The following is a 59,759-nucleotide window of genomic DNA, read 5'->3' on the forward strand; positions in this document are numbered from 1 at the left end:
CAGGTAAAGAGCTTGCCTCTAAGTCCTGATGCTTGATCCCTAAAACCAGCATGGTCCACATGCTGGGACCCACAAGGCTCCTACAAGTTGTCCTTTTACTTCCACACGTGCCTCATAGCATATGCATGCGCACGCCTAATACATAAATGTAATAAAAGCTTTATAAAAAAATCACTCATTTTATATTCTAGTCTTCAAAGTAGTGAGAGACTGAGGATTGTTCTAAGTTGCTGTCATGTAAATTGTCACAAGGCACTACTTGTTGTCCGACAATCCCAATTATAATTACTATGTTGTTAAATAAAAGACAAGCACACTTATTTTCATAATTTTTAGTTTAATTTCTAATGTTGTTGATCAAGCCTCTTATTTACTATGAAATTCTGATTATCATTTAAAATGCAGTTAGTTATGATGGGCATTTCCTGCTACTGTCTTTTCTTGGAGTGCTGGAGTCATGGCATGTGGTACCCCCAATATTTAAAGATCTGTTTAAAGTGTAGAAGTAGCAAGGAGGAGGAAAAGTAAGCAAGGAAGGCTCCCTGGAGGAGACCATGACATAGTGCTATGTGGGGCTTCAGTGACAGGTAAGCTGAGATGGCTGGAGGCAAAGGCATTGCCTCTCAAGGAAGCCAGTGAGATAGCCTGGACTTTAGGGATTCAGATCTCTGGGTTCACTCCTATTTTCTGTGTGACCAAAGAAGAATTACTTCTCTGACACTTTGATTTCTTATTTGAAAATTTATATATAGGAAAAATATATAGTATAGTATATATCTAAGTTATGGTGGGCTAATAAATACATCTTTGTCTGCTTGCTTCCTAAAGGACTCAGTGAGAGACACCAATAGCATAGACAAAGACTTTTGTTTATGGTGGTCAGCTTTAGTTAGTTTTGCAGGTTTGAAATTAAGTGCCCCTTGTACTGGGGAGTTGTCAGTAAGAACCTAGACACATTAACCAGCTGTTAAAGAAGGGATGCTGCTAAAGCTTGAAATCAGTTCCTCCCTGGTTAATGTTCTCTTGCTGTTGCATGTTGGAGCGAATGGTGATGGGGGAATCCACGGACAATACTAGCTGGAAAGCGTTGCCATGGAGAACTGTGGGAAGCAAAGGCCACACCTGGTTATACCGTAGGAACAGCAACAGGAAATAGTGGTAGTTTTCTAATCTTTTAATTCAGAGGATGGAATGTTTGAAACAACCAGCAGTTAGTTTACTCTGAATGACATACTCTGCATGTCTCAGGCAGTGCTCATTGTAAGGTGCCGGTGGTTAGTGCCACCATTTTCCAGATTGAGGTCACGGAGGCTAAGTAATTTGGCCAAGGCTCCAGAGCTCACAAGGGAGCTGGTATCAAAATCCAGGTCTCCTTCTCATTAGTTCTGGTTAGTCTGTTTTCCTCCCGATTAGTCATCCTTAGCAGCATACTTGTGTCACAGTGACCCAGCAGTTATTGTTCCTCTAATTGCCCCATGGATTGCCTTTTACTTAAACAGTCATCCTCAATAGAGTGTCCTTGTTTCTTTACAAGGCTAAGTTAATTGAGGATGAGGGATTATGTTGGCAGGAGAACAAGGACAGATGGAGTCAGAAGAAAAACGTTAGTCAATGAAGTCACTACTTATTCATCCAATAATCAAATATTTACTTAGCTATGCTTTCTATTAAGTAATGTTTAGAATAAAATAATGACAACTGAGAAGGCTCCATCATTTATTATAAGATACAAAACATCAAGTGACAGCTGGGTTTGGTGGCACATATTTTTACATTACAGCAGTCAGGCAGAGGTGAGAAGATCTCCTTAAGAGTTCAAGGCCAGCCAAAGCCATATACTGAGACCTCATCTTAAACCAAAACCAAAATACTCCTGAAACACCAGACCCCACAAAACTCCACAGTCCCTCAAACAAAAAGTCGTGTGATTCTACGCATGATAGGTATTTTATAATTGTCAGCTTTACATAACTTAAAATAATCTTGAAATAGATTCTCAGCGGGTAATTGCCTAGATAGGTTGGCCTATGGGCATGCCAGTGAGGCATGAACTTGGAAGACACTATGGGAAGAGAGTAGGCATGCCCAAGATACTTGAGGGGGAACTCTCATGGCTTAGTGCAGCCCTCACAAGCAATCATATTAATCTTTAGCAATCAGTAATGAGGCATCTCAGATCATTTCCCATCATCACAATAGAATGAATGAAATGGGTAAATTTTGTTTATGGTTCTGGAGGCTGGAGGGCTCAAGGATACAGTGACAGCTTCTAGTGAGAGGTTTGTTCTATGTCATTACATGGTAGAAAGTTCAAAGGGCACAAATAAATGCACAAAAAACGTGATGAGATCAGAGGCAGCCTTGCTTTATGACAACCTGCCCTACTGAGAGTGATCCAGTGTTGAGAGCAGCACCAATCTGTTTAAAGAGGGTGTCCCAGACACCTTCCTCCATTGGTAAACTGGAGACCAACTCATGAGTTCTGGGGCATGTACCACAGTAATCGGTAAGGGGGAAATCTTCTCGGTAGCTTACCTTGTACCAATTCAAGAAAATGTGAAGATTTGTAGATAAGTAAAAGAGAGACAAGCAGGACAGGTGCCCCCCAAGCTATTAAGTAATGTGAGAGGGAGGTAGGCTCGGGGGACTTAGGAACAATTCGAGTTTTTAATGGTTTCAGAGTCCTGTCCCACTGTGTCAGGATGGCATTTCTGGCTCCATCCCATCTTCCAGGGCCCACTAGGCGGTATTGGTAAGGGGTACATGGTCCAAAGAAAACTTCCCAAGCCAATCTTGGATCCTTAATGAACAAAAGTGGAATGCTGGGCTTCGCGCCTATGCACTGAGTGAGCTCGTCCATGTAGGTAATGAAGTCCAGTTTGTCTTGGCTGGTATCTTTAATCACACCCCTACGGGCAAAAATGGCAAATAATAGTCATTAGCCACCCACCCCCTGTTCTGCATCTCCCAAGTTATAAGATCAACTCCCTACCGTACTTCTTTGTTACTGCTGTATTAGGATCAAACTTCATTTGGGAATGCTTTTCTAAGTTGGAAAGAAATAGCAAGGGGGGCTTATTTAGCAAGTGTAGCTGCGAGGGCAAGTTCTTTGTTATAGGAGGTAGGAAGGGAAGCATTTAGGACGTGGCTTTTGGTGTTTGAGCATGACACGAGGCTAAAGCCTGGTCTGTCCAAATAAGATGTTGATGAAAGACTAGATCAGAAAGCATTTCATACGTGGACAGGGTAATGAATAATCCTAGCTACCTGGGAGGCTGAGGCAGGAGTATTACTTGAATAATCAATTATACAATGGTATTTAAAGCCACAGGCCAGGATGAGGTCATCTATGAGTGAGATCTAATTTTGGGGTTCAACAATAAGGAGGAAGAGGCCATAAGGCAAATATAGACAAAGCCCAGCCTGTGAGGTGGGAAGTAATTACGTTCAGAATGGAATTCATGGGACCATGTGAAGGCAAGGCAGGAAGACAGGGACAGATGTTCCGAGTCACAGGGGGATGAGTAGAATTTACTAAGGATCCCCTATAGCGGGGGTACTTCTTACCTTTTAATGAGCTGCTCCGTTTTAGTGGCTTCGGCCATCAGTTTCTGAGATGGAGGTATGCTACAGAGTCCTGTGAGGAAGATCAGAAGCAACAGTAAAGATGTTAGCTTTTCTTTTTCTTAAGTTCTGCATCCTCTCATTTCTGGCCTCCCTCTCCTCCAACCTTGGAACTTAGTAACCGCAGTACACAGGAAACTTCCAGTTAACCAGGGAACTTCATCACCAGATTCTCAGATGGGTGCCAGATGGCTCAATCCTCAGCCCCTCACCACACACACCAGACATCACATCTGCTCCAACAATTGCTGTAGTTCCTCCACATCTACAGTTATGTTCCCCCTTTCCCTCTCAACACAATCTATATTATATTGTGTAATGACACTTGTGTGTGTGTGTGTGTGTGTGTGTGGTTTAGAGGCACTTGTTTAAATGGAAACGCTCTGAGAGACCATTTTTGGACACATCTTCTGTTTTGTTATTTCGAGGTCTCCTGTGGGTCAGTCTCAGCCTCGGAGGAGTTCTGTCTGTGTATATTGTGAGGACCACCTCTGTCGGAACTCAGTCCAGGAAAGGAGTTGAGAGAGGAGAAAACCGAGTACTTTCGAGAACACTCCAAGAAAACAAGTCTTGGGACCTCAGTTCCTTCAAAGCATGTCATTGTTCTTGGGATGGGTTTTCGTGCTCCTCCCAGGTGTATCAGATGGGAGGGAGGGAGTTTACTTCCGGTTACCCATTATTGTTTGCTGTTGGTATTCAGTTAAATGTTTAAACTATCCTTTCTATAACTCTGTAGAAAAATACGTTTTTGGCCATGTGGAGCTTGTCCTTGTGATTGTATACAGCTTGAGCTCATGAGCTCATGAGAGCTTTACTCTTTCAATTTTTTTTTTTTTTTTTTTTTTTTTTTTTTTTTTTGGTTTTCCAAGACAGCGTTTCACTGTATAGCCCTGGCTGTCCTGGAACTCAGTTTGTAGACTAGGCTGGCCTCCAACTCAAAAATCCACCTGCCTCTGCGTCCCGAGTGCTAGGATTAAAGGCGTGCGCCACCACGCCCGGCTCATTCAACCTTCTGTAACCCTCATAGTATAAACTGAAGTTCTGAATAGAGTTGGTTATTGCATAAGACTTCAGTCTGTCTTATTGGTCGGCTCCATTCTCCCAGGTCCCACAGCCTCTAGAGCAGCAACAAACCTTCTTAGGACAACTTCAGACCTTGACCTCTGCTCCTGTTCATTTTACTTCTAAACCAGATTTTAGCCTACCACCATGGCTCTGACCCTTCTCTCTAGTGGTCCCCAGCCTCTAAAATCTCATTCTGTCCCTTTGGTTTTCGGGAACTTTACCCTTGCCTACTTTATGTGAACCTACTTCCCCAGCTTTTCTTACTTGCCTCTACTTGTTACCTTGATAATCCACTCTGTCTCCCATCCTCTTCTGGTACCAAAATGGCAGTTCTAGGTGCATTCATTACCCTCAGAATTAGGTCTAAGCAACTCTGTGCTATGTTTTCTGCCAGGGTTTTGTTATCTTGTCAAAAATGAGCAAGATTCTGGTTGCTGAAGTGCATCTTGGAAGCTCTCCAGTGGACCACACAATTACTTATGCTGTGTGAGCCAATCAAGCTGTGTCTTGCCAACTGTATCATTTTAATAAGCATTTTACAGCTCATTATTCATAAACAACCCTAGGTATTTAAGAGTCTTCTGTGGTTTTAATGTAATTGGATAATATTGTAACAGTACTTTAATTCAGCTGTAAAGAAATACAATTTTTTTGATAATTTAATGAAAGGTTGCAATTCTTTTTCTTGCAATATAAGGACCTTCTACATGTGTCTTATTTCTTCTTTCCTTCCACTCAGATAGCATGTATGCAGTCAGGCTTGTGGTGCAGGCCTATGATTTGAGGTGCTTAGGAGACAAAAGCAGGAGGGTGACAAGCTCAAGGTCAGCTTGGAAATTTTAGTAAATTCTTATCTCAAAAAAAAAAGGAAAGAAAGAAAGAATAAAGAAAAGAGAAAGAAAAAGAAGAAAAGAAAGAAAGCTGAGAATGTACCTCAGGGATAGAGTGTTGGACTGGCGTACAAGACCCTGTGCTCAAACCCCAGCACGATAAAATACACATTGGATAATCCCACGTGAATAACCAAATACATACATATAAATAGAATACTTATCAACCTAGGAGAAAACAGTCTGCTTTAAATAAATTTGTATTATTTTTTGTATATGAGTGTTTTGCCTACATGAATGCACTGAAACTGGTAGTAAGCTACCATATAGGTGTTAGGAACTGAGCCTGTGTTCTCTGCAAGAACATAAAGTTCTCTTAGCCTGTGAGCCCCAATTATAGGTTTTCAAGTGTGGTTGATATCTGTTGCAATTACAGTGTGAGATTACTGGTGGTTGTTTTTATTTATTAAGTATAACAGTTTTGATCCAAATGTGAAAGCTATTTATATTTAAAAACAACGTGGCTGCTGTTCTTTAAAACACTTGCTGACCTAACTGGTGTGCTGGGATGCCTACAGTAAGAGCAGAGCATATCCCTTAGTAGGCTTCACGGTGGGTCAAGCACTCTGCTTTGTAGAAAGTACCCATTAAAGAAATCCTTGATGGGCTGGAAGGATGACTCAGCGGTTAAGAGCACTTGGATGCTCTTCCCGAGGTCCTGAGTTCAATTCTCAGCAACCACATGGTGGCTCAAATCCATTTGTGATAGGATCTGATATCTGATGCCCTCTTGTGGTTGTATTATCTAGAGCATATATATACATATATACATATATGCTTTAGATTACATATATATGTATATATATACATATATATACACACACACATATATACTCTAGATGATATATATAATGCTCTAGATGGTATATATGCTCTAGATGATATCTATACACATATATATATTTGAATAAATTAATCTTGAAAAAAGGTCAGTCATGGTGGAAAATGCCAGTTGATTCCAGAACTCATGGGGCAGAGGCAGGCAGATCTCTGAGTATTTGAGGGCAGCCTGGTCTACAAAGTGAGTTTCAGAACAGCCAGGACTGTTACACCGAGAAACCCTGTCTCACCCTCCCCCCCAAAAAACCCCCAAAACAAACAAAAACAAATAAAACCCTCAAGTCCCCCAAAACAGAAACCCTCGACACAAATCTTATATAGATGGAGGACCTGAGATCTTAAGAGGTCTTTACAAAGCTGATGAGTTTCAATGCTGGGGTTGGATCCAAAAACTGTCTCCAGACCCTTTAGCTTCTGGAAATGATAACTGACATCAAGTGATGCCCAGAGTCAAATATTTTATAGGCATGTGTGAGAAGTTATAGGTGAGATAGAGAGACAGGGAAAATTATGAGGATGTGGGTCTGGTTGAAGCATCTCCCCAAATGTCTAGGAAAGGAGTAACATCTCATTTCAAAGCAATATAGGCTTAGGTCTTAAAGCATGGCTTGTTGTTAGTTTAACCTTCTTTTCTATGTGAAAGGACTCTTGTCTCTATGTGGGCAACTTTCACAGCAATTCTTATCCCATCCACAGAGTCAGCAGAGCTTGCCCTCAGTCAGAGGAAATGACATATGCATATCTCTTATAATATCACACACATATATGATTGATTGTTCATTAAGTATGCTTCTAGTATTTTATATTACCTTAGCTCATGTCTGTTTGACTTTACGAAAATGGCAGCAACTCAGATTCAATTGATGGCATTTGTGTGTAAATTAAGCAAACATACCTTTGAATACTCTTGTGGCCCATCGTGCTTGGAACTCTGTGCCCACTAAGATCGACCCATTAAGGCTGATCAGGCCAATAATGGCTAATGTTGCTCTCTCCAAATTTGGGGGAAAGACTCGCTTGTATAGGATGATCTTCTTTGTACAAAGGCTTTTGAGAGGTTCTTCAAAAAAGGGAAAAGAAAATTCATATCCTGTAGTGAAGATCACTACATCAATGTTGGCTTCTGTTGTACCATCTTCAAAGATGACAGAAGATTCTGTAAAATCCTTCACGCTGGTTTTCATGGTGACTTTCCCACAAAGTATACAGGTTGGTAGTTCATCATTTACAATAAATTTTGGTTTTTTCCTTGGAGAAAGGAAAAAAAAATATTCACCATAGTTACTTACAAGAGACTTAGCAAGTGATTTTTCTTCAGTCAATTGAATTAGATTATCTGCCAAACCAAGAAAGTGAGCTGACCAGTATTTAATTTGAAGTTGGGAACCCGATAAACAATCACTGTATTTATAACATGCTGCCTCCTTGTTCCCTGAAAACGGCAAGGAGAAAATGACACTTGATTTTACAATTCCCTTAAAAATTACATTGAGATAGATATAGAGATACAGATAGGTAGCAAGATAGATAGGAGGAGGAGGTAGAGGAGAGGGAAATGGAGGAGGAGGAAGAAGAGAAGAGGAGAGGGAAAAGGAGGAGGAGGAAGAAGAGGATGAAGAGGAAAAGAAGAAAGAGGATGGGGAAAAGGAGGAGAAGGTGGAGGAAGAAGAAAGAAGAGGAGGAGGAGGTGGAGGAAGAAGAAAGGAGAGGAAGAGGAGGAGGAGGAGGAGGAGGGGAATTTGGAGGGGCGGGTACTTTCTTTCTACTACATGTTCTGAGGACTGGACTTGGGTTCTCAGGCTTGGTAGCAGGCTCCTTTATGAACAATCTCACCAGCACTTGCTTTATTCATCAGAATTCATTTCTAAAACAGTGCTTCTGTTTTTGGTTTCTTCCTTTTTTTTTTCTTTCTTTTCCAGTGTGGAGATTGAACCAAGGGCCTCACATGTACCAGGAAAATGGTTTACCATTGAGCCATACCCCTAGCATAGTAATGCTTAAAGTATGAGCATAGAATATACAGTCAACCATTTGATGATCAATTTGGGGTTCCACATCACCCAGGTCCTCAGAAGTCATATTAAGTCAAGAGGAAGCCAGTAAGTAACTATTCATTTAAATGAAAAACTATTCATCTATTTACATAGGTGGCTATTTTCATCATTACACAATCACACCAGAAATATGGTCTCTATAAAATTGACAGGTCACATAATCTCTGATATATTTTTTTATACTTCAAAAATAGATGTTGCTAATGAGTATTTGAGTTAGGTATATTTAATGTCATGACATGAAGTTTAAAGTTTTTCTTTTTCTTTCCAGTACATAATGCTATATAATAGTATATTAAGATACATTGCATCAGGGACTCTTACTAGGAATTCCTGTGTCTAATCACAGCCACACTGGGTGTTTTTTTTACAGGTAGTGAGAGCCAACACACGGATGCTATAAGCATTGTATTTCTGGAAGGTAGCAGTTTCAAGATGCTTCAAAGCCAATTTAAAATTTCCTTTCAGAAATTAAAGAAGATCTCAGAAGATGGAAAGATCTCCCATGCTCATGGATTGGCAGTATCAACATTGTAAAAATGGCTATCTTGCCAAAAGCAATCTACAGATTCGATGCAATCCCCATCAAAATTCCAACTCAATTCTTCAACAAATTAGAAGGAGCAATTTGCAAATTCATCTGGAATAACAAAAAACCTAGGATAGCAAAAACTCTTCTCAAGGATAAAAGAACCTCTGGTGGAATCACCATGCCTGACCTAAAGCTTTACTACAGAGCAATTGTGGTAAAAACTGCATGGTACTGGTATAGAGACAGACAAGTAGACCAATGGAATAGAATTGAAGATCCAGAAATGAACCCACACACCTATGGTCACTTGATCTTCGACAAGGGAGCTAAAACCATCCAGTGGAAGAAAGACAGCATTTTCAACAATTGGTGCTGGCACAACTGGTTGTTATCATGTAGAAGAATGCGGATCGATCCATACTTATCTCCTTGTACTAAGGTCAAATCTAAATGGATCAAAGAACTTCACATAAAACCAGAGACACTGAAACTTATAGAGGAGAAAGTGGGGAAAAGCCTTGAAGATATGGGCACAGGGGAAAAATTCCTGAACAGAACAGCAATGGCTTGTGCTGTAAGATCAAGAATTGACAAATGGGACCTAATGAAACTCCAAAGTTTCTGCAAGGCAAAAGACACCGTCAATAAGACAAAGAGACCACCAACAGATTGGGAAAGGATCTTTACCTATCCTAAATCAGATAGGGGACTAATATCCAACATATATAAAGAACTCAAGAAGGTGGACTTCAGAAAATCAAATAACCCCATTAAAAAATGGGGCTCAGAACTGAACAAAGAATTCTCACCTGAGGAATACCGAATGGCAGAGAAGCACCTGAAAAAATGTTCAACATCCTTAATCATCAGGGAAATGCAAATCAAAACAACCCTGAGATTCTACCTCACACCAGTCAGAATGTCTAAGTTCAAAAATTCAGGTGACAGCAGATGCTGGCGAGGATGTGGAGAAAGAGGAACACTCCTCCATTGTTGGTGGGATTGCAGGCTTGTACAACCACTCTGGAAATCAGTCTGGCGGTTCCTCAGAAAATTGGACATAGTACTACCGGAGGATCCAGCAATACCTCTCCTGGGCATATATCCAGAAGATGCCCCAACTGGTAAGAAGGACACATGCTCCACTATGTTCATAGCAGCCTTATTTATAATAGCCAGAAGCTGGAAAGAACCCAGATGCCCCTCAACAGAGGAATGGATACAGAAAATGTGGTACATTTACACAATGGAGTACTACTCAGCTATTAAAAAGAATGAATTTATGAAATTCCTAGCCAAATGGATGGACCTGGAGGGCATCATCCTGAGTGAGGTAACACATTCACAAAGGAACTCACACAATATGTACTCACTGATAAGTGGATATTAGCCCAAAACCTAGGATACCCAAGATATAAGATACAATTTCCTAAACACATGAAACTCAAGAAAAATGAAGACTGAAGTGTGGACACTATGCCCCTCCTTAGAAGTGGGAACAAAACACCCTTGGAAGGAGTTACAGAGACAAAGTTTGGAGCTGAGATGAAAGGATGGACCATGTAGAGACTGCCTTATCCAGGGATCCACCCCATAATCAGCATCCAAACGCTGACACCATTGCATACACTAGCAAGATTTTATCGAAAGGACCCAGATGTAGCTGTCTCTTGTGAGACTATGCCGGGGCCTAGCAAACACAGAAGTGGATGCCCACAGTCAGCTAATGGATGGATCACAGGGCTCCCAATGGAGGAGCTAGAGAAAGTACCCAAGGAGCTAAAGGGATCTGCAACCCTATAGGTGGATCAACATTATGAACTAACCAGTACCCTGGAGCTCTTGACTCTAGCTGCATATGTATCAAAAGATGGCCTAGTCGGCCATCACTGGAAAGAGAGGCCCATTGGACACACAAATGTTATATGCCCCAGAACAGGGGAACGCCAGGGCCAAAAAGGGGGAGTGGGTGGGTAGGGGAGTGGGGGTGGGTGGGTATGGGGGACTATTGGTATAGCATTGGAAATGTAAATGAGCTAAATACCTAATAAAAAATGGAAAGGAAAAAAAAAAAAAGAAAAAAAATTTCCTTTCAAACTGGAATCAAAAGTTTTTTCTTTTATTTTATTCTAGCATTGTGAATTTGCTACTGTGGATAGTAGGTAGTGACTATGACTGTTTCAAGAACTACTGTGGAAATTGATGGACAATATCTTAAGGAAATAAGTTTATAATAGGAGAATCTAAGACAATGTTTTAGTTAGTGAACATGTAGAGTTCTGAATAATACAGAACGAGAGATAGTGATTTAAAATTTCTCATCAGAAATCCAAATCAAAATGACAACAAGATGCTATCTCACTCCAGTTAGAATGGCTATTGTTTTACTAAAAAATGTGGGTGAAGGTATGGAAAAAGGAACAACTGGTTTAGCCAATATTGAATATAGCATCGAAGTTCTAAAACAACAACATCAGCAACAATAGCAACAATAGCAGCAGCAGCAACAATAACAAAACCCAACACAACCAAACAACAAAAAACTAAGACTAGATCTACCATACAATCTGCCTACTCACTTTTGGGAATATATCCCAAAGTAATAAAATCAGCATCCCAAAGAAATATCTGCATTCCCATTTTATTATTCACAATAGCTTAGGTGTAGAGTCAATTTCAATGTCCATCAACAAATGCATGAATAAAAGTGTGACATACACATACACACATGCACACACACCAGAGTATTTTCAGCCTAAAGGAGAATGGAGTCTTCCATTTACAGAAAAATGGAGAGACCCAAAGACATTAACCTAAATACATTATCCTAAAATGAAGTACATTAACCTAAAAAATGTAAGTGTGGCACATTCATTTCTGTATGTGGAAGCTAAGGTCAGAATAGTGTTTATTAGGTTTGGAGAAGGATGACTATCAGGGAAAGGAAGGAAAAAGGGAGGTTGGCTTTGAACAGTAGATGCTACATGCACATATAGAACTCCACTGATAATTAAAATATATACATAGTAATAAAAACAGTGAAAATGAACTGAAGTTTTTCCATGGAATGAAAACTCAAGTACCCTTTTGCAATGCTTAATCCATAATTCTCATGGTTAAGTATTTTATTCATTTTCCTCTCGTGAGTCCAGTTTATAAAACGTGAAGGCAGAACTCGTACAAGGAAATTGAGCCATCTTGTTTGTATCATATTGAAAGGGTAGCCACCAGGTGAGGAGCGGCTTAGGACCCAGGTGCCAGTTCTAGTGCTGAGAAACACCTAAAAAGAAAAATGAAAAGGATAAACACATGTCCATCACTTTCTAGTACTTTGCTTTGATGTGTTTAAAATATATTCTGGTTTTCTAACATAGACTTGTGTGTGACCATATGTTATTATTGCCATAATGCTAAAAGCACATCATTTAATTTATACACGTTAGTTGTCTTCATTATATTATTTATAAAATTGTGAAAATTGAAATGTAATATTTGTAGCTATAATATGTTGGTCTGGCAATTATATGTGTGCTTGGGGTATGTACGGGTGCAGATATGTGTGAATGCGTGTGTTCATGCAAAAGCCAGAGGTCAGCATCTGATGTCATTTCTCAGGATCCTCTACCTTGTTTATTTGGGGCAGAGTCTCTCACTTGGGCCTGGGGCTCATATATTAGGTTAGGTGACCCCAGAGATCTGCTTTCCCAGTAGTACATACATTGTGGCTTTTTATATAGGCTCTGAGGATGGAACTATGAACCTCATGCTTTTGTGGCAAGCATTTATTTGTATGACTGAGCTAGCTCTTCAGGCTCTGGTCTGGTAGTTTTTAAACATATGAATAATAGAGAGTTAAAAGGTTTAGAAAAACAATTGTAACCAGATTAAATATAAATCTATTCTTTTGAGATCTAATAACTTTCCTATATATGATGTACGTGAAATAGATCTATCTCCAACTTGTGAGTTGTTTCTAATTTCTAAAATCATCAAGCATGCTTACATACTTATATAACTTAAAGATCACTTTTATGTTAAAACAATGAACAAATCTGATTTCTAGTAGAAGAGTTGGAGGCATTTGGCAAACAACCTTACCACTGAGTTCTAACAAGGGTTTTGACAGAATTAGAGAGGGTTTAATGTAAAAGAGAGATGACTAGGTGTTCGTTGCAGTATGCCTGTCATTCCAGATTTTGGGAGTTTGAAGCCTGCTGAGGCTATGTAGTGAGATCATAATCTAGTAGAAAAAAGTAAGAAATGGTTTCAGGGAGAGGAAAATAGAGTAGGTGTGCAGGCTGGAGAGATGAAGATGGGGAGGCAGAGGGAGGGAGAAAGAAAGAGAGGAGAGGGAGAGAGGGTATAAATGAGAGCCTTGCCTTCTGTGAGTCAGGTTGCCTAACTGGTCTCATCCCTTAAAGATCACATCTGAATAATGCTTGTGATTAGGCGTTCACATAGTTTTTCTGTAGTCTTTTAGACATAGTCACGTTCTGTGAAGTGTGTTTTCTGAAAGAGCAGACCAAGAGTGGCTTTGGGACGTTCCCCCATTCATGCCAGCATAGTTTGCCAATTGGGAAGGCATCTATTGTCTTAGTAGCTTCTCTGTAGCCACTATCCATGCTGATGGGAATGGAGACAGAGTCAGAAATAGTCAGAAATACCTGAGCTGCTATTTCACTGAGCTCTACTGCTATGTCCCCGCCAGTGTTTCCAAGACCAACCACCAGGATGCGCTTGCCCCGGAAGGCATCTGGAATCCTGTACTCTTGGCTGTGCAGGATCTGTCCTTTAAACTTATGGATTCCTGAGGGAAGAACAGGATGAACAGACCTGAAATGCTTACATTGTAATTCTGCAGTGTGCAACGGTAGAGAAACTTGCTGCTTGTATCACCACTTGCAGCACATAGAAGCAGGAAGAACAATTCTTCCTGGAATTGAGTGAGCCCAAGCACAGATCTTGTACAACCTGCCTTGTTAAAAATACTGTTCTGAGCTGGAGAGATAGCTCCGTGGGTAAAGGTGCTTGCTGACAAGTCTGATAACCTGGGTTCAATTCCCAGAATCCACATGATGGAAGGAGACAAATGACTTGTGAAAATTGTTGTCTGACTTCTCCATGTGCATTGTGGTCTGCACACTGTGAATATACATAAATATAATAAAGTTCATGTCAAATAAGCTCATGGATAATATCATAGCAAGTGGGAAAACCTTGAAAGCATCCCTCTGCCATGTAGGACAGGGCAGGGGCACCTATGTTTACTTCTTTCATACACTGTACTACTGGAAATTCTAGCTAGGACAATAAAGAAGGAATAAGAGCATTCATTTGGAAAGAAAGAAGTTAATTTCCCATTGTTTGCATATAAGATGACTTTATATAGTGAAAACTCCATAGATTTCCCCCTAAAAAACAACCCTATAAGATTAATTAATTAAGCAAAATTGTAGGATACTAAATCAACCTACAGTACTATTGCTGTATATTGATGGGAAAAGATCTGATATAGAAATCAATAAAATAATTCCATATGTAATAGCTACAACAAAATAGCCGGGGATAGGTTTACTCAAAGAGAGAAATATATAAAAACATTGATGAGGGGTCAATAGATGGCACAGTGGGCTAAGGGTCATGTCATCAAATCAGATGATCTGAGTTCAATCCCTAAGTTCAAGTCCAGACACCATTTAGAATACTTCTTGAGAAATTATGGATTGAATTCTCACTTGATCCCTATTTCTGAACATATTTTTGAATAGGATATTCTATTTATTTGTGATAGATTTTTATAAGATTTATATTTATTTTTTCTCTTGCAAATGGATAATTTTACCCATTATACTCTTATAATATCTTCTGTTTCTCAAAACAAAAAAACAATAATCAAACCAAACAAACAAAAAAATAAAAAACCCAAATAAACATAAAACCCACAGAACAAAAATATAAAGGGTTGGAGAGATGGCTCAGTGGGCAAGTGTGTTTATTATGCAAGCATGAAGATTTGAGTTCGGATCCCAGCATCCTTGGAAATAGCTAGATGTGCCTCACTTATGCCTGGAACCCAGGAGTTGTTGGAGGTGGAGACAGGATGTTTCTGGGACCTGCTTGCTTTCAGCCTAGTGGAAGGGTCAATGAGAGACTCTGTCTCAAAGAAATAAGGTGGAAAATGACAGAGCAGGATGCCCAGCATCCCCCTCTTACCTCTGTGTGTCTGCACACAGGCACCTGTTACCCCCTACCCCCAACATATGTATATGGCCCACAGTAAATACCATGGTCACATGTACATATAAAAAAAAAGAATCAATACTTTCTAATTGCTTTCAGGGTCACCAAATCCTGACAGATAGGAACAGTTTTACTACAATTTAGTAATCCCTTACTTCCCTAATTTTATTTGCCACACCTGAATTTGAATGGATATCAGGTTTCTAAATAACTGATTATGACCTCAGAGATGAAGATTTGCCAGCCATGAATGTATTAAAAAGAGTGTGCCAAACTGGTTGGTTTCAAAGGGGGATTTCAAAACACCCTGGTCTGAGAGGTGTAATAGGCAATTTTAAAAGATTGAATGTATTCGTTTAAATATATAATTTCTGTTTTGTTTCCTTTAAAACCCACCAGTCAAGCTTCTGTATTCTCTTATATTAAGTTTTTGAATCATAGACCAGCCCTGCTTCAAAGGACCTATAACTCACCCCCAACAAAATTAACAGCTTTTTAAAAATGACAGATGTGATATTTTAAGTCTTCTTTCTTGTTTGATTGCTGTACTTGAAGTAGACATGTTGGGCAGGGTTTCAGCCACAGCATTTATATTAATATGTAAATAATAAGACCGCACACCAAAACCAAACTTTTTTTTTTAACCATTCAAAGTAATTCTGCGCATGTAATTTCTAGGCAAATGAAACATTGTCTAAAAGCCCAGGGAAGTATTTTCAATTATGAGCAAGTCATTTCTCTTTTAGAAGATCCCAAAAGAGTAGTGATGGTCTCAGGTAGAATTGACTCACCAGGAAAGGACTCCAGAGGTAAATGTGGGCTCAGGAATTGCCCAGTGCAAACCATAACAGCGTCAAATACTGCCCTGTCCCGTTTGCCTTCTGTCTCTGTGACAACATCCCACTGGCCAGTTTCAGAGAAGTCTGGGCGCTTTGTTACACTGAGCACAGTTGTCTGTAAGGAAGAGACAAACTGGTATAATAACTGTCTTCTATTTTAAATGGACCAACTGATGATAAGTAAGGTCTGTCAATATCAGCTAGCTCATTCTTTGAGAAATTAAGTAGCCCGTGTATTCTCACAGATGCTCTATGTGGACCGGGAGTTAGGACAGCTGAATCCGCTTTATTGGAAGGATGGAGCAGGACATACTCTTGATGAGAAGGAAACGACTTATAATTCCTGATGAAGAGAGAAATCCAAAGAGCAAACTTTCCTCCATCATAATTTCTATGTTGAGAGTTGTAGTCATTTCTTCTCAGTAGGTTTCATAAATAGAATTATTCTTACTCTATTCTCAAGAAAAAAAAATCTTGAGTTCCATCCTAAATGATACTTTGACATTAAGAGGAGGACTCAGGAAATTCAGTATTTTAACGCTGTAAGTAAGGAATAGCGAGGAAAGAATTACCTATCTTACTCACATCAAGAGAGAAATCAAGGAAAAGTTTTCTTAATCATCTCATTTCCATAAGATTGCTGACTAGGCCAGCCTCCGTTCACGAACTTTCCATAACCCAACCTATCTTACCTTAAACCGAATATATCTCAGCAGGCCAAAGTGCTCAGCAAATTCTCTGAGATAGTCCCAGAATTTCTCATGGCTCATGAAGTTGGGGTAATCTTCTCGGAATGGGAAGTCACTGTAACATGACATTTCTTTGCAGACATTTGTCACTAGTGACCTGTAAACCCTGGTCATCCCATCCTCGGAAGTGTCCTGTAGTGGAGATAGTTAGTAAGAAGGGAAGAAGGGACAAGGCAGAAAAGAAGATTCTTTAGGTGGCCTTGGTGGCTCATTGTGTCCAGCTGAAAGGGGTCAGAGCAATTAACAGTCTACTTGTAACTTTAAAGAGTTCTAGAAAACCCAGCATTGGGTGCCCGTGTTGCCAGGATAAGACATCCTTATTGGAGCTGAAACAAGTCAATGCAATCTCTTTGTCCATCACAAAGAAGCTGATGACGGCACACAATTGCTCTTAAATGGTTCCACAGACGCAGGGCTCCTGGTTAGTCCTGGCTGCCTGTTCCTTCTTCACCTGCCATAGTGACTCCCTCCACTCTGGCCATTTCTCACCTTGCCTCTTTCCAGGGAAATGCTTGATAGTTTCCCCCATTATATTCTATGCTTCTTTACTGATTTCATTCTTTCCACCAGCATTAGGAATATCAAACATTAAATTTAGGAACAAAACCCAGGCCCCTCATTAGCCTCCCCCGCCCCCATCATAAGGAAGATTTATCATGTCCTGGTAGCCTTTTTTTCTTCTGTATTTCTTAACTCATTCTCTGGTCTTGGTCTCTATGACTCAAACCAAAACATCAAAGGCATCTGCATGCCAGGCACCAATGAGCTTTGATGTTTGAAACCAGGCTCCATCTCTCTCTCAAATGGGTTCAGTGCCCCTAGAGGCCTTCCAGGACTCAAGGGTTTGCTGCAGGTAACTGCTGGGGCCCCACAGCACTGGTGAGCTGCATCTTAGAACTTCTCACACTGCACTGAGAGGACCTCTTTACTGTTTCTGTTCTTTTCTCAACTACATGGAGGGTGGTGGGGTCCCTGTCTGTTTTCTGCACCATCGTATCCGGGCAGAAAGACATGCTAAGTACATGTTGAGCGGATGAGTCTTTTCATAACATCCGAACAACGTCTGGGAGTTGGCTAACTGCTGCTTAACTGGAACTTCATCCTCTCCCAGTGTGTGATCCATTCTCCATTCACCAAGATCGGCTAGCTTGCTGGATGTGATGCTTCGCTACCTTTAGAATTTCCAAGTCCCCAGATCACCAGAAACCTCCAAACTATGCTGATATCATTATCAGATTTCACTCCTTTCCTGTTCTCTTCTCCGTGCCCGTGACTATGCCTTGCCTATTTCTAAGGCTCCTTACATATCAGACCGCATCCCACATAGTGTTTATCATGGTGCCACACACATATTTAGCTTGCTGCAGTGAACTCCTGTTTTGACCACCAAGGCAGGCTAATACCACCTCAAATGAGCAGGGGCAACACATGACTGGGTTATGGGTGCTAAGGTGGGAAGATGAACTACGCACAGCAAACTTCCACAGTCCGCCAAAGTCGCTAGTTCTCTCAAAGCAGGTGGGCTCCAGGTTCTCGTCCAAGCAGCACTTGATAGAGGACAGGCCACTTACGCCAGCTCCAATCACTGCCACCTTCTTGGCCATGGTGCGCTCTGTGTGAAGGTCAAGAAAAGCTCTGTATGGCAGTATTGGAAGAGAACCCTTGACATAGGACTCAGCCTAGGGAGTGTTACTAATGCTAAATGTTTATTAATGTTAACTAAATCCTCTTACTTACTCTTTGGGTGGGAGTTGAATCATAGCTTGATTTAAAGCTGCAGGTTCTGGAAGTCAATGGTTTGAAGTAGTGGCCTTACCTTTTGTTAGTTGTGTGACCTTGAGCTAGGTTCCACTCTTCTATGTGACTTGCTCTTTCTCTTCAGTTAAATGGGGGTGACAATGAAGATCACTAGAGTTTTTGTGAAGGCTAAGTGACTGGTATGTGTTGGAAAGGTTCAGAAGTACACGAGGTACTAGTAAGTGCTCAATTAAACCCAGCTGTTTATTATTGTTACTGCTTTAATTACTGAGTGTAGCTAGTACATTAGCTCCACAGGACGCCTATAACCCCTCAGTATTAAAGGGACTTTTCACTATCATCTTGCTTCTCTAAATATTCTCCTAGAGAGATGGCTCAGTGGCTAAGAATGCTGGCTATTCCAGAGGACTTGAGTTCAATTCCTAGCTCACACACGGTGCCTCACAACTGGCTGTAATTTCAGTCCCAGGGGATCTGATGGCCTCTTTAGATTTTCTTGGTGACCCAGCATACACACAGTTCACATACATATACGCAGGCAAAATGCTCATATACGTAAAATGGTAAAACAAACAAACCTTTAAAAAACAAAGTGAACAATCTAGAGAAAATATTTTGAAAAACACAAAATACTACTATGCTTAATATGTAAAATAAGCTTGTAGATTAATAATAAAGAGAAATTTGAGAAAATAATCTATTTTCAATAAAGGGAATAATATAATAATAATAATAATAATAATAATAATAATTGAGCAAATTGATGTGAATGGGCTATTTATCCGAGAAAAGGATAGCATCAGTCATGAAGTATATGAAAACCTGTTCGAGTTCACTAATAGTGATTTCATTAATAATACAAAGCCTGAGGTAATAATTTCTAGCTTTCAAATATAAAGTGTGGAGAATGGAGCTATGTCCAGTAAAGTCACACATGATCTGCAGCAGAGCGACACTGCATGCATGCTCTACGCATCATAGTGATATTTGCCTTGGGGAACCAGCAGGGCATGTGTGTATGAGGACCATGGGTCCAGTAAAAGAAACCCAGCACGAGTTTCCTCACCGCAGATAAACACACTTCTCCGAGAGGTGGAGTCTGCCCGTAGGTGCACTTTTGGCATTTGAGGCAGCATGGGTGTGTGCTGCTGAGCTGAGGGCTTCAGACATCCTGTGACCCGATCATTGAGGCTCTCTCTGTCCCTTTTCTCAGGGCTTCCTGTTCCAAACTTACTGCTGTTCATCTGTCTGTGAGGTTGAGGGTCTCTGTACCTGGCTTACTGTGTATTTCCAAAGCTGTTACCGCTTCCATTCCAGCTGAGTTCATTTGGGAGAAGGAGACTGGACACTTCAAACTTTCCTACTGAATGAGAATGGACCCACAGGTTCATATGTGTTTAGTTGCCAGGGAGTGGAACTATTTGAAAAGATTAGAAAGATAAGGCCTATCCAATAGCTGACTGTGAGCATCCACTTCTGTGTTTGCTAGGCCCCGGCCTAGTCTCACAAGAGACAGCTATATCAGGGTCCTTTCAGCAAACACTTGCTAGTGTATGCAATGGTGTCATCGTTTGGAGGCTGATTATGGGATGGATCCCTGGATATGGCATGGATCACAGGGCCCCCAATGGAGGAGCTAGAGAAAGTATCCAAGGAGCTAAAGAGATCTGCAACCCTGTAGATGCAACAACATTATGAACTAACCAGTACCCTGGAGCTCTTGACTCTAGCTGCATATGTATCAAAAGATGGCCTAGTCAGCCATCACTGGAAAGAGAGGCCCATTGGACACGCAAACTTTATATATATGCCCCAGTACAGGGGAACGCCAGGGCCAAAAAGTGGGAATGGGTGGGTAGGGGAGGGGGGGGGGAGGGTATGGGGGACTTTTGGGATAGCATTGGAAATGTAATTGAGGAAAATACATAGTAAAAAATATTTTAAAAATATTTAAAAAAAAAGAAAGATAAGGCCTTATTGAAGGAAGAATGTCACTGGAGGTGGGCTTTGAGTTTTCAAAAACTCATGCTGAGCCCAGAGTCTCTCTGTTTGTGGATCAGGAAGTAGCTCCAATCTACTGCCTGTCTATTACCATGCTTCCTACCATGATAATAATGGAACTTATTAAGAATAATGAACTTCAACTAAACTAAATGTTTCTCATAAGAGTCAGCTTGAACATGTTGTCTCTTCACAGCAACAGTGACTACAACAGTTATTGAGAAGTTATTAGACCTACTACAAAATACCCAACAAAACATCAACATAACAACAACAACCCAACCAAAACACTCTCAGGTGTACCACTGGTAAAATATGAAAGCTACCTGTGTTAATGGACTGTGTAAACAATATACTTACATAAAAGGACCCAGAACAAAAGACTCACTGTTCATCCTTCCACCCTCTGTTCCTAAGAGGGACAGTTCCTCTAGACAACATGGCAAACATACCTGTGAGTTCCCTTGAGTTGTGAATATGGGGTGGTGTTTAACCAGGGACAAATGGCCTTCACCGTGAAGAACTCTTGAATTTCTGGATGAAGGTCAGAAGTTGTCAGATCTCCGTCATGCCCTGTCTTTGAAACGACACAGGAGTTAGTTAAACTGATAAAGTGGAAAGTACGTTAGTGGGATAGACTGACAGCAAAGGAATTCATTCACTATTGAGCCTATTCTAGAGTAGACTATGGAGTACTGGACTCTACCATTGGTTTCAGGATTAGTAATGCTGGCAATAGAAACACATCTGTACACTTCAATATTAGTCTTTAAGTACCATGATCCTCTGATGGTGATAGCAATTTGAAAATGTGGTTTATGTTAGTAAGAGAAGGTTATAAGCAAGATGAAAACAGAGAGAACTGAACCTACTCCTGTTTCTGCCTCTAGCCAGGTATGTCACCTTGGCCAAAATTCCTGAAAACACCTTAAAGTGCCCCCCCCCCAACTCAAGTTTGAAAGTTTTTCATCTGAGACCAAATAACTCATAAAATAAAAACAAATCCACAAAAAAGAAAGGGGGGAAAAAGCTGCAAAACCCTCAGACAACAATGAAAACAACCCCCTCCCCCAATTCAACAAACAGTCAAGCAAAATCCAGCTCTGAATTAAAACTTGAAGGCCTAAGAAAGGTGCTACCTCTGTCAATTCTAAGGAACGCTAAAATGTGAGAAATACTGCATTGCCCTCTGGCTAGAAAGGAGACCAGAGTTTCTGAACTTGGACCTTTGTACAACAACCAAACCCCACCTCAAACCTTATCAGTCAGTAAACTCTTCCAACATATGGAACGACACAGCTAGGATTTCTGGGAGGTTGCCATTTGGTGATGTACTAATTAATCCACCTTATCACCACGGAGCTGTGGTTTTGTATCATTCTAAGATCAGAGTGGGACCCGCTGGACAACTGTGTGTGACCGACACGGGGGTCTTTCCTTTGGATAGTCTGCTCCAACTTTGTTCCGCTTTCTATCTCCTTTAACCCTATTGCTCTTACCTTAGTCAACGGGCTTCAGAAGCTAATCACATGCCTTCCGCAAAAACACACTTTCTGTTCACCTTCCCAAGAGCAGTTTCTAGGGAAGTTTCCTCTTGAAGGGGGAAAAAATCCAGGGCACTTACCTTGCAAGCACTGATCAGGTGAGAAGCCAAAGGTGAGAGGTCAAAGGTGGAGTTTGTTTTATAGAACACAAGGAAGAAGTTTCAGTCTCAGAGCCTTGTCCTGAAGTGGAAACAGTGCTCACTTTGCTGACTTTGGTCAAACTCTCAGTTTAACACAAAAACCGGTGGCTTCTTCTGCCAGGCTATGGACAACAGGGAGTTGTATTAATGTGAATTCCACAATCTCGGGGTGCGGGGGAGGGCGGAGTGACGATTTAGAATTCAGCTTTCAGATTAGAAACAACGGGAGTCCTGCCCCTTTCCCACACCCTCCAATGGACAAGAGGTAAAGGCATCAGAAGGCTGGGTGCCTTTAGAGGGCGCCAAACTTTCATCCTTCTTAGTGACACCCTGATTTCATTCTCCGTCATATTATTTTTTCTTGGAGATTTTTTATATGTATCCAGTCAAATATGATCATATCCATCCACTACTCTGTGCCAACTTCCCCCACATTCCTACACATTCCAAAATAATGGCTTCCGTTTTAGTTCGATGGCTAAGAACTATTGCCTATATGTGGATGATAATAGGTTTTAATGACTGGATTGATGATTCGCCTCTTAAACCAACATAAGAGTGAGTGAGAGGGAGAGCGGGGGAGAGAGGGAGAGAGAGGGAGAGAGCGAGAGAGAGCAAGAGAGAGAGAGAGAGAGAGAGAGAGAGAGAGAGACTACCACATGTACTTGGTGTTTTCCAATGCTTTGTCACAGGAAGAACAACTGAGGAAGCAGTAGCAGTAGTTAATAACAAAAAGCCAGGGCTTGTATGTATTTTCTCTCAATGCTTGGAAGCCACCATAGTGACGGTGGCCCATGTCGATTTGTTGTTGCTGAGGGAAGTTCGTTACCACTGACCATTTTCTGAACCGGAAGTCAGACATGCAAACACCTGGAGGAGTCAGGAAGGCAACATGAATACAGTCAGATGAGATCTGATGGAGAAGCCCAGTGCTCTGCTCAGCTTAGCTAAATGCTGTCATTTAGGATAAAGAGCCTAATCTCTCGCAGGCCCTTTTCTTCCTTCTTTCTGAGACAGGGATTTTCTATGTGCTCTATGACTCTTTTGTGCTTTTCAGATTTGCCATCCTTTTATGCCAACTTCCCCAGAGCTGAGATACTATCATATACCACCATCCCTGGGTTGCAGGCAAAATTATCTGTGTGATTTCTGTGTGTATGCACCACTTAACACAGTGTTATTTATTTGCCTTGGGGAACCAGGAGAGCATGTGTGCATTGTGCCCACAGGCCCAGCCAGAGGAGCCTAGCAGGAGTTTCCTCACTGCTGAGTTCTGCACCACTCTGAGAGACAGAGTCTGCCCACGGCCGCAAGCACTTCTGATGCTTGAGCCACCGTGGGCATGTGCTGAGCTGAAGGACTGAGGTGTCCTGTGACCCTGTCACCGAGGCTTTCTCCTTCTGCTCAGGTTTACTGGTGCATCATTAACTAGGTGGGCTCAGGGAGTCTGTCCCTGTAGCTTTGCAACTTGCCTCACAATCAGTCCAGAAGCACCAGGAACAGAAACAAAGTGGGATGGCTGAGAAAATGGAGCAGGGAGAAGGTCTGAGTCCTCAGACCTCCCAGACTCCACTGGTGGCAGTAATGGATATCTCAGGGCGTTCTTTTCCAAACCTACTGCTGTTCAGCCTCCCGTGAGGTCGGGGGTCTCCATACCTCGCTCACTGTGTATTTTCAAACCTGTACCTCTTCCATTTCAGCTGAGTTCATTTGCAAGTTTATTAGTTTAGAGTGAGCTCTGGTAAGAGGAGACTGAACCTTAGAGGCAGCAAAGCAGGGTTTGAACTTTGATCCTGACTCATCTTTGGACCCAAAGAAGGCTAGTAAAACACTCTAAGATGTACTATTTGCATAAGAAAAAAATTCCTATGTTCATTAACCCGCACGCCTGTGCTCAGTAGTCTGAAGTTAAAGAATTGCAGTGCATTTGAGACCAGTTTGGATTACATGGCTAGTACCAAGCCAGACACAGCTACATAGCAAGACCCTGCCTGGCTCATAAAGCACAAAGAAAGCAGAAAGGCATAAGAGGAAAAAACTCACATCAAAGGATTTTGTATTAGACAAATGGCTGAGCGCAAGACTTTTCTTGGTGTTCGTTCTTCAGTCACGTGTCCCCTCCTGTCCTTGGTTCTTTCTAAAAACAGTATATCACAGAGTTATGTTGAACAGGGAGTGTGGAAGCAAGTGGGCAAAGGTAACTGTGGAGTCTCTTGAGTTGAGAAGGAGGCACAGATGGCTTCTAACCAGGAACAAATGGCTGTCACCAAGAAGAACACTTGAATTGCTAGGCCACTAAATGAAGGTCTCGGTGGTCAGATTTCTGCGGTGCTCTGTCTTTGGAATGACACAAGGGGGTTGTTAGTTAAACCAGTAACGTGGGAAGTGTAGAGTAGAATCCACTGGGAGCAAAGGAATTTATCCACTATTGTGCTCTGTGGACTGAGCTGAGGGAGGGTCCAGAGATGACTGAGACTCAGAGGCAAAAACAAAACAAAGCAAGCAAGCAAGCAAGCAAGCAAGCAAACAAGCAAGAAAGCAAACACACAAAGCCCACTATTAGTTTCTAAGGGAAACAACACCCTTGGGGAAACTGTATTACCTCACCAGGTTCAAGGTTAGCTGCTACTAAATCCTCTCTGAGAAAAGCAAGAATACACACCCAAACTATCCCTTACATGGCATAAGCTAATCACGACCCAAAGTGTTACCATCCATCGCTTTCCCCTGTTGAGGTATGGCCTCAGTCTCCTATGTCCAGAAGCGTACGGTTTGAATGGAACGTGCCTGGGAATGGCCCGGCCACTAACATACTTTCTTACATGAATCTGCCTAGACTCCTTGAATATAATCTTTGTTTTCTTCATTGGAGGAGGACATTGCTTTGAAATACCTTCCATGTTCTCCTTACCTCCCACAGCTAATAAAGTCTTTGCCCATTCTTTTATTTTTGACTGCCCTTGTTTTGGCTTTGTATTCATCCCGATGGGAGCCACCCTGTTTGGTTGCAAGAACAGTAACATCTGGAGACAAAGCAACAGCTTTTAAGCTGTATGGAGAGAGCCTGACTTGAGACTGATAACGAGGAAATCCTATAAAGTCAGCATTCCCTGGGTCTGCATGCTGGCACACTCTTTTTGCCCTTGTCTAAAGGATTGTGAGATAAGTGGGTCTAGGTAAAAATACTTTGTCTTTTATTTTTTTAAATCCAAAATGTGTTTGTTTGTTGGAATAGTTTCCTGCTCATCTTGAGTCAGAGTGCTGTCAGTGCACTTCCTTCTAAAGGAGCAGTCTCTTAGAGGTCTTGCTTTTTCCCCTGTAGACTTGGCAGAGGGCAGCGGAACAATCAAAACACAAGGCTCCGGTCTTAGCCAGTGAAGAGACACCATGACTGTGGTGGCCACTCTTATAAAATAAAACATGTAATTGGGGCTGGCTTACAGTTTCAGAGATTTAGTCCATTGTCATCATGGTGGGGACACATGAACAGGCAGACATGGTGCTGGAGAAGTAGCTGAGAATTCTACATCTAGATCCACAGGCAGTAGGAAGAGAGAGGGATAGCGGGTCTCTATTGGGCCTTTGAAACCTCAGAGCTCACACCTAGGGACCAACTTTCTCTAACAAGGTCATACCTCCCAATCCTTTCCAAGTAGTGCCATTCCCTAATAAATGAACATCCAATCATATGAGCCTATGGTAGCCATTCATATTCAAACCACCACAGCTGCCTTTTGTGCACGACTAAAGATTGTGGGGGTTGTATAATCTCCTGGGTATTTCTCATTCACGAAGTAGGCATTGGGACTTTTATGGAGGAAGATGAGGAGATCCTTTTTGAGGGGCATGTTATCATAGGCAGGTCTTCACCACTCCAAAAGCTTTGCTTCTTGTAACCCTGAATGTCCAGGGCCCCAGACATGCTAGGTGGGGGCTGTGCCATGACAATACATAACTATACACTTAAAAATTATTTAGAGACATGGTATTACTGTGCTACTTATTCTCGCCTCTGGCTTCAACTTCCTAAATGGTTGGGATTACAGGTATGTGCCTCTCCACTTAGCACACGTTGTGTTCCATGAGTATTAACATGTGTAAGTTCATTTGAAAGCCAGAGGACAGCCTTGGGTGTCATTCATCACTCATGGTCCTTATCCAAGTTCTCCAGTTTTGTAGTGTAAGCTACATCTCATCTCTGCTCTCCCAAGACAGAGTCTCTCAGTAGCCTGGAACTTAGCAGGTAGCCGAGGCAGGCTGGCACATGCAAAGCACTGATAAACTGTCCTTGTCACTTTTAGAGGGAGCCAAACTCACAGGCTTCTTAGTGACAGACACCTTGGTCCCCCACCCAGTCTCTGGAACTGTCCACTCTAAGAGCCATCAGACAGGGAGAACATAGTTCAGACCACTACACTCTTCCCGTCTTTTCTATCCCCAGAAGTGTAATTTGGATTTTCAGGATTCACAAGGAATTCAAGTGGTAGTGTCCCTCAGCTTGGGTCAGCAGAGGGAGCTGGTTATCTGTAATTGAGAACATTAAAAAAAATTGTTTTTTCTCTAGACATTCTTCTGGAGGCAGGAAGAGCAACTGAGGAAGTAGTGGCAGTAGTTAATATCAAGGAGTCAGGGCTTGTATGTATTTCCTTTCAATGCTTGGAAGCCACCACAGTGACAGTGGCCCATGTAGGTTTGTTGTTGCTGAGGGACATTTGCTACCATGGTTCATTGACTGTTTTCTGAACGGGAAGTCAGAAATGCAAACACCTGGAGGAGTTGGAAGGCAACGTGAATAAAGGTGGTCAGATGAGACCTGATGGGGAAGCCCAGTGGTCTGCTCAGCTTAGCTAAATTGCTGCCATTTGGGACCAGGAACCCTGTATGCTGAGACTTTAGTCTCAGACTGCCCCTCTCTCCTCCTCATTCCATTTCTTCCTTCCTCTCGATTCTCTGCTAAGTCTTGCAGCGTAGCCCAGGCTAGCTTGAAATGGTTGGAATCCTCTTTCTGTGAGAGTGCCTGGACAAGCAGTATGCACCGTCACTTTGAGTTAGGCTTCTCTTCTCAGTAGAAGTGGCAAATCCAGATTTTAATATGGAATGCTTTCTGAGCAACAGATTCTTTCAAAAACACTGAGAGAAGTTAAATAAACAGTTTTCACTAACAAATACAAATGTATTCTGCACCCATGTTCTCAATACTAAAATAATTAAATCCCCTCCCCAGTACAGGTTCTTGTTAGGAGGTCCAGGTTGACCTTGAACTCACATTGCATCCTTTTTGCTCACCCTTCAGAGTGCTATTATTTACCGACTTGAGCCTTCAAGATCAACTTTATAAACCTGGTTACATTTTCTTCCCTGGACTCTCTGTCTCTCTCTCATACACAAACACAACTATTTGCTGAACCACTTAAAAACAATCTGCCAGCCCCAGGATGGCACCAGGAAATTTCAGTGTGTATCTTAAGAACAGGCACCCCTACCACACCACTGTTACTGCCTTAAGAAAGCCCACATACATCCAACAGTATGTTGTGTACTTCAACACTTCTCCAAAATGTCTTAACAGAGTGTTGGAATTGGCTTATGTAGAGAATGTGTGTGTATCTATTCCACGGCTGAGTCCAATATCACAAGATGTTGGGTACAATGGAATATTTACACTAAGGAGAGCGGCAGACGGTATAGTTGGCTTCCTTTGCTGGGCCAGTTGTTCTTTACCAGAATATAGCTGCTTTAAAAGTAGCTTGAATGAAACATGACTGATAAAAAACCTGCACATATTGAATGTAGGCAGTTGGCTGGATCTGAACATCTGAATACCCCTACGGAGACAGTACGACAATGACATCCATCTCTTCCAACAGCTTCCTCACCCACTCTTTGTTTATCAAGTCTCTTTGTGCAGAGGAGGGTAAAAGTGCAACATGAGACTCATTATCTTAATCTCTCAATGAACAGTATAGGATCAGTAATTGTAGGTATGTATTTTTTACAGAAGATTTATCCAGTTTTTCCCCTCTTACATAATTGAAACTTTATACCCATCGTATAACAACCGTTCTCTTCTGTGTTCACCTTCTAGCACCTACTACTGTCCCCTCTGCTTTTATAAATTAGAAAATTATGATCTTGGTCCGAGACCCGCCGAACTTAGGAAATTAGTCTGAACGGGTGAGAGGGTGCGCCAGAGAACCTGACAGCTTCTGGAACAGGCGGAAGCACAGAGGCGCTGAGGCAGCACCCTGTGTGGGCCGGGGACAGCCGGCCACCTTCCGGACCGGAGGACAGGTGCCCGCCCGGCTGGGGAGGCGACCTAAGCCACAGCAGCAGCGGTCGCCATCTTGGTCCGGGACCCGCCGAACTTAGGAAATTAGTCTGAACAGGTGAGAGGGTGCGCCAGAGAACCTGACAGCTTCTGGAACAGGCAGAAGCACAGAGGCGCTGAGGCAGCACCCTGTGTGGGCCGGGGACAGCCGGCCACCTTCCGGACTGGAGGACAGGTGCCCGCCCGGCTGGGGAGGCGGCCTAAGCCACAGCAGCAGCAGTCGCCATCTTGGTCCCGGGACTCCAAGGAACTTAGGAATTTAGTCTGCTTAGGTGAGAGTCTGTACCACCTGGGAACTGCCAAAGCAACACAGTGTCTGAGAAAGGTCCTGTTTTGGGCCTTCTTCTTCGGCCAGGAGGAGGTCCAAATACAAGATATCTGCGCACCTTCCCTGTAAGAGAGCTTGCCAGCAGAGAGTGCTCTGAGCACTGAAACTCAGAGGAGAGAATCTGTCTCCCAGGTCTGCTGATAGACGGTAACAGAATCACCAGAAGAACAATCTCTAAACAGAGTCAACTATAACTACTAACTCCAGAGATTACCAGATGGCGAAAGGTAAACGGAGGAATCTTACTAACAGGAACCAAGACCACTCACCATCACCAGAACCCAGCACACCCACTTCGCCCAGTCCAGGGAACCCCAACACACCTGAGAACCTAGACCTAGATTTAAAAGCATATCTCATGATGATGGTAGAGGACATCAAGAAGGACTTTAATAAATCACTTAAAGAAATACAGGAGAACACTGCTAAAGAGTTACAAGTCCTTAAAGAAAAACAGGAAAACACAATCAAACAGGTAGAAGTCCTTACAGAAAAAGAGGAAAAAACATACAAACAGGTGATGGAAATGAACAAAACCATACTAGACCTAAAAAGGGAAGTAGACACAATAAAGAAAACTCAAAGCGAGGCAACACTAGAGATAGAAACCCTAGGAAAGAAATCTGGAACCATAGATTTGAGCATTAGCAACAGAATACAAGAGATGGAAGAGAGAATCTCAGGTGCAGAAGATTCCATAGAGAACATCGGCACAACAATCAAAGAAAATGGAAAATGCAAAAAGATCCTAACTCAAAATATCCAGGAAATCCAGGACACAATAAGAAGACCAAACGTACGGATAATAGGAGTGGATGAGAATGAAGATTTTCAACTCAAAGGTCCAGCAAACATCTTCAACAAAATTATTGAAGAAAACTTCCCAAATCTAAAGAATGAGATGCATATGAACATACAAGAAGCCTACAGAACTCCAAATAGACTGGACCAGAAAAGAAATTCCTCCCGACACATAATAATCAGAACATCAAATGCACTAAATAAAGATAGAATACTAAAAGCAGTAAGGGAAAAAGGTCAAGTAACATATAAAGGCAAGCCTATCAGAATTACACCAGATTTTTCACCAGAGACTATGAAAGCCAGAAGAGCCTGGACAGATGTTATACAGACACTAAGAGAACACAAACTGCAGCCCAGGCTACTATACCCAGCCAAACTCTCAATTATCATAGAGGGAGAAACCAAAGTATTCCACGACAAAACCAAATTCACGCATTATCTCTCCACGAATCCAGCCCTTCAAAGGATAATAACAGAAAAAAACCAATACAAGAACGGGAACAACGCCCTAGAAAAAACAAGAAGGTAATCCCTCAACAAACCTAAAAGAAGACAGCCACAAGAACAGAATGCCACCTTTAACAACTAAAATAACAGGAAGCAACAATTACTTTTCCTTAATATCTCTTAACATCAATGGTCTCAACTCGCCAATAAAAAGACATAGACTAACAAACTGGCTACACAAACAAGACCCAACATTTTGCTGCTTACAGGAAACTCATCTCAGAGAAAAAGATAGACACTACCACAGAATGAAAGGCTGGAAAACAATTTTCCAAGCAAATGGTATGAAGAAACAAGCAGGAGTAGCCATCCTAATATCTGATAAGATTGACTTCCAACCCAAAGTCATCAAAAAAGACAAGGAGGGACACTTCATTCTCATCAAAGGTAAAATCCTCCAAGAGGAACTCTCAATTCTGAATATCTATGCTCCAAATACAAGAGCAGCCACATTCACTAAAGAAACTTTAGTAAAGCTCAAAGCACACATTGCGCCTCACACAATAATAGTGGGAGACTTCAACACACCACTTTCACCAATGGACAGATCATGGAAACAGAAACTAAACAGGGACACACTGAAACTAACAGAAGTGATGAAACAAATGGATCTGACAGATATCTACAGAACATTTTATCCTAAAACAAAAGGATATACCTTCTTCTCAGCACCTCATGGTACCTTCTCCAAAATTGACCACATAATAGGTCACAAATCAGGCCTCAACAGATTCAAAAATATTGAAATTGTCCCATGTATCCTATCAGATCACCATGCACTAAGGCTGATCTTCAATAACAAAATAAATAACAGAAAGCCAACATTCACATGGAAACTGAACAACACTCTTCTCAATGATACCTTGGTCAAGGAAGGAATAAAGAAAGAAATTAAAGACTTTTTAGAGTTTAATGAAAATGAAGCCACAACGTACCCAAACCTTTGGGACACAATGAAAGCATTTCTAAGAGGGAAACTCATAGCTATGAGTGCCTTCAAGAAAAAACGGGAGAGAGCACATACTAGCAGCTTGACAACACATCTAAAAGCTCTAGAAAAAAAGGAAGCAAATTCACCCAAGAGGAGTAGACGGCAGGAAATAATCAAACTCAGGGGTGAAATCAACCAAGTGGAAACAAGAAGAACTATTCAAAGAATTAACCAAACGAGGAGTTGGTTCTTTGAGAAAATCAACAAGATAGATAAACCCTTAGCTAGACTCACTAAAGGGCACAGGGACAAAATCCTAATTAACAGGATCAGAACTGAAAAGGGAGACATAACAACAGATCCTGAAGAAATCCAAAACACCATCAGATCCTTCTACAAAAGGCTATACTCAACAAAGCTGGAAAACCTGGACGGAATGGACAAATTTCTGGACAGATACCAGGTACCAAAGTTGAATCAGGATCAAGTTGACCTTCTAAACAGTCCCATATCCCCTAAAGAAATAGAAGCAGTTATTAATAGTCTCCCAGCCAAAAAAAGCCCAGGACCAGACGGGTTTAGTGCAGAGTTCTATCAGACCTTCAAAGAAGATCTAACTCCAGTTCTGCACAAACTTTTTCACAAGATAGAAGTAGAAGGTATTCTACCCAACTCATTTTATGAAGCCACTATTACTCTGATACCTAAACCACAGAAAGATCCAACAAAGATAGAGAACTTCAGACCAATTTCTCTTATGAACATCGATGCAAAAATTCTTAATAAAATTCTCGCTAACCGAATCCAAGAACACATTAAAGCAATCATCCATCCTGACCAAGTAGGTTTTATTCCAGGGATGCAGGGATGGTTTAATATACGAAAATCCATCAATGTAATCCATTATATAAACAAACTCAAAGACAAAAACCACATGATCATCTCGTTAGATGCAGAAAAAGCATTTGACAAGATTCAACACCCATTCATGATAAAAGTTCTGGAAAGATCAGGAATTCAAGGCCAATACCTAAACATGATAAAAGCAATCTACAGCAAACCAGTAGCCAACATCAAAGTAAATGGAGAGAAGCTGGAAGCAATCCCACTAAAATCAGGGACTAGACAAGGCTGCCCACTTTCTCCCTACCTTTTCAACATAGTACTTGAAGTATTAGCCAGAGCAATTCGACAACAAAAGGAGATCAAGGGGATACAAATTGGAAAAGAGGAAGTCAAAATATCACTTTTTGCAGATGATATGATAGTATATATAAGTGACCCTAAAAATTCCACCAGAGAACTCCTAAACCTGATAAACAGCTTCGGTGAAGTAGCTGGATATAAAATTAACTCAAACAAGTCAATGGCCTTTCTCTACACAAAGAATAAACAGGCTGAGAAAGAAATTAGGGAAACAACACCCTTCTCAATAGCCACAAATAATATAAAATATCTCGGCGTGACTCTAACGAAGGAAGTGAAAGATCTGTATGATAAAAACTTCAAGTCCCTGAAGAAAGAAATTAAAGAAGATCTCAGAAGATGGAAAGATCTCCCATGCTCATGGATTGGCAGGACCAACATTGTAAAAATGGCTATCTTGCCAAAAGCAATCTACAGATTCAATGCAATCCCCATCAAAATTCCAACTCAATTCTTCAACGAGTTAGAAGGAGCAATTTGCAAATTCATCTGGAATAACAAAAAACCGAGGATAGCAAAAACTCTTCTCAAGGATAAAAGAACCTCTGGTGGAATCACCATGCCTGACCTAAAGCTTTACTACAGAGCAATTGTGATAAAAACTGCATGGTACTGGTATAGAGACAGACAAGTGGACCAATGGAATAGAATTGAAGACCCAGAAATGAACCCACACACCTATGGTCACTTGATCTTCGACAAGGGAGCCAAAACCATCCAGTGGAAGAAAGACAGCATTTTCAACAATTGGTGCTGGCACAACTGGTTGTTATCATGTAGAAGAATGCGAATCGATCCATACTTATCTCCTTGTACTAAGGTCAAATCTAAGTGGATCAAGGAACTTCACATAAAACCAGAGACACTGAAACTTATAGAGGAGAAAGTGGGGAAAAGCCTTGAAGATATGGGCACAGGGGAAAAATTCCTGAACAGAACAGCAATGGCTTGTGCTGTAAGATCGAGAATTGACAAATGGGACCTAATGAAACTCCAAAGTTTCTGCAAGGCAAAAGACACTGTCTATAAGACAAAAAGACCACCAACAGACTGGGAAAGGATCTTTACCTATCCTAAATCAGATAGGGGACTAATATCCAACATATATAAAGAACTCAAGAAGGTGTACCTCAGAAAATCAAATAACCCCCTTAAAAAATGGGGCTCAGAACTGAACAAAGAATTCTCACCTGAGGAATACCGAATGGCAGAGAAGCACCTGAAAAAATGTTCAACATCCTTAATCATCAGGGAAATGCAAATCAAAACAACCCTGAGATTCCACCTCACACCAGTCAGAATGGCTAAGATCAAAAATTCAGGTGACAGCAGATGCTGGCGAGGATGTGGAGAAAGAGGAACACTCCTCCATTGTTGGTGGGATTGCAGGCTTGTACAACCACTCTGGAAATCAGTCTGGCGGTTCCTCAGAAAATTGGACATAGTACTACCGGAGGATCCAGCAATACCTCTCCTGGGCATATATCCAGAAGAAGCCCCAACTGGTAAGAAGGACACATGCTCCACTATGTTCATAGCAGCCTTATTTATAATAGCCAGAAACTGGAAAGAACCCAGATGCCCCTCAACAGAGGAATGGATACAGAAAATGTGGTACATCTACACAATGGAGTACTACTCAGCTATTAAAAAGAATGAATTTATGAAATTCCTAGCCAAATGGATGGACCTGGAGAGCATCATCCTGAGTGAGGTAACACAATCACAAAGGAACTCACACAATATGTACTCACTGATAAGTGGATACTAGCCCAAAACCTAGGATACCCACGATATAAGATACAATTTCCTAAACACATGAAACTCAAGAAAAATGAAGACTGAAGTGTGGACACTATGCCCCTCCTTAGAAGTGGGAACAAAACACCCATGGAAGGAGTTACAGAAACAAAGTATGGAGCTGAGATGAAAGGATGGACCATGTAGAGACTGCCATATCCAGGGATCCACCCCATAATCAGCTTCCAAATGCTGACACCATTGCATACACTAGCAAGATTTTACTGAAAGGACCCAGATGTAGCTGTCTCTTGTGAGACTATGCCGGGGCCTAGCAAACACAGAAGTGGATGCTCACAGTCAGCTAATGGATGGATCACAGGGCTCCCAATGGAGGAGCTAGAGAAAGTACCCAAGGAGCTAAAGGGATCTTCAACCCTATAGGTGGAACAACATTATGAACTAACCAGTACCCCTGAGCTCTTGACTCTAGCTGCATATGTATCAAAAGATGGCCTAGTCGGCCATCACTGGAAAGAGAGGCCCATTGGACACGCAGACTTTGTGTGCCCCGGTACAGGGGAAAGCCAGGGCCAAAGTGGGGGAGTGGGTGGGTAGGGGAGTGGGGGTGGGTGGGTAAGGGGGACTTTTGGTATAGCATTGGAAATGTAAATGAGCTAAATACCTAATAAAAAATGGAGAAAAAAAAAAAAAAAAAAAAAAAAAAAAAAGAAAATTATAACTTCTTCATGGAAGTAGTATCATACAGCATTTGTCTTTCTATGACAGGTTTATTTCAGTTAGCATAATGTCCGACAGGCTCATCCACCTTTGTCAGATATAGCAGAATTTATTTATTTATTCATTGATTTTTGTAGATAGCGCCTTACTATGTGGCTCTAGCTGGCCTGAAACTCGGTATATAGGTCATGTTAGCTTAGGGCTAGTGAGCGACTCGGTCAACATCACATAGCTAGTAGTAGGTGGGAGAGCCCATGATCATAAGGTTTGGGTTTGCTTCTCTAAGCATCCCTCTAAAGTCAGGCATGTGGAAGGACCAAGGGCATTGGTGCAGGAAATGGACATCTCAATTTAAGACTAACCCAACAGGGGTTGCTCTGAGGGTATATTATAAAAAGTTCAGAAACTATGAAATCACCCCAAGAGACTGGACACCTCACAGCAATGTTTTGCCACTGTGATCTGGGGAGTCTGTCTGGCCCTGTCTCACACTGGCCACTAATCATCACCTCTTTGCTGCTGCTCATTAGATTATTGGATGCTAAAATGTCAGCTTCACCACAGGGCATCTCAGAAGCCATCCAGGATGTTCTCAGCGGGGACAGGTTTCCACTATGAGTGTCTGCTGCACTCACAGTAGTAGAATAGGTCAGGAGGAACAGTAGGGGCCATCCTGGGAGCTAGCAGGGCAGACTAAAAGGAGATGCTCTCTGTTTAGCTTAACCCCAGCACTCACTCTTCTTACTTCCAGAGTTCCTTACTTTTCTCTTCTTGCAATCTCTGAACCTCTCTTATGAGGCAAGGCTCCACATCTAAGCCTATTGATGAGGTGCAGGCATCCAAGCCTGCCTTGACAAGGGTCACACACGTTGATTCTACGAGACTTCCAGAGGAACTGGCTCTAGTTTGGTAAACTATTGCTTCTGAGATGATTTACTTTGGTTTCTTATTGTGGAAAATATTTCATCTTAATCCAGGGTTTCTACCCTGCCTTTGACCATTCAGTTCCCAGAGGAAAGACACACAACCTTTCTACTTATAGTTAGTCTTAATCAGCACTAGAGCTGGGAAGATATTATCCTTTATGCTATTATGTCTAATTCCATGCCAATAATCCCACTATATAATTTGCCATGTTTTGTCTGGGTTGCTATTAACTCACATGGCCATTGTTTTAAGATTCCTACCCCATGGCACCTTCTCCTCTCTCCTCCTTCTCCTCATGGTCTCCTCCAACCTCAAGCCCAGGAACCCCAAACCCTGCCCAACTATTGACTGTTGGCATCTTTATTTAACCAATAGTTTAAGATCAATGAGTAAGGTCACATTGTAAGTGCAGATTCTCTCATTCCTGGGAACCACCAGGCCTTGGTAGCCAGTACTTATCATTCATTGCAATACATATCAGAAGATCAAACCTCAATGGTTTCTCTTTTTCTTTTCTTTCTATTAAAGGTGTCTTGACTCTTTTCTTTCCATAATGAGTTCTGGTGAATTGGGTTGACTTTTTTTTTTCTTAAGCATTTCTATTAATAAGATAATACAATAAATGGTTTCAATTTCTGACTTCCTTTATTTGTACATTTTCATTAGTCATTCTTTTATTATGGTAGGTACCATGGCCTGTTTCTCTTCTCATTGTCAAATAGTACTCTATTGTGTGAGTTTCTTTTCTTTTTTATGTTTTCTTTATTTACATTGCAGATTTTACCCCCTTTCCTCATTTCCCCTCCGAAACCCTCCTACCACATCTTCCCTCCCCGTGCTCACTAACTCACCCACTCCTGTTTCCCTGTCCTGGTATTCCCCTACACTGGGGCACTGAGACTTCACAAGACCAAGGGCCTCTCCTCTCGCTGATGTCCCACAAGACCATCCTCTGCTACATAAATATGTCTGGAGCCATGGGTTTCTACATGTGTACACTTTGGTTGGTGGTTTAGTCCCTGGGAGCTCTAGGGGGTACTGGTTGGTCTATATTGTTGTTCTTCCTATGGGGCTGCAAACCCCTTCAGCTCCTTGGGTTCTTTCTCTAGCTTCTCCATTGGGGATCCTGTGCTTCGTCCAATGGATGGCTGTAAGCATCCACTTCTGTATTTGTCAGGCACTGGCAGAGCCTCTCAAGAGATCAGGCTCTTGTCAATAAGCACTTGTTGGCATCCACAATAGTGTCTTGGTGGATGCAATGGATCCCCAGGTGGAACAGTTACTGCAAGGCCTTTCCTTCTGTTTCTGTCCCAAACTTTGTCTCTGTAACTCCTCCCATGGGTATTTTGATCCCCTGTCTAAAAAGGTCTGAAGTATCCACACTGTGGTCTTCCTTCTTCTTGAGCTTCATGTGATCTGTGAATTGTTTCTTGGGTATTCCGAACTTCTGGGCTAATATCCACTTATCAGTGACTGCATGCCATGTGTGTTCTTTTGTGATTGGGTTACCTCACTCAGGATGATATTTTCTAGTTCCATCCATTTGGCTAAGAACCTCATGAATTAATCATTTTTAATAGCTGAGTAGTACTCCATTATGTAAATTATCACATTTTCTGTATCCATTTCTCTGTTGAAGGACATCTGGGTTCTTTCCAGCTCCTGATTATTATAAATGAGGCTGCTATGAACATAGTGGAGCATGCGTCCTTATTACATGTTGGAGCATTTTCTGGGTATATATGCCCGGGAGTGGTATAGCTGGGTCCTCAGGTCCAAATTTCTGAGAAACCATCAGACTGATTTCCAGAGTGGTTGTACCAGCTTGCAATCCCACCAGCAATGGAGGAGTATTCTTCTTTCTCCACAACCTCGCCAGCATCTGCTGTCACTTGAGTTTTTGATCTTAGCCATTCTGACTGGTGTGAGGTGGAATCTCAGGGTTGTTTTGATTTGCATTTGTCTGATGACTAAGGATGTTGAACATTTCTTTAGGTGCGTCTCAGCCATTTGATATGTCTTGGTTGAGAATTCTCTATTTAGCTCTATACCCCATTTTCAACCTTATTAAAAAATGGGACTGACTCTTAAGAAGAGACAGCCCTCATTACTTCCTAAAGTAACATGGTAAAGGACAGTTGGAGCAGAAGCCCTACCTACACTCCTTTGAGAACTCTTTGGGACTCACCCATCTTACTGACTTTATTCATAGCTGTCCACATCCTTTCATCTTTTCTACCAGTCCACAAAAAAAAAAAAAAAAAAAATGAGTACGAAAGACCACTTGGTACATGTAGTCTCTTCCATTTTATTTGTAGTCAGCTAATACACAGAGAACTATTTTAGTGTAGACCAATATTCCACAAGGTTGGGCTTTTCATTAAGATCTAGGAAACTTGCTTTTTTAGGGCGAAAGAATGCTCAGAGTATTCTCTGGGGGCAGCTTCTTCCTGAAAAGGGCCTGGATCCTTCCAACATTTTAAGTGAACAAAAGTGCTGGACCTTATCTTCTGGCATTAAACCTAATGGAGCTGCAAGAGACCCAGCAATACCAAGCTGCCAGTGAGGTGAACCGGAAAGGGGAGGGGGTAGGGTTTCATTCTTTGGATATGGTTTATGATTATGAAGACAAAGTTGTTACATTAGAGGAGTTGGAACGTTATACTCCATACATTTGAAAAGCCAGTTAGATCTTTCACTTACAGGAAAATCAAGAAGACAGCTATGAGCAAAGCCAGAAAACTAAAGAGTTTCAGCAAAGTTTCAAAGGAAGATGGGGATTCTTGTATGGTTCGAGTTTTGGTGACTTTCACTGTTCGGTCCCACTGGGTCAAGATGGCCTTTCTGGCTCCTTCCCATTTTCCTGGACCAGTCAGGCGGAAATGGTAAGGGGTACATGGGCCAAAGAAGATGCTCAGAGCCAGTCGTGGGTCAGTCAGGAGCATGGCCCGCAGATCCGGTTTTGCGTTGATAGAGGTCAGGAGGTCATCTATGTATGTTATATAATCTGTTTGCAAAGCCTTGCAGTAGCACAAGCCAAACCTTTCCAATAGGAAGAATGGGAAGAGAAGGAACAACAGTCACAATGATAATAATCCTAGAAAACATTAATGTAGTCTTTGTCCAAAGCAAACCCTGACTGACACCAGATTGGGAATGTCTTACTGTGTTTTCCATTATGTCCACGGGCATCTACAATGCTCTCTTTCTATTTCTTTTGTTGCTTCTTTGGGACAAGGTCTCAAACTATAGCCCAGGGTGGCCTCTCACTCACTGCAGTCTTCCTGCTCAGCCTCCCTCCTTTTGAGATTATAGTCATGAGTCACTGTCTTAGTCAGGGTTTCTATTCCTGCACAAACATCATGACCTAGAAGCAAGTTGGGGAGGAAAGGTTTTATTTAGCTTACATTTCCACATTGCTGTTCATCACCAAAGGAAAGCAGGACTGGAACTCAAGTAAGCCAGTAAGTAACATCCCTCTATGGCCTCTGCATTAGCTCCTGCTTCCTGACCTTCCTGCTTGAGTTCCAGTCCTGACTTCCTTTGGTGATGAACAGCAGTGTGGAAGTATAAGCTGAATAAACCCTTTCCTCTACAACTTGTTTCTTGGTCATGTTTGTGCAGGAATAGAAACCCTGACTAAGACAGTCACCACACTTGGCTTCATTCTTTCTTAAATCTCAACTGTTTCTTCATTTGTATCATATGATGAGCCACAAAAGTTCACAGAGTGAAATACTCATACTGCTACTATTAGTCCTTAGAATCACTGGGTGGCTTTTGTGATAAGAAGATTATACTTTATCCACTAGTTCTAATTATTTATCCATTACATAAGAGTCTGATGAGACACAACCATATTCTACTCTGAGGATGAAGGAAAAAAAACCCATCAGGGCTAGAGAAATGGCTCAGCAGCTAAGAGTTCTTGCTGCTCTTTTAGAGGACCCAAGTTTGGTTCCCAGCACCCACATGGGAGCTCATAACTGCCTATAACTCCCAAGGGAATCTGATGTTCTTTTGTGGGCTCTGAAGGGCTGGAGGGGCAGGCACGCACATATACACATACCCCAACCCCCTTTTAAGAGAAGAAACATTGCCGGGCGTGGTGGCACACGCCTTTAATCCCAGCACTGGGGAGGCAGAGGCAGTCGGATTCCTGAGTTTGAGGCCAGCCTACAAAGTGAGTTCCAGGACAGCCAGGGCTATACAGAGAAACCCTGTCTCAAGAAACCAAAAAAAAAAAAAAAAAAAAGAGAGAGAGAAGAAACATCTATAATGCTTTTATTATTTTGGACCTTAACTCTTAGACAAAGCTAGAACAACGTTTGGAATTTGAGACTCTATGAATAAGACAAGGAAGTTATTAAAATGGAGCATTAAAAAAAAAAAAGAGCCCTCTTCTTTATCCCAGACTCGACAGAGTTCCACTATGTAACCCAGACTGGCCTCAGACTTGCAGCAATCCTCAGACTTGTAGCAGTCTCTCAATTACTGGGATTACAGGTGTGAGTCAATAAATTTGGCTAATTTGTTAGTGTGTGTAGACACGGTATGTGTGTTAATATATATGTGGCTGCATTTGTGTAAGAAGGTGCATATCTACAGGTGTGCACATATGTGCAGAGGCAAGAGGACAACCTGAGGTATTGTTTCTTATCCTCCCTCCTCTTTTCAAAACAGAGTCTTTTGTTGTCTTGGTAATTGCCAAGTAGGTTAGGCTGGCCAGCCAGTGAGCCCTTGGAGTCTGCTTTCTCAGGCCTGGGGTTACAAGCCTGTACCAGCACAGATGGCTTTCTGGGGACTCAACTCAGATCTTTATGGTAGAAAGGCAGGCACTTTACAAACTGAGTTATTCCCCTAGCTCCTGCTTTGGAATGCTTTCCTCTTTAAAAAAAAATTACCCCCTAGAATCCTTTAGACTTTTAAGTGAAGACTGCTTCTCAGACAGTGAAGCAGATAAAGTCAGAGGTGCTTTTGCTGCTTGGGAGCCATAGTGGGTGATTGCCAGGAGTCTCTTCTTTGTTGCCCATGTCCCTTCCCTTCCCTTTGTCCCTTGAGTGGGCATGAAAAGCAGAGCACAATCACAAGCGGCTCAGGAGAAGCCACCCACTGGGAACGGAATGACTTTCAGGGCCATTACAGGGCTTCTGTTTTTACGTCTCCATGGTAACACAGAAGCAGCCATTGAGAAATGCACATGGCTGCATAGCAACAAAGCCACGTATAGTCACCCCGGTTTAAATTTTATCTAATTAGCAAAAACTGTGAGATCTGTACCTTCAACAGCTATTTGAAAATGAAAAACTAGTTTCCACAGGGCAAGATCGACTGATTCTTGCTTCAGAGTAACAACTTGGATGAAATAATAAAGCCAGCAGAGACCTGTTGAGTAAACGGACAGTCCCTCCTCCCCGCAACCTCCCAAGCACACAGTCTGCCTGCTGATTGTGGATAAGGTGCGGGATAATGTATCTGGTCTGTGAGGGTTCCTTACACTAGGACTAGAACCCAAACTCTAGATGGTTCTAGGAACTTAAAAATGCCGCAATTTAACCATCTGCCTCCCCTCTCCTTACACAGCTCTCTTTTTAGCCAGGTCTCTTTGCAGTGTAGAGCTAGCTCATCTTCACTTTACTGTTTCATCAATTTCACTATCACTCATAAAAGGATACCATTAATTCGCTTACCCGCTATGCTTGTTTTTCTTCCGTTCATTAACTTCCTCCATCATGACACTTGGCGGTGGTAATGTAGTTGCACCTAGAAAACCATCGCATTATGACCATGAGATCTAAGTTCAGCTCTAGGCTTTGGCCGATGGGTATGGCTGCTTCCTCATTGCTCGCCTTTCATCTTTCTGGTACCCAGCTACTTACCTGTACTGGTGCAAAAGTGTCAGCTGCTCGAGTTGACTGGTGGTGTGTTCCTGGCATTAATGCTAATGTTGCTGACTGACAAGATGAGTATTTGCCTATCTCACTAGCTACTTAATGTGACAGAACTTCACAGCTGGTTTGACTGACTGATACCATTTAATTGACTGAATCTTTAATTTTTATTGAACTACTCAATTCAGTCAAAATAATAGGGAGGCACTTGTTTTTAAAATCCCTGACATCATTTGTGCTATGATATTATGTCCCTGTGCCAGAATAAGTCATATTGAATGGATTCCAGTTTTAACTTCCACTATTATGATTCACATGGCAAACAGCCACTTTATACATGTGCCCAGATATTTCTCACACAGTTACCTTTTAGGACCTGAACAACCCATCGAGCTTGTGTCTCTCCTGTGGGTACCATGGAGCCCAGGGGCTTGATGAGGCCAATCACAGCCAGAGTTGGTTTTGGCAGATGCGCAGGGAAGATGTACTTGTACAGTGATGCCTGGCCATCCTCAACTTTCACTACGGATTCATCGAGGAAGGGGAACGCAAAAGTATATCCAGTCGCAAAGACGATGATGTCAATGGGCTCCTCCTTTGGTGTGTTGTTGAACACGACAGAGTTTTCCTTTACCTCCTTGATGCTGGGCTTGATAAACACTTTCCCAGTGATGATGCGGCCTGGGAGCTCATCATTTAGCACAGGCTCTCTCAGCTGAGTCCTAAACAAATCAGGAGCAGAGACAGATGTGCAAGCCAACATTGGAGCCAGTAATCCCCTTTTCATGCTTCTCATGGCTGGACTAGAGCTGCCAGCCTTTGAAAGGAATGAGCACTATCTAAAGGTTATAAAACGTGCTTATCAAAGAGCTCCTGCACAGTTACTAAGCACTTTGAGTAGAAAAAAAATATTATTTTGAATATACCTTGATAGGCTATGTTTATTTCAAATTGATATTGTTCTAAAGCAAAAATATCATGAGTATTGATTTTAAACTGGGTTATGTCAGTATCTGGTTGGTACTGATATACATTGAACATTGTTAGCAAAATTCAGATGAATGGAGAAGGAAAATATTAGAAGTGTCTTAAGGTCTAGTGACATCTACAGGAATGCGCTAATTAAAGTAGTTTGACCATCTCAAAAAAAAAAAAACAAAAAACAAAAAACAAAAAACCAAACAACAACAACAAAAAGAGCCGAGGCACAACTAGAGCCTACGGCAGCTTCTCTTTCTCTTGATTTTCAGCCTTCAGCTACTGCAGTCCTTCTACGGACAGCAGACTGCTGAAGGACTATAAAGCCCAGACTGGGAAGCCCACATCTGGCAAGGTTTGACCCGCTAGTTCCCCTTCCTAGAGAATAATTACAAAAGGAAATCATCATTGTGTTCCAAAGGAACAAACAGCATCATCTGTTTATAGTGTGCCTTTTTTCTCAGCAGAGAGAAATACTTTCCTGAGTTGCTTTGGTATGAGTTGAACATGTGTATGGATTGTCGTGAATTCACAGAAAGAGATTATAGCCCAGTAAAATAGAAACAGCATGGGAGAAGGAGGCAGTAAGCTTGTTGATATATAACAGAGTCTGGGCAAGTTAAATGGTTCTTAGGGGCTTTCTTCTGTTCATTTGAAAAATACATATCTTGACATTTTGGTAGAATGAAAGGGCATATGAAAAAGTTGTATGTGGAAATTTGGAAATGGAAAAAGACTGACTATATCAAAGAGAGTAGGAATTAGGAATTGTATTTCTTTAGTCCTGTCAGCCACCAGCCAGGCTAGATAAAACTTATAGAAAAGGCTTTGGTGGAAAGAGGTAGAGCTCTAGAGAGACCTAGAGGTAGAAGAGGGAAATAAAGACATGAAGACTGTAACGAGAGAAAAGTGTTAAGAGGAAAGCAAACACAGACAGACTGTGCTCCTGAAGAAGGCAGATACTGACACTTCAGAGGAACAAAAAGGAATACGAGAAAGTATGTCTGTGGCAGTTTTAGAAATAAAAAAGGACTGACCACATTAACCATTGTTGACATTGTTGGCCACCATTGTGGTCTTGGGTACATCCACATTGGTCTAGAACAAAATTTGGAGACCAGAGAGGGTTTGCAGTGTACCTGGCAATGAATTGCATTGTTGTGATGGCTATTCTTGGTTGTCAACTTGACTATGTCTGGAATTAACTAAAAATTCAAGTCGCTGGGGACCCTTGTGAGGGAATTTCTAGTTAATTGAATCACTTGAGGTCAGAAGACCCATCTTAAATCCAGGCCACACCTTCTTATGGCAGCTTATATTAAGACGGGAATTTGCCCTTGTTCTGTCTGGCATGCTCATTCCTTCTCTGGTATTAGAGCCTACTTCTTTGGGATTCTGCCATATACCGAAGACTAGTGGAGACATGCAACTGTGTGGACTGGATAACTTCTGGATTATTGGCCTTTCCACCAATAGACAGTATGGTTGGACTATCTGGACCAGAGTCTTAAAGCTACTCTAACACATCTCCATATATTTGTGTGTGTGCATACATGTGTGTATATATAATATACATATATTTATATATGTGTAAATTAAAAACATCAGTTTTGTTCCTCTAGAAAATTCTAATATAATTGTTTAAACTTAGTGAATGACAAACTGACATTTGTTTCTTGCTAATGGGATAAGTTGTAGGTTTTAGCTAAAGGTTAGAGAGAAATCAAGAGCTAGGGAAAATGATTAGTCCAAGTAACTTTGTGTCTTAGTTTTTCTGCACTAATAGAATATAGTAATACTTACCTTAATGATTTGTTGGCAAAGTGAAATACCTGTCAACTGAGCACTTGCTAGTTATCTCCTATTAGTGAGTAAACTTGTTTATGAGGTCTTTTCAATGTTCATCACAGCCATTGTCTTGTTTGCAGGTGCTATCGGAAAGGTTAAGACTCCTTCTTCTAATACCCTTCATCAAATTGATTTGGTTTACCTGTCTTCTGGAGCTACACCGTAATTCACGTGGTTGAACCAGCTGTTCATCTTTTTTGATATCAACCAACTCACAATTGGAGTTGGGAGAAGATTTCTGAGCATGTTCTGAAATCGTGTCATGAATATCATGTCCCATGGGTACCCTGAATCAAAGACTCGGCTGATCACCCATGCCCCTCCAGTAGTGCTGAGGAACACCTAGAATCAACCAAAGAGTTTCAAGAAGTTAAGACTGATAATGTCTACTATTGCAAAAAGTATACACCTGACATGATAGCCTTGATTCTTCTAATAGTTTTGAGTATACAGAGTATTAAAACACCGTGGGCTTTATTATTAGATAATACCCATTGTTTACTGGGCTTGAGATACTAGAGCAACTTACCTGGAGCTCTAAGTCTCATGTGAGAGGGCAACAGACAGTTGTAATTTTATACACTCACCGAAGGTGTAGGCAACAAGAACAGGGTATGGTGGAAATTGTGAGTTGTCAACGAATGTGATATCAATACAGGTACTACTTTGATTGGCAGTACAATTTGTTAAAGTATTAATTTCAGCATTTCCTCCCTCCATCCCTCCCTCCTTCACTTCCTCCCTCCCTTCCTTCCTCCCTCCCTCCCTCCTTCTCTTCCTTCCTCCCTCCCTCCCTGCTTCTTTTCCCTCCTTCCTCCCTCTCCCCCTCCATCCTCCTTTTTCCTCCCTCCCTCCCTTCCTTCCTCCCTCCCTCCCTCCTTCTCTTCCTTCCTCCCTCCCTCCCTGCTTCTTTTCCCTTCTTCCTCCCTCTCCCCCTCCATCCTCCTTTTTCCTCCCTTCCTCCCTTCCTTCCTCCCTCCCTCCCTCCTTCTCTTCCTTCCTCCCTCCCTCCCTGCTTCTTTTCCCTCCTTCCTCCCTCTCCCCCTCCATCCTCCTTTTTCCTCCCTCCCTCCCTCCCTCCCTTCCTCCCTCCCTCCCTCCTTCTCTTCATTCCTCCCTCCCTCCCTGCTTCTTTTCCCTCCTTCCTCCCTCTCCCCCTCCATCCTCCTTTTTCCTCCCTCCCTCCCTTACTTCCTTCCCTCTCTCCAGCTGCCTTTTTCCCTCAGCCACATTGGCTGTTTGGCCATGTCCATTTACCAGATAGCTGATTAAGCTAAGATAGTAATGTTTTGATACCCACACAGTAAGTAATTTCCTGGAAAACTGTTCAGAAAGCAAAACATTTGGCTACCAAATCTGTTATTTTGCTGATACAAACAGACTGAACAGATTGCTTTTTCTCCTATGAGAGTGGGGCAGAAAGGCTACAGCCAAAGTTGTTATTTTTGCATAACTTTGTAACCGCATAGACCAGAGGACAAAGCATGGGAAAGGTGGTAAGAGACTCTGATCTGTGAACTATTGACTGTCTGTGTTGTGATTAGAATAGTAGACACTAATTCTGCTTTAAACCAAAGGGAACATTTCTTTTTTAATTCACAAATGATAAGATAAACTTTTCTTTTAATTACAGGAATTTCTAGATAATCAGAGAAAGAAACAATGTTACCACATGTGAAGACTGACCCTTATAACTTTCATTTCAGGACTGCCTTTCTTTTTATTCAGAACAATGCCATCAAATTGCTATGTCTTTTCAAATCAATTAACCAATGTTTTAGTGAATGGACCATTCATCAATTCATCTTTCTAAAGTAATAGAAAGGGATCGCAAAATGACACCCCATCCTCTTTCTTCATACTTTTTTTTGTAAGTATTTGTCTGGCATCCGATTCCCTTATGTTCTCATGGTCCATGAGAGTGGATCTTTGGACCTGGCACAGCATTTGGCACATTCTGAGTAGGGAACGGACACCTTGTACCAAGTGTACATGTATTTTATAATATAAGAGGAAGGTCATTGTGGGTGGATCTGCAAAGAGGAATTAGATATAAGGAAGTGGAAAGACCCAAAGCAGCTCTTCAGTAAGAACGCAAATGGCAGATTTGACCCAGATTATGGAGTGCTCTAGGATGCAGGGCTAGTGGATTCTCAATTTATTATTTTCCTTCAAACAATGGGAGTCCACTAGGGTTTCAAACTAAGGATGCCATGTGAGGTCAAGTGTGTGTGCATGTTAGTTTTTATTATCAACTTGATATAATCCAAGGTATCCAGTAAGAGGGAACCTCAACTAATGAACTCTCAAAATTGGATTGGCCTGTGGCCATGTCTGTCCTGACTGATGATGAATGTGGGAGGTCCCAGCCCATTGTGGGCAACGTCATTATCCTTGGATGGACAGGTGGGCCTGGGTTGTGTAAGAAAGCTTGCTGGGCATGAACCAGAGAGGCAGTAAGCAGCATTCCTCTATGGTTTGTTTCTTGACTTCCATCACAGACGGACCTGGAAGCATAAGCCAAATAACCATTTCCTCCCCTAAATGGTTTTTGATTGTGTGTTTATCACAGCATTAGAATGCAAACTAGCACTGTGGCTCTTCCAAGAGTTTGTTTGTTGATGGTTTGAATAGTTTGTTAAGAGTGGGAGAGTGGACTGTGAATGGGGCTGTTGGGATGAAGGGCAGAGTTTCCTAACTCATAGACTTTGAGTCTTGGCTTTTGGCTCCTTACTTCTGTCATTCCTGGTTTACTCTCTGTAGTGAGGGGTATGAGCAGTGTGTTTTGGTGACTGAAGTAATGGATCAAGGAGCATCTAGTATAGTATTTGGCAACAAGCAAGCAATATAAATATTAACTGTTTCTACAGTTTTGTTTTGTTTTAGGAGACAAGGAAGCAGGCTCAGCATTAGGTGGTAGGAACCTGGGAGGATAGTAACTAAAGAAATAGACGGGTAGATGAGAGATGTTAGCAAGGAAGAGTTGCCAGGCCTGAGGGACCCATGGGACTGAGTGAAGAAAACATATGACCTGCAGCTCTGGTTGAACGACATGTGACAAAATTAAATGTTAGAGAAGCTAGTCTTGGAGAAAAGGTGACAAGTGGAATTCATAGTAGATCACGTGAGAGTAAACACGAATCTGGGCACGATTGTGCACATCTGTAATTGTAGCACTCAAGGAGCAAGGGCACTAGGAGTTCAAGGTCATCATTACGCAGACAGCAAGTTCCTCCGCTAGCCTGAATGTCATGAGACCTTGCTCAAATCAACCCATAAGTCCTTCCAAAATCTGTTGTTAGCTGGATCTGGTGACATAACTCCAGTGTTGAGGATAGCCCAAAGAGGAATTAGCATCAAGATACAAGACCAGGGCTATCCACAACACTCCAGCACTTGGAGGCAGAAACAGGAGGATTCTTACAATTTTAAGGCCAGTCTTATCTACATATTGACTAGTAGGCCAGCTAGGTTGACATAGTGAGATGCTACGAGACCCTGTCCCCCCAAAATGTGTTTTCTGCCGGGCATATTTAATCTTTTAACATTTATCATAATTTCAAACCCTGTTTAGCAGAGACATGCATGTTAATATGGAGGTTTTACTAGGCAACATTAAGAATGGTACCTTTTTTGCTAAGTGGCTGGCCTCCACGGCAATATCTGTGCCAGAATTCCCCATTCCAACTACAAGGACTCGCTTGTCCTTAAATATGTCTGGATGTTTATACTGTCGGCTGTGGAAGTACTCCCCCTTAAAAGTTAGTATACCTGTAGAGAAAACAAAGCCACATAGAGAACTTATAAAATCAGTGGGTGGAGCATAAATATTTTTCAGCTGATAGTGTGATGGTTTAGTTTTTATTTATATGATCTAGTTAATATATGTACACATATGTGTAATTTAATAATACCAGGATGCTCTAGTTTGAGAAAACCTCAAGTACAAATGTACAACTTTACAAAATGTTATCTGGCAATTATTTCCTTAATCACTTAATCTAATTATGTGTAAAGGGGATCAATAATCTCATTAGACAGCTGTTTTGCTTTACTTACTAAATGATTAACTACTAAGCTGAAATACTGTGACATAAGGCATACTGCACAAAAATGTGAGGCGTTATCACCATGTCAAGGGTGATGGATGTCAATGGGGAGGTAATGTTCTGGTTGCGAGGTGATTATTTATGCTGTGCAACTTTTGGTAAATGGGAGCAAGGACAGAGAAGTGAATCGCTGATTTTATTCAATAAAATTTCTGGGGACCCTCGCAACGTGCCAGGCATTGTGGTAGATGATATAGAGAAATGATATCAATAAGCCGTGACCCTGTTTACAAAGATTCTTATACAATGAAGGTGTTTGCTGACAGTCCACAGCTCAGGCTGAGTTCGCTGAGTCAGAGTTAGTTCATAGAAAAAAGGGTTGTGTGTGCAACACCAGGGTCACATCTCCTGGGCTCACTGGATAGGCAGTTGTTGCCAAATCCCATTGAGACATCAAGTGCAAACAGAAAGATTTTGAAAAATCCTTTCAAGTATATTATGTGGGAAGCCGCCCCCACATTCGCCGTCACAAGATGGCGCTGACATCCTGTGTTCTAAGTTGGTAAACAAATAATCTGCGCATGAGCCAAGGGTATTTACGACTACTTGTACTCTGTTTTTCCCGTGAACGTCAGCTCGGCCATGGGCTGCAGCCAATCAGGGAGTGATGCGTCCTAGGCAATTGTTGTTCTCTTTTAAATAGAAGGGGTTTCGTTTTTCTCTCTCTCTTGCTTCTTACACTCTGGCCCCAAAAAGATGTAAGCAATAAAGCTTTGCCGTAGAAGATTCTGGTTGTTGTGTTCTTCCTGGCCGGTCGTGAGAACGCGACGAATAACAATTGGTGCCGAATTCCGGGACGAGAAAAAACTCCGGACTGGCGCAGGAGGGATACTTCATTTCAGAACCAGAACTGCGGATCACGTTTATAAAGGTTCCCGTAACACAGACTGTTGAGAAGGATTCAACTGCCGAATTCAGAACTCATCAGCTGGGGAACGACGGTGATAAAGGTTCCCGTAAAGCAGACTGTTAAGAAGGATTCAACTGTATGAATTCAGAACTTTTCAGCTGGGGAACGAGAGTACCAGTGAGTATGTTTGGCCTTGAATTTTTTCTGGTGTTAGGAGCCCTTTTGTTCTTTTTCACATGCTATCAAGTGATTAAGATAGGGCTGAAAATTCTAGAGGAAATTCAGGACAATCTATCAGAAGTAAAGCGGGGAGAGAGAGTAGGAACAAAGAGGAAGTATGGTACACAAAATAAGTATACAGGCCTTTCCAAGGGTCTTGAACCCGAGGAAAAGTTAAGGTTAGGTAGGAATACCTGGAGAGAGATTAGAAGAAAAAGAGGAAAAAGGGAGAAGAAAAAAGATCGATTAGCGGAGGTCTCTAGGAGATACTCGTCACTAGATGAGCTCAGGAAGCCAGCTCTTAGTAGCTCTGAAGCAAGTGAAGAATCCTCCTCTGAGGAAACAGACTGGGAGGAAGAAGCAGCCCATTACCAGCCAGCTAATTGGTCAAGAAAAAAGCCAAAAGCGGCTGGCGAAAGTCAGCGTACTGTTCAACCTCCCGGCAGTCGGTTTCAAGGTCCGCCCTATGCGGAGCCCCCGCCCTGCGTAGTGCGTCAGCAATGCGCAGAGGGGCAATGCGCAGAGAGGTGCGCAGAGAGGCAGTGCGCAGAGAGGTGCGCAGAGAGGCAGTGCGCAGAGAGGCAGTGCGCAGACTCATTCATTCCCCGAGAGGAACAAAAGAAAATACAACAGGCATTTCCAGTCTTTGAAGGAGCCGAGGGTGGGCGTGTCCACGCTCCGGTAGAATACGTACAGATTAAGGAAATTGCCGAGTCGGTTCGTAAATACGGAACCAATGCTAATTTTACCTTGGCGCAGTTAGACAGGCTCGCTGGTATGGCACTAACGCCTGCTGATTGGCAGACGGTTGTAAAAGCCGCTCTCCCTAGTATGGGCAAATATATGGAATGGAAAGCGCTTTGGCACGAAGCTGCACAGGCGCAGGCCCGAGCAAACGCAGCTGCTTTGACTCCAGAGCAGAGAGATTGGACTTTTGACTTGTTAACGGGTCAGGGAGCTTATTCTGCTGATCAGACAAACTACCATTGGGGAGCTTATGCCCAGATTTCTTCCACGGCTATTAGGGCCTGGAAGGCGCTCTCTCGAGCAGGTGAAACCACTGGTCAGTTAACAAAGATAATCCAGGGACCTCAGGAATCTTTCTCAGATTTTGTGGCCAGAATGACAGAGGCAGCAGAGCGTATTTTTGGAGAGTCAGAGCAAGCTGCGCCTCTCATAGAACAGCTAATCTACGAGCAAGCCACAAAGGAGTGCCGAGCGGCCATAGCCCCAAGAAAGAACAAAGGCTTACAAGACTGGCTCAGGGTCTGTCGAGAGCTTGGGGGACCTCTCAGCAATGCAGGTTTAGCGGCTGCCATCCTTCAATCTCAGAACCGCTCCATGGGCAGAAATAATCAGAGGACATGTTTTAATTGCGGAAAGCCTGGGCATTTTAAGAAAGATTGCAGAGCTCCAGATAAACAGGGAGGGACTCTCACTCTTTGCTCTAAGTGTGGCAAGGGTTATCATAGAGCTGACCAGTGTCGCTCTGTGAGGGATATAAAGGGCAGAATTCTTCCCCCACCTGATAGTCAATCAACTGATGTGCCAAAAAACGGGTCATCGGGCCCTCGGTCCCAGGGCCCTCAAAGATATGGGAACCGGTTTGTCAGGACCCAGGAAGCAGTCAGAGAGGCGACCCAGGAAGACCCACAAGGGTGGACCTGCGTGCCGCCTCCGACTTCCTATTAATGCCTCAAATGAGTATTCAGCCGGTGCCGGTGGAGCCTATACCATCCTTGCCCCCGGGAACCATGGGCCTTATTCTCGGCCGAGGTTCACTCACCTTGCAGGGCTTAGTAGTCCACCCTGGAATTATGGATTGTCAACATTCCCCTGAAATACAGGTCCTGTGCTCAAGCCCTAAAGGCGTTTTTTCTATTAGTAAAGGAGATAGGATAGCTCAGCTGCTGCTCCTCCCTGATAATACCAGGGAGAAATCTGCAGGACCTGAGATAAAGAAAATGGGCTCCTCAGGAAATGATTCTGCCTATTTGGTTGTATCTTTAAATGATAGACCTAAGCTCCGCCTTAAGATTAATGGAAAAGAGTTTGAAGGCATCCTTGATACCGGAGCAGATAAAAGTATAATTTCTACACATTGGTGGCCCAAAGCATGGCCCACCACAGAGTCATCTCATTCATTACAGGGCCTAGGATATCAATCATGTCCCACTATAAGCTCCGTTGCCTTGACGTGGGAATCCTCTGAAGGGCAGCAAGGGAAATTCATACCTTATGTGCTCCCACTCCCGGTTAACCTCTGGGGAAGGGATATTATGCAGCATTTGGGCCTTATTTTGTCCAATGAAAACACCCCATCAGGAGGGTATTCAGCTAAAGCAAAAAATATCATGGCAAAGATGGGTTATAAAGAAGGAAAAGGGTTAGGACATCAAGAACAGGGAAGGATAGAGCCCATCTCACCTAATGGAAACCAAGACAGACAGGGTCTGGGTTTTCCTTAGCGGCCATTGGGGCAGCACGACCCATACCATGGAAAACAGGGGACCCAGTGTGGGTTCCTCAATGGCACCTATCCTCTGAAAAACTAGAAGCTGTGATTCAACTGGTAGAGGAACAATTAAAACTAGGCCATATTGAACCCTCTACCTCACCTTGGAATACTCCAATTTTTGTAATTAAGAAAAGGTCAGGAAAGTGGAGACTGCTCCATGACCTCAGAGCCATTAATGAGCAAATGAACTTATTTGGCCCAGTACAGAGGGGTCTCCCTGTACTTTCCGCCTTACCACGTGGCTGGAATTTAATCATTATAGATATTAAAGATTGTTTCTTTTCTATACCTTTGTGTCCAAGGGATAGGCCCAGATTTGCCTTTACCATCCCCTCTATTAATCACATGGAACCTGATAAGAGGTATCAATGGAAGGTCTTACCACAGGGAATGTCCAATAGTCCTACTATGTGTCAACTTTATGTACAAGAAGCTCTTTTGCCAGTGAGGAAACAATTCCCCTCTTTAATTTTGCTCCTTTACATGGATGACATCCTCCTGTGCCATAAAGACCTTACCATGCTACAAAAGGCATATCCTTTTCTACTTAAAACTTTAAGTCAGTGGGGTTTACAGATAGCCACAGAAAAAGTCCAAATTTCTGATACAGGACAATTCTTGGGCTCTGTGGTGTCCCCAGATAAGATTGTGCCCCAAAAGGTAGAGATAAGAAGAGATCACCTCCATACCTTAAATGATTTTCAAAAGCTGTTGGGAGATATTAATTGGCTCAGACCTTTTTTAAAGATTCCTTCCGCTGAGTTAAGGCCTTTGTTTAGTATTTTAGAAGGAGATCCTCATATCTCCTCCCCTAGGACTCTTACTCTAGCTGCTAACCAGGCCTTACAAAAAGTGGAAAAGGCCTTACAGAATGCACAATTACAACGTATTGAGGATTCGCAGCCTTTCAGTTTGTGTGTCTTTAAGACAGCACAATTGCCAACTGCAGTTTTGTGGCAGAATGGGCCATTGTTGTGGATCCATCCAAACGTATCCCCAGCTAAAATAATAGATTGGTATCCTGATGCAATTGCACAGCTTGCCCTTAAAGGCCTAAAAGCAGCAATCACCCACTTTGGGCAAAGTCCATATCTTTTAATTGTACCTTATACCGCTGCACAGGTTCAAACCTTGGCAGCCGCATCTAATGATTGGGCAGTTTTAGTTACCTCCTTTTCAGGAAAAATAGATAACCATTATCCAAAACATCCAATCTTACAGTTTGCCCAAAATCAATCTGTTGTGTTTCCACAAATAACAGTAAGAAACCCACTTAAAAATGGGATTGTGGTATATACTGATGGATCAAAAACTGGCATAGGTGCCTATGTGGCTAATGGTAAAGTGGTATCCAAACAATATAATGAAAATTCACCTCAAGTGGTAGAATGTTTAGTGGTCTTAGAAGTTTTAAAAACCTTTTTAGAACCCCTTAATATTGTGTCAGATTCCTGTTATGTGGTAAATGCAGTAAATCTTTTAGAAGTGGCTGGAGTGATTAAGCCTTCCAGTAGAGTTGCCAATATTTTTCAGCAGATACAATTAGTTTTGTTATCTAGAAGATCTCCTGTTTATATTACTCATGTTAGAGCCCATTCAGGCCTACCTGGCCCCATGGCTCTGGGAAATGATTTGGCAGATAAGGCCACTAAAGTGGTGGCTGCTGCCCTATCATCCCCGGTAGAGGCTGCAAGAAATTTTCATAATAATTTTCATGTGACGGCTGAAACATTACGCAGTCGTTTCTCCTTGACAAGAAAAGAAGCCCGTGACATTGTTACTCAATGTCAAAGCTGCTGTGAGTTCTTGCCAGTTCCTCATGTGGGAATTAACCCACGCGGTATTCGACCTCTACAGGTCTGGCAAATGGATGTTACACATGTTTCTTCCTTTGGAAAACTTCAATATCTCCATGTGTCCATTGACACATGTTCTGGCATCATGTTTGCTTCTCCGTTAACTGGAGAAAAAGCCTCACATGTGATTCAACATTGTCTTGAGGCATGGAGTGCTTGGGGGAAACCCAGACTCCTTAAGACTGATAATGGACCAGCTTACACGTCTCAAAAATTTCAGCAGTTCTGCCGTCAGATGGACGTAACCCACCTGACTGGACTTCCGTACAACCCTCAAGGACAGGGTATTGTTGAGCGTGCGCATCGCACCCTCAAAGCCTATCTTATAAAACAGAAGAGGGGAACTTTTGAGGAGACTGTACCCCGAGCACCAAGAGTGTCGGTGTCTTTGGCACTCTTTACACTCAATTTTTTAAATATTGATGCTCATGGCCATACTGCGGCTGAACGTCATTGTTCAGAGCCAGATAGGCCCAATGAGATGGTTAAATGGAAAAATGTCCTTGATAATAAATGGTATGGCCCGGATCCTATCTTGATAAGATCCAGGGGAGCTATCTGTGTTTTCCCACAGAATGAAGACAACCCATTTTGGGTACCGGAAAGACTCACCCGAAAAATCCAGACTGACCAAGGGAATACTAATGTCCCTCGTCTTGGTGATGTCCAGGGCGTCAATAATAAAGAGAGAGCAGCGTTGGGGGATAATGTCGACATTTCCACTCCCAATGACGGTGATGTATAATGCTCAAGTATTCTCCTGCTTTTTTACCACTAACTGGGAACTGGGTTTGGCCTTAATTCAGACAGCCTTGGTTCTGTCTGGACAGGTCCAGATGACTGACACCATTAACACTTTGTCAGCCTCAGTGACTACAGTCATAGATGAACAGGCCTCAGCTAATGTCAAGATACAGAGAGGTCTCATGCTGGTTAATCAACTCATAGATCTTGTCCAGAAACAACTAGATGTATTATGACAAATAACTCAGCAGGGATGTGAACAAAAGTTTCCGGGATTGTGTGTTATTTCCATTCAGTATGTTAAATTTACTAGGGCAGCTAATTTGTCAAAAAGTCTTTTTCAGTATATGTTACAGAATTGGATGGCTGAATTTGAACAGATCCTTCGAGAATTGAGACTTCAGGTCAACTCCACGCGCTTGGACCTGTCGCTGACCAAAGGATTACCCAATTGGATCTCCTCAGCATTTTCTTTCTTTAAAAAATTGGGTGGGATTAATATTATTTGGAGATACACTTTGCTGTGGATTAGTGTTGCTTCTTTGATTGGTCTGTAAGCTTAAGGCCCAAACTAAGAGAGACAAGGTGGTTATTGCCCAGGCGCTTGCAGGACTAGAACATGGAGCTTCCCCTGATATATCTATGCTTAGGCAATAGGTCGCTGGCCACTCAGCTCTTATATCTCACGAGGCTAGTCTCATTGCACGAGATAGAGTGAGTGTGCTTCAGCAGCCCGAGAGAGTTGCAAGGCTAAGCACTGCAATGGAAAGGCTCTGCGGCATATATGAGCCTATTCTAGGGAGACATGTCATCTTTCATGAAGGTTCAGTGTCCTAGTTCCCTTCCCCCAGGCAAAACGACACGGGAGCAGGTCAGGGTTGCTCTGGGTAAAAGCCTGTAAGCCTAAGAGCTAATCCTGTACATGGCTCCTTTACCTACACACTGGGGATTTGACCTCTATCTCCACTCTCATTAATATGGGTGGCCTATTTGCTCTTATTAAAAGAAAAAGGGGGAACTGTGGGAAGCCGCCCCCACATTCGCCGTCACAAGATGGCGCTGACATCCTGTGTTCTAAGTTGGTAAACAAATAATCTGCGCATGAGCCAAGGGTATTTACGACTACTTGTACTCTGTTTTTCCCGTGAACGTCAGCTCGGCCATGGGCTGCAGCCAATCAGGGAGTGATGCGTCCTAGGCAATTGTTGTTCTCTTTTAAATAGAAGGGGTTTCGTTTTTCTCTCTCTCTTGCTTCTTACACTCTGGCCCCAAAAAGATGTAAGCAATAAAGCTTTGCCGTAGAAGATTCTGGTTGTTGTGTTCTTCCTGGCCGGTCGTGAGAACGCGACGAATAACAATATTACACAATCAGAAGTCAGAGACCCTGACTTTTGTAGAATGAGGAGAAGCATCTAGGTTCTCAGGTTAAGTATGGGTGACTGCAGGAAGTGCTTGTCTTACAAACAGGTGGCACTGTAGTTCACACTGAATCATTTCACACTTTAGCAGGAATCCTAGTCAAAACCTAATCACAGCTAAGATCATTTCATATTTGGTACAGTTTTTTTTTTTTAACCAAATTCAAGTATTAACTCTTAGTTCAGGAATGCCATATAATTCAGAGACCTTTCAAGGAAAGGACAACTGGAAAGACTCAAAATAGACCATAGAGTTATCTCTAGATCTATAAGTTACCTACCCTACAATATCTCTGACTCAGGATATTTGGGTTACAAATGGACAAAAATGAGAGACCACGTGTATGAGTCTCCTATGGATCAATACCTTCTCTTACCTTACAGGAGGTCAGAATAAGAATTTACAGTAGGTGAATATGATTGTGCTACTAAATGCCACAATTTATGTAACTAAAGAAATAAAACTAGTTATTTGGAGGAAAATGGCATACTCAATCCAATTGTGATAATTATTATTTTTACAAAGATTTTTGGTAACTCTACCTTTGGAATTGCATTCAGAACCTCTAATAAATAACTTGAATATCTTCACTGAACTTAAATTTTTGTCATGGTTCATGGTCACTCCAAAGCAGGGTGGAGATGGTTATAAAGTACCCATTTAAAGTCAGAATCAGTCTTAGAGCTCAGGAACCAGGGTTCTCAAATTGCTAGTGTCCAGTGAGAATGATATTAAGGGCTATAAGCTTTGGACAGCCCTCTTCACTTGATTGTGTAACATACACATTTGGGTAGAGTAAACTGAGTTCTTCAATTTGTTGGCAACTCTCCACTCCCAGAGGCTTAGAAAGTAGAGGGAAGAGGCCAAAGACTATTAGCTGATGAGCCATATGGCTTAGATTGTGCTTTTCAGATTGACAGCTTATTAAGTTCAAACCAAACACAGCGACTTGAATGCCTTCAGTATGTTCTATCTTAACCTGGCATGATTTCTAATGTGGCTCCCAGGGCAGATCCAGGACTGCATGTATCTCCAAGTTTTGAGTACTTCTATTATTTTGTCTTTTATGTAGACTGTGAGTCCTCCACCAAACTCCATAAAACCCCATTCGTGCCTTTAATGGGAGGTACACGTGGTATTCACGTCAGTATTATCAGCACCTACTGTAATGCACCACGAGTACTGAGTTTTTTTGATCCTATGGAGCTTTCTGGGTTCTTGGGGGCAATTTTATACCAAGAGTTCCTTTAGAGAGTTTTGAGTGGCTAGCTGGCTTTTCAAGGCTTTGACCTCTAGACAAGAACTGGAAGTGTTATGTCTCCAGAGGACTGATGGGAGTCCACTACTGAATGTGCGTACACTTGGGTGACATCACATGTGTATAGCGGTCAGAGGACAAATTGTGTTCTAGTTCCTTCTGTCTGACACCTGGGTATTGAACTTAGATCATCAAGGCTCTGCAGAAAGCACATTTTTTTCTGCTGAGACGTCTTGGTGGCCCAGGCTTGGATTGCTTAGCAAAGCTTCCTGTGTTGGGAAGAGGTTTAAATTAGATTTTCTGTTGTAGGGAAGTTTTCAAGTTAGACTTATCTTAGTCTGACCTGGGCTGAGTGAGCTCTGGGGCAAATCCAAGCCCACTGGAAGTAGATGAGTTCAGTGTAAGATAGAAGAATCCCTTTAGGCCATGTCTAAATGATCTAGAAAAAAATTTCCTGGTCCTAACTTTTGAAAGCTTACTGTAGGTGAAATAAACTTTCAAATCATCAACTTTTCTATTTCTCTGAATTTATATACTACTGAAATTTGGCATAGAATAACATGAATTATGGTTGCAAAAGCCAGGTAAGGGAACTGAGTCCTAACAATGTCTTAGCTTGTATCCTAGGACTCTTTTCCCAGTTGTTCCAGTGCCAGGAAGCTCTCACTTGCCCACTCTGAAGGAGGTAAGCAAGCAAGCAAGCAAGCAAGCAAGCACAAATCATGTTTCTCATTCTGTTATTCCAACACTGTTCTTTTTGTGTGTCCTTTAAACACAAATTTAGCAACGAGAAGCAGCTGTTGAGGTGAATACCTTGTGTAAGCACCCCACATTTCAGAAGCCTAAGTATTGCCTGTCACTTAAGGAACAGTAAATCTCAGTGAAGCATAAAACTGCTTATCCATTATTCTCATCTGCATTCATAATTTGCTTGAAAACCAAAAACTGTCTAGCTAGGAAAAATACTGCTTGGAAAAAATTGTTGTGACACAATTTTAACTGTTTAACGGACAATCCACAAGAGTTCATCCTGGGACTAACCAGGTATCAAGATGGGTCCCTTGAGACAATTCAAAGTAATCTGTAGAAAATTCTGTACCTGGGAAGGAATCCAGGGGCAGATGTGGGTTAGTTAGAAAACCAGTGCAGACCATGACAGCATCAAAGATGGCTGAGTTTTGCTTCCCGTTTGTGACAGTGACCACTTCCCACTGTCCAGAGACAGCAAAATCCGGGCGTTTTGTTATACTGCACACTTTGGTCTGAAAAGAATCACAAACAGGATTAGCAGCCACAAGATTCCTTTTGAGGGCTTGCTGGTTGATACACTAGTGGACATTTTAAAGCATCTAGAACAGAGAGAATAATTATACTTAATGAACAGAACCCTAGAATCCTAATCAGGCTACCAAATCAAACAAGATTCATTGGATAGAAGGCTTCTATGTTTGGAAAAGTAAAAAACAAAAAGTATGAGAAATTTGAATTCTCACTGGAAGTGCTAGAACCTTGGGGGTAGTTCAAGGTTCAAATAATCTATTTTTTTTGTTTCTATTGAATGCACATATGCAAATAAGAATTAAGTTCTGATTTACTGATTGTGTCCTGGGAATCAAATCCAGGTCTTCATATGTGGCATGCTAAGTAAACACTACACTCCAAATCTCAATATTATAACCCAGACTTCTGATGAGGCCTGAAAATTATTCTTTCTGTTGGGCAACTTTGTTTTTCATAGAGAACATTCTTTAACAATAGTTACTTAAATAGAGGCAAAGATTATATATCATTGAAAACAAAAATGTGATTATATGTATCTAAGCTCATAAAAAGTCTTAGATAAGGCATTGTTGAAGTATACCTACCTCTAGAGACTGGCTGCTATCCTTATGACCGGAATTCTTTGGGAACAGTCTAAGGTTCAAATAATATATTTCTTTGTTTTCATTGAACATATATGTAAATGAGTATTAAGTTCTGACTGCTTGATTGTATCAATAAATCAAATCCATGTCTTCAAATATGACATGTTAGTTAAGCACTTGACCTTGAATCTCAAGATGTTTATAAAAATAAACTTATACAGGTCAAACTTAAAAGCAAAAATTGCCCACTAACCAGGAGGTGTGGCTCTCTTTCTTAAGAAAAAAAAAAATCAGAGAAGTTGGGTTTCTTAGGTCTTTCCCACTAGCCTTACTGTTTGGTTTATAATATGCAAAATGCCTCTAGGGCTTCTACATTTGTATTAGCAATTCTGCCTTGTGCAAAGGCCGCCTCATTA

The 59,759-nt window shown here is 42.0% G+C and overlaps 2 protein-coding genes across 13 annotated transcripts in view, besides 1 other annotated feature; both read right to left on the reverse strand.

Annotated features, from left to right (window-relative positions):
* Positions 1-1,703: 1,703 nt before the first annotated feature.
* Positions 1,704-24,588, reverse strand: Fmo4 (flavin containing monooxygenase 4). 8 transcript variants are annotated; one of them, XM_006496773.3, is made up of 12 exons: positions 24,320-24,588; positions 22,217-23,146; positions 21,045-21,169; positions 19,864-19,954; positions 18,306-18,445; positions 16,777-16,965; positions 16,037-16,199; positions 13,670-13,812; positions 12,089-12,285; positions 7,315-7,667; positions 3,568-3,637; positions 1,704-2,909 (listed from the first exon to the last, which is right to left on the reverse strand). In XM_006496773.3, exons 4-12 carry the CDS (start codon positions 19,916-19,918, stop codon positions 2,474-2,476), a joined length of 1,746 nt encoding a protein of 581 aa, XP_006496836.1. In that variant the 5' UTR covers positions 19,919-19,954; positions 21,045-21,169; positions 22,217-23,146; positions 24,320-24,588; the 3' UTR covers positions 1,704-2,473. The 8 variants fall into 8 exon arrangements, with proteins under 8 accessions (XP_006496836.1, XP_006496839.1, XP_006496837.1 ...); XM_006496776.4 differs by lacking the exon at positions 19,864-19,954; XM_006496774.3 differs by lacking the exons at positions 22,217-23,146; positions 24,320-24,588 and adding an exon at positions 22,092-22,209.
* Positions 24,589-38,076: 13,488 nt separating this feature from the next.
* The window catches only part of Fmo1 (flavin containing monooxygenase 1), a 37,050-nt gene continuing 15,367 nt past the window's right edge, over positions 38,077-59,759 (reverse strand). For 2 of the 5 annotated variants that reach the window (NM_010231.3, NM_001330291.1), the window contains exons 4-9: positions 58,578-58,740; positions 48,134-48,276; positions 44,648-44,847; positions 42,046-42,401; positions 41,479-41,551; positions 38,077-38,830 (exon numbers count right to left, since the gene is read on the reverse strand). In NM_010231.3, the coding sequence (NP_034361.1) occupies positions 38,488-38,830; positions 41,479-41,551; positions 42,046-42,401; positions 44,648-44,847; positions 48,134-48,276; positions 58,578-58,740 (1,278 nt within the window). In that variant the 3' untranslated portion in view covers positions 38,077-38,487. Of the gene's footprint in view, positions 38,831-41,478; positions 41,552-42,045; positions 42,402-44,647; positions 44,848-48,133; positions 48,277-48,730; positions 49,581-58,577; positions 58,741-59,759 lie in introns of those variants that run through there. The other 3 variants (XM_006496663.4, XM_030247879.1, NM_001330318.1) reach the window with 3 other exon arrangements.
* Positions 38,973-42,483: an enhancer, noted in NCBI's record as "VISTA enhancer mm713". NCBI's record gives its function as "enhancer in: neural tube[7/7] | hindbrain (rhombencephalon)[5/7] | midbrain (mesencephalon)[5/7] | dorsal root ganglion[5/7] | forebrain[5/7] | limb[4/7]" and the evidence as "EXISTENCE:transgenic organism evidence [ECO:0001131][PMID:17130149]".

The sequence above is a fragment of the Mus musculus genome, chromosome 1 (assembly GCF_000001635.26).
Source record: "Mus musculus strain C57BL/6J chromosome 1, GRCm38.p6 C57BL/6J".
In the NCBI taxonomy this organism is placed as follows: domain Eukaryota; kingdom Metazoa; phylum Chordata; class Mammalia; order Rodentia; family Muridae; genus Mus; species Mus musculus.

Coding starts and splice junctions, on each gene's coding strand:
- Fmo4 (XM_006496773.3), bottom strand. CDS start 19,918: ATGAACTCAGCTGGAATGGAAGCGGTAACAGCTTTGGAAATACACAGT. Junction 18,446..19,863: donor GGAAATACACAGTAAGCCAG/GTACAGAGACCC, acceptor ACCTTCACACAG/AGCGCACCATGGCCAAGAAG. Junction 12,286..13,669: donor TCAGTGAAATAGCAGCTCAG/GTATTTCTGACT, acceptor TTTTCTTTTTAG/GTGTTTCTCAGCACTAGAAC.